At 34.7% G+C, this 53,415-nt stretch overlaps 3 protein-coding genes across 3 annotated transcripts; all 3 read right to left on the bottom strand.

Annotated features, from left to right (window-relative positions):
* Positions 1 to 935: 935 nt before the first annotated feature.
* Positions 936 to 9,422, bottom strand: LOC142611583 (plasma membrane ATPase 4). The gene is made up of 16 exons (XM_075783658.1): positions 9,053 to 9,422; positions 6,349 to 6,468; positions 5,996 to 6,232; positions 5,136 to 5,897; positions 4,899 to 5,021; positions 4,699 to 4,803; positions 4,469 to 4,613; positions 4,203 to 4,367; positions 3,650 to 3,888; positions 3,519 to 3,551; positions 3,341 to 3,422; positions 3,079 to 3,239; positions 2,799 to 2,972; positions 2,093 to 2,275; positions 1,788 to 1,969; positions 936 to 1,263 (listed from the first exon to the last, which is right to left on the bottom strand). Exons 1-16 carry the CDS (start codon positions 9,107 to 9,109, stop codon positions 1,167 to 1,169), a joined length of 2,865 nt encoding a protein of 954 aa, XP_075639773.1. The 5' UTR covers positions 9,110 to 9,422; the 3' UTR covers positions 936 to 1,166.
* A 14,147-nt stretch (positions 9,423 to 23,569) lies between these two features.
* On the bottom strand, positions 23,570 to 29,929 carry LOC142612599 (COP9 signalosome complex subunit 5a-like). Its single transcript, XM_075784705.1, has 6 exons — positions 29,344 to 29,929; positions 26,641 to 26,922; positions 26,410 to 26,557; positions 26,208 to 26,290; positions 24,070 to 24,147; positions 23,570 to 23,946 (listed from the first exon to the last, which is right to left on the bottom strand). Exons 1-6 carry the CDS (start codon positions 29,803 to 29,805, stop codon positions 23,857 to 23,859), a joined length of 1,143 nt encoding a protein of 380 aa, XP_075640820.1. The 5' UTR covers positions 29,806 to 29,929; the 3' UTR covers positions 23,570 to 23,856.
* A 567-nt stretch (positions 29,930 to 30,496) lies between these two features.
* On the bottom strand, positions 30,497 to 44,688 carry LOC142612598 (protein KAKU4). The gene is made up of 13 exons (XM_075784704.1): positions 44,272 to 44,688; positions 41,145 to 41,206; positions 40,211 to 40,329; positions 39,269 to 39,354; positions 39,017 to 39,150; positions 37,392 to 37,574; positions 36,540 to 36,720; positions 36,204 to 36,280; positions 35,864 to 35,909; positions 35,307 to 35,388; positions 34,011 to 34,099; positions 31,260 to 31,356; positions 30,497 to 31,177 (listed from the first exon to the last, which is right to left on the bottom strand). The coding sequence occupies exons 1-13, from the start codon at positions 44,552 to 44,554 to the stop codon at positions 30,817 to 30,819; spliced, it is 1,800 nt and encodes a 599-aa protein (XP_075640819.1). The 5' UTR covers positions 44,555 to 44,688; the 3' UTR covers positions 30,497 to 30,816.
* Positions 44,689 to 53,415: the final 8,727 nt, after the last annotated feature.

The raw sequence follows: 53,415 nt of genomic DNA, 5'->3' as shown, positions 1-53,415 counted from the left end.
TACTCTACTCTCCTTCCATCCAAACAAGCTATTAAAGTGACCTATTACTTTTCAATCCCCAATTTCTACAGAAAAGTGATCATAACCTGGTTGTTTGGATTAAAATCAACATAACTAGAAATTGTGACGTACAACACTAGCCTAAGTGGTGACTGTTATTCACTATCATCTGTTGGGAAATTTGGGGGCAGTTTGATATTGTAATTTAAGCAACACTTTTCAATTTTTAAATAATATTACACATATTTCCACACATTTTTTCACCCACACATATTTCCAAAAAATACAAACGACGTTACTAGAACAACGTTACCAAACGACCCTTTGATTTAGTAAAAACAAACACCTTGTGGAAGGAGTCACATTTAATGGTAATAAAATCATTGAAGCCAACAAATCCATTGCATTTTCCTCACAAAGAAAAGATGTCTCTATGATGTTTATCTTTCTATTTTGCATATTTGCAATGCATGAACCATCATCCTTGAGTTGTAAGCCAACTTAAGGCCAATACCAGAGGTGTTATGTAACCCCACACAGTTTTCTACCTTCGTTTTCTTAATACCATAGACTATTTTGTACTTGATATTGTTTTCATTTGAATGCACCATTTCACCAGAAAAAAAGACATCAGCAATATGTACACAAAATTTAATCCTTCAGGAGTCGTCAAACGAAAAATCACTCCTCAACTTTTACCAGCAAGTCTGTTGAACTGCCTTATTAGAATCAATGGGTCAAACGACATATCACTATAGGCCAATTTGCACACAAATTTTTTATTCTGTGTGGGATGCAAGAGCAATTAAGGTTTCCGTTTTTGTTGGAGGCACTGATCAGATCTTAACAAAAATTTTCTTGGTCCACCATCAGAGCTATAGATTCATGTAACAACCAACAGGAAAAACATAAACCTTAGCGGGAAAAATACAAAAGGAGGAAACTGTGCAAATGATATTATTTGGCTTTTAAAAAGAGAACAGCGCTCTTCCTCTGAACTTGTCAGAGTGACAACAAGCTCTAGTAACTAATTGACATGAACCAAAAGGACTAATTATCGCTCTAAACTAGAAATTAAAGTTTATGGCTTTGTTCGTCATCATTGTTGGCTTTCTTTGGGAGAACATAACACTTGAGTTCTCTCTAAGGAAGACTAACTTAGCTCTTTAAACTGTGTAATGTTGCTGGATTGTATCAATGTCCAGTCCTTTCAGCTTAACCACTGATTCGACGTGCCCCTTCAGGGTATGCAGCTCCCTTAACCTGAAACCACAATTCAAATCACCTTTTATAAGAAACCAAATAAATTCACCCTGTGTGAATGTTGTCATTTAACTGTTCTGGACTCCACTAAGCAGTAATACAAAAAAGGATACGAAATTTATTGTGCAGAAAAATAAAATTGTAAAAGGGGAGGGGGTTGCACGGATGTTTCTGAACCAAGTCTTTCATACGGGTACATTGGATGCTGGCAAACATGCCTTAAAACATCTGGAAAGGGTCATGCAAACGCTTTCTCTACCTAGGGGCCTTTCTCATTCAGTGGTAAATTTTTCCAAGGCTAGTTGACTTAACTAATTGCTTTCGCTTACATCATAAGGCATGTAATTTGGTACTCAAGCATCCATGCCTTAGCTCTAAATCTCAAATGTAAGTCAAACCAATAAAGAGTGCTACAAGTTAGAATTAAAGTGGAAAGAACAAAACTTACTAATGCACTTTAAGAGCGTTCATTCACACATATTCTTTTAATTTATATTTTGTTTTTTCATGATGAAATAGCTTACCTTGCAACCTCAGCACGTCGCTTGGCTTGCTCTGCTATCTCTGAAAGCTCCCTGTAACTACTCTTCTCAGTGAAAAGGTTGCTGGTTTCAGGTGGTTGAAGACCGTGCAGGGTCCTCTGTGCAGCTGCCCATTGTGCTTCTCTCTCTTCTTTTCCATAGTCTTTCTTTGTAGTAAAGGCAGTCTGTTATGGAAAGGAAGCAAAAAAAAAAAAAGAGAAGAAGATCAAATTAAAAACAAGAGTAATACTGGACATGATTCTAGTATTAAAATGTCCATCATTTAAAAATATAATCACAAAGCATACCTTGTTCTCCAAAAGATTATCCCAAGCCTTTCCACTCAGAATGTAGCGGATTGCAAATTTGAGGATATCAAGTGGGAAATATGTTACAAGACTATAAAGCCAGATTACACCGGCCCAACCCCAGCCCATTCCTTTTATCCGTGCAAAACCCCAATCAGCATATACTGCTATGAAAGTTGCTATCTGTGAAATACAGTATGGTTTGTGTTACAAATCAATATAAAAAACCATTTGATATCTAACATGCAAAATCCATAATCGCATATCATATAGTACCCAATCATAACACTTGGACATACCACAAAAATTAAATCAGTCAAATGCAGTCGAACTTCTGTTGAACAACACAACGTGCAAATTGTGGTGTAGAGATAGAAGGTGCACTCGAATTTTTTTTATAAAGGTAGATAAAGCTGTAGCGGGAGATGATATTCGAACTACAGACATGGGCACCACAATGGAACTCACATCCCCAAGGTGAATCCATCCACTGTTCTCAGCATTTTTACTTCTAAATTACTAATCATGTCACCTTGATAGTATATGACCACCTTGAACTTATAGTGCCATATAAAAACCAGTGGACTAACTCAAATTTCACGAAAGGAAAAAAAAAAAAAAAAAACCACCTATGTTTAACAAGGAAAAGTTTTCGCTCGAACTAGAAATAGAAAGAGATAGATGCCTCTTCTCATATAAATCTTACCAGCTGAGCAATTACAAAAGCACCAAGCAAGAGAAGGCCAGGTCGTTCAATAAAGGACCAGCTGCGAGACCTTGTGACAAAAATTAGGGCCTGGCTTATAATACTGACTTGAAGGTATAAGGCTGCCATCATTTCTTCCTCATTTCCTTTCAGTGACCTCACGTGAAACTTGTCCTGTATTATGAAAAATGATAAACAAATACTATCTGAAAAAATAGCAACCAAACTACTAAATTGATTTATTCATAAAAGAAAAAAGAAAAAAAGCATAAGTAATTACTGAGAAAAAGGTAGTGTCTCTCATAGCCCAAAAAAATATCACTGTCATCAGGGCCAAGTAACCTCCTAGAACAATGCCAGTAGCAAAAATTTCTTTCAGTTTCCAGCTGTCTGGCATTGGAGATGGCTTCACCCTATCCTTTGATATTGTCATGATTGTACCTAGAGCCAGGGTAATGCACAAAATCAGACTCATGGTTGTGCTAAGTTTGATAGGGTAAATTATATGAACAAACAGATTGACAGTGACTTAAATGTCTCACCGTCATTTAGGATGGCAATAATTAGAACCATGAATGGTGCAAAGTCAAATTTCCATATCAAAGCAATAAACATGAATCCAAACTGCCAGATTGAGAATATAACAAATATATTAGAATTTACCAAAGAACTATCAATTACGGCATAAACATCTCCAACACAAATTATTAGTATACATACCACAATACGAATAGTGATTGAAACTGCATAGATCTGCAAAGGAGAGAAATCAAAATAGGAAAGAGCTTAGACACTCTTGAACAAAAATGGACATTAACTATCAGCAATAAAGAAGATGAAAGGTTACTAACTGTGTAATTCTTCATCCTTTGGAAAATAGCCCTGCTAGTCAGCACAGCACTTATAATGACACTCAAACCTGGTTCAGTGAGGACAATGTCCGAAGCACCTCTAGCAGCATCAGTAGCATCAGCAACAGCAATTCCAATATCTGCCTTCTTTAAAGCAGGGGCATCATTGACACCATCTCCTGTCATTCCACAAATGTGCTTCTTCTCTTGCAGCTTCTTCACAATTTCATATTTGTGTTCTACCAATTTCAAAGAAGAGTTAGTACAACGAAGCATGGTCAAAACCTTGAAACTTAAGGATTACATTGTTGAGATTGATACAGAATTCAGTACTTAGTCAAGAACATAAGAAAAAATTGAGAAATTTAGTAGTAAATATTGACACAGAAAAAAGTGCATGTTTGCAAAGGGAAGGAGGATCTGTATTAAAGTATTCAGAAACTGTTGATGTAGTTGAAGAAGAATTATACCTTGTTCAAACAATAAGAAGAAGAAGAATACAACAGGTGGGAATGAAATAAGAAATGTGTATACACACACACACGTATCATACCTGGAAAAACTCCAGCAAATCCATCGGCCTTCTCAATCAACTCATCTACAGGGAGGGCTGCAATGGAAACATCCTTGTCTTGGCCGAGCAATGAAGAAGAGGGGTACATGTTTGTTCCCATTCCAAGCCTACGACCTGTTTCCTTGGCAATGGCAAGCTGGTCCCCTGGAAACACAGAGAAAAGCATATAAATCATAAGCCATGAAAAAAAAAAAAAAAAAAATTAATACAAGGAGTAAGGAGACTGGTGTTTCAATGGCATCTACCAGTAATCATCTTGACATTCACACCAAGGTGAAGTGCTCTTCTGATGGTTTCTGCACTGTCATGCCTAGGAGGATCAAACAGAGGCAACAAACCAACAAACTGCCATGGTCCCCCTGGACCCTCTTTTGTTTTTTCAGGTACTTCCTGTAGACAAATCATAAAGGCAACAATGGAATTAATTATTGAAGTAAATCAGCATTACATATATATAAATGGTACATTTGCAAACCTGTCTGGCAACACCTAAAGATCGAAGTCCACGTTCAGCAAACTTATCAATCACTGCATGAACCTTTTTCCTAACATCCTCCTTGCAGTTGCAAAGGGTTATAATCTGTGTAAAAAGATTTTTTGAAAAAAAAAAAACATGAGTTATTTATTTCAGGAACAATTTCTTATTCCATATGAAAACATCATAAACAAGCTTACCTGCTCAGGAGCACCTTTACTAGCACGATGCCAGTTTCCCTTGTCATCAATGTAGGTCAGAGCGGTCCTTTTGTCGACTGGATTGAATGGAAGGAAATGAACCTCTCTGATACCAGCTCTTGCCTGCCCAATTAACAATAAGATAACCATACAGCACGATCTTTTGAAAATTCTGACATCAATCAACACAAAATGAAAAAATAAATAAATAAAAGAAAGAGAACTCCAAATTTGTACCTCCTTTGGATCTGCAAGCATCCCTACAATGCAAGCATCAATGGCATCTTGATTTTCAGTCCTAGAGGCCCTTGCTGCGAGAAGCATAACTAACTCTTTCTCCACACCCTTTGCAAATACCTCAGTCAAATTTGTGTCAACAGTCAACTTATTCAGGGTTAGAGTACCCGTTTTGTCACTGCAGAGAACATCCATGCCAGCCATTTCCTCTATGGCAGTCATTCTCTTTGTAATAGCACCCTGCTGTGAGAGCCTATGTGAACCAATAGCCATCGTGACAGACAAAACAGTTGGCATGGCAATAGGAATTCCTCCAATCAAGAGAACCAGTAGATTGTCAATTCCACTCCTATACTTGCGATGCTGAATTGGGTACATCACTATAATCTCAATGATAATTCCGATAGCAATTGAACATATACAGAAATTACCAATTGCAGTGAGAACTTTCTGGAAGTGCCCAACTTGATTGGTGCTGTCCACCAAATGGGCAGCTTTACCGAAAAAGGTGTGGACACCAGTGGCAATCACGACTGCTTCTATTTCACCCTGTTTACATGTTGAGCCAGAAAACACTTCATCTGAGGGGTTCTTAGTGACAGGAAGGGATTCACCAGTCAGAGCAGACTGATCAATTTTTAAAGGATCACCCTCGAGAAGACGAGCATCAGCAGGAACAATATCTCCCAATTTAATGCTGATAATGTCTCCGGGAACCAAAATCGAAGCATCTTGTTCACTCCATCGACCATCTCTCAGGACCTACATTTTTGCCACCATAAGAAACTAGTAAAAAAAAAAAAAGGAATAGTAGCAAAACGAGCTTTAGAGCACGCAAAGTTTGTTAACGTGTTTTTCACCTTAGTCTTGGGAGCAAGACCAGCCATAAGGGCTGCAGCTGCATTGCCAGCATTGTTTTCCTCAATAAAACTGATTGTAGAGTTGATCAGCAAAAGGACAATGATACCAACAAAGTCCTGCCAATCCGGAGGCTTTCCATCACCATTTGCCAAGGCAATAGCCATGAGAGCAGCAGCTTCCATGACCCAAGACAATGGGTTCCACATGAAACCCAAGAACTTGAGAAGTTTGCTCTCCTGTTAGCAAAACAAGAAATCATTGCATGCCCACAAATCCAACAAATGGAAACAATCATATTGCAAAAGGAAGAGGAGGAAACAATTGTCATCTATTAAAAGGTTATGCTGTGGACCTTTTTCTCTTCTAGTTTGTTTGGTCCAAAAACTTGAAGCCTGTTGTCTCCTTCCTCTGCTGATAGACCCTGCCTTGTACATTTCAACTGCTCAAACACTTCCTCAATTGGAATCCGTTCCTGTTGACAAAAGTTCAATCTTTATTATTCTTCATGATAAATTATTGAATCACCCATAAAGAAGTTTCATAATTAGCAATATGGATTGAAAGAATGGCCAACAAATGTTATCTGATTGTAGACAACAATCACATATAAATTACTCAACTGTTATTAAAAAGGTTTTGAACTTGATCCATCTCTGAACTTCAAATATACCCCAACATTACTAAAATTGCAATATCCCATGTTGGGATCATGGTGTTGCTGGATCACCTTTATGAGTATTGAAATTTTCTTTCTATCAACATCTAACATATTAGCCTATAAATTTCCATGTTCTTTTTTGTACCACCAATGGCAATTGTTTTTAATGATTGGGCCGAGTTTAATTACAATTCGATTAAGAGAACCAGCAGTAATGACTGGATTACAAAAGCACCCATTTCTGCAAATTCAAATTCGATCTCTTTTCCATTACTTCACAAGCAGCAGTTAGCTCAGGATTCAATTCCTAGCCTCACCTCAGAAAATAATTCCATTACCCCTCAAAACAAAATCTGGCCCCCTTGTTGGGACAAACTCCAGGTTTTAGCCATTGTGAATAAACAAGCCATGTGTGAGTGTGGGACAGTAGGAGTACTAAAATCCACGCATGTTTAATCACAAAATAAAACCAATCGGTCCCATTAGCTTAATATTAGAGAACACTTATGATATCACACACAAGCTCAAATAAAATAAAAAATAATCTCTACAACTACACAAGACACTTTACCAAATTAAATCAATTCGAACCCACCGTCTATATACTAATTTTAAGTTGAATATTTGTTGCAAATGGTATTTAAATATTATTGTATCTATTAATTTTTTAATTCATTTGCTTATTTATACAGTTATACATAATATTATAACATATGTTACCAGTTTTAGCAAAGTGCCCATGTGAACTTTAAAAATCACATGTCAAGAACCGATTGAAAAAAATAACTTAGTAAGTCAACAAAATCGGCTCCTTTGGTGACTTCAACCCCGTAATGATTTTCAAATTGATTTGATTAAATATGGTACTATTTAAATTGTCCCATTTTACCTACCCCAATAAATTAATAAATAACACCCTAAAATCATTTCACTCATAAATTAAAAAAATAAATCGGGAAATATTAAAAAAGAACCGTAAGGTCTAAAAGGTACCACGGAAGTAGTACTCCCAACCACCCAAATCCCAAAAAAAAACACAACAATAAAAAGTTAAAAAAAAGACAGAGGTCCATTACTTTATAATAGAAACAGCTAACACAGAATTCTAGCTCTTTCTAATAATTTAAGAGTGCGTTTGGGAGGGGCTGAAGCGCCAGCGTTTGCATTTCAGCCCCTTCCTTTTTCTTTTTTTTTCTTCTTTGAGATGCACATGATGTATTATTTATTAGTCATGAATAGTAATTTTAGGCTAATAAACAATAATTTTTACCTATTAAAAATTATTTTATTATAATACTTTTTAATTTTTAATTTCAACTATATCCAAAATTACCCTAAGTTTCTTTTTATTCAAATAGAATGAATTTTAATAATAACAAATGGAGTAATAATTCACAGAGAGAAAGAAAAACCAAATAATTAATTAATTAAAAAAAAGTTACTTGAGAACACGCGCCAGCGCGTATTGAAAATTTAGGAAAATTCGATTTATTGTTTTTTTTTTTTTTTTTGTTGATTCCCTAGTCAGAGCCACGTTCTATGAACGCAAACGAAGCGTGCGTTGTCAAGCCGCGGATTCCATGTGATTGGGTACGTATTTCTCAAAAAAAAGCACGGATTTCATTTTCTTTTTCAATTGTCACTTTCCCTTTTCTTTTTTTTATCTTCTAAAGAAAAAAAAAATGGTATTTTTGTGATTTGTGAATGAAAAGATTGGAATTCCTGAACTTTTGGGTTACTATGGAATCTTGATACATGAGTTTGCATCAGGACCGTCCAAACCCAACTCACGGGCCCACGCGATGAGAACACGTGTTATGAACGGTCCTGATGGTTTCACTGTAGCCAAAATTGGTGCCAGCCTTCATGCAAAACCGTCCGTAACACTATAGTCTCCGGTGTGACGCAATACACACACTCACAAACAAAAAAAAAACAACAACAGCAACCAAACGGACTTTATCCGATGCTTTCGCCGCAGCGCATTGAAATTATCTCCGATTTGTTTTCGAAATTAGCCCTTAAATTTTAAAAAATATTACAAACTCTACCACTCGCACCAAACAAACAGAGATCGCTTTCACATCTCTCTCTCTCACTCTACGGAAACATCTGTTTTCACCGTTGTTTCATGTTTGGTGGATGAGAAAGTGCACGGCCACAAAAAAAAAAAAAAATCCGAAAATTGAAATTCCAAAGCATCCAGAAAAATCATTTGTAGGTAACAGAAAAACAAAATTCTCTATAGGAAATGAAAATACAGAATACTTATCCATATGCATGTATAGCTTACCTTCAGTACAATCGTTTGATATATATATATATAACAATTCGAAAGAAATATCAAAACGCAGCGTCAAAAAAAAGCTACAAAGAGAAAAAGAGGAAGAGAGAGTACCAGATCAACGGACTCGTTTTTGATCTCCTCGAGACTGATAGGCTTATCGCCACCCATGGTGGAAGCTGGAGACGACGAGAGAGCTCTCAAGCTTTTATATAAATGAAAATATCTCTATAATTCAAAGAGAGAGAGAGCCAGTGAAGCGAGAAGCACCACCTATTTATATACTAAAAAAAATGGTTGAAAAAAAAAAGAGCTACCATTACCATTTACCAATACGGTAAAAAAAAAAAAAAAAAAAAAAAGAATAAAGAAAATGAAGAGCAGAGAGAGACGTTTGGGACAAATTAATAGTCTCCCATATGAGAGTGTGTGTGAATGATTGTGAAGAACGCAAAAGAGTCGGAGAGAGTTTTTGATTTTATATGCTATACTTTGAACCAGCGCAGTGCTTATAAGACTTTCTTTGTTATGAACTAGCGATGTTCTCTTTTCTGGGACCCACACAAACCCTTCCCAACCCGGAAACTTTATGTTATGCTTTATCCTTTGACTTCACGTACACGCTCCTTTTGTGCGCGTGGTCCTGCTCTATGTAGGGTTGTTACTGAGTGAACTCAGTTGGTCAGCTTTGTTTGGCTCTTTTTCTTGCCTTTAAGCTTTTTTATTTTTATTTTAATAGTGACAAAAATGTGAGTTTGGTACTTGCCTTTTTTGTAATTTCTCTATTAAAAAAAATTTCCCCTTTCAAATTTTCTTCTTAATATGACATTACACCATTAAAAGAGGAGTTAACCATGAAATGATTTTTTTTTATAAATGATTTTTACCTAATTTAGATAAGTTTTTACCAACTTATTTTACTTGTTTGTCAAAGTTTCTCACAAACTTTATCTGGTTTAAGGATACGTTTTTATTCAATGCATTGGATTGACACGTGGTTAAGAATATGTGTTGTGTTTGTATCATGTTCAGTGTACTGAAAAGATTGAATGTGAATAAAAACTAAATATGTCATGTTGGTACCTTTTTTTTTTTTTTTTTTTCCTTTGGACATTCTAATTTGAAGTCAGTTTGTACAATTTAATAATATGTTTGAGATTGGACATTGAACTTAAGGGTGGTATTTTCATAGGAATTGAAAATTTTAGGTTTGTCCAAACTTTTTGTTCCAATCTTGTTTTGGTAAGCATGTAGAACTTGTTACGTATATCTATAATATTTATAAGAGGATTCTCCTCTTTGAATTGAACTTTTATGTGGTTCAAAAATATCCCTAAACCTTACATTTAATAGGGAAAAAAATTTGAGGACAACCCGGTAAAAATATATCTCCAACTTCACTTAAAATGCTTATAAAATAATACATTCTCCTACTAAACCATGTCTTCAAAACAAAATTATCCAACTTTTTTTTAAGGAAATTATGACACTAGACCAAAAAAGTAAATTAAAAAATAAATGAAAGTGTTTATTTTTGGCATGTACTATCAGCATGATTCTGATTAATGCTATCCAACTTAAGATTAGCTGTGTTTCATATGTAGGTCAGAAAACTTATTTAAGGAAATAAAAACAAAGCTACTTACAATAATTCCATCTTTTTTATAGATTAAAATGCAATTACAATTCTATAGTTCTCTTGTGATTTTAAGAAGCTAATTAGTTTTTTGAGATTAGAGTAATCATATAATTTCAAAAACCCAATATTGTAATAGATTATAAAACAATTACTAATAGAAATAAACCTCTTAAAATTTTGATAATTATATTTTAACTGAAGTAGTATTCAATTTTTTTTTTTTTTTAACTGCGTGCAATACAGTCTCATTAAAGTAAATTTTGTTAATAATTGTAATGTAAGTAGAATAAGATGGTTCAACGAGTCAACATATAGTACCATCACAAAGAGCATTGGAAATATGGATGGTCCACTTCGATTAGGAAAAGCTCAGCTCTCAGCAAGGATATTGATACATTTTCCTAAGAATTTCACCCTTAACTCTGCCCAAACTTACTCCACGATCTCAATTGTGGGATGTGGTTGGAAATGCCCTACATTAATTACATTCACATGTGCACAACAAGGAATGAGAAACACTCTTGATCTTTTGAGATGTCACCTTTACGAGTGACGACTTAAACATTGAAGTAGCTTATTCGGTCGATGCCACACCGACATGAACTTCAAGCTCCCTCCCTTCTATTCTTTCTTGCAAGACCTCCAAAGCTCGAGTGGGACATGTGGTCACTAATTTTGGACATCAGCAGACACAAACAATTATGTTATCAACTTGAGGAAAGACCTAACTATGTAACGGGCACGACACAACATAGCATGCATCAGCCAATACCCTCAACATTGATGATATTGTCGAAGTACATGCATATTGTTTCAAACTATATATTAATGATACTCCATCAATACAGTTCCATCTAAGGAAATGATCCAATGAAACTTTAACTTATTGGCACATACTATCTTAAAAGGGGATGAAACAAAAAATTTCTTTTAAAAAAAAAGGTAAGAATTCCTTAAGTATTTACTTATTCGACAAAGAGAAAATAATCTAACTTAAGTGTCAGAATTTCGATGTTTGGATGCCACACTGATTTTTCTAAATCTTCACCTTCTATTTTTGATAAAATATACCCTAAACACAAAAGAATGGTGATAGTTATAACTGCGTGCAACAATAATTAGCTAATACAAAATAAAAGTTAAATAAAAAATCTTAGATTCACTTTTTGCCTTTATTAAAAACCGAATGATATCTTGGTTTGAAAATAAAAAAATATTATTAGGAGCGGACGATATAATTTAAAACTCTTTTAAAAAAAAGTAGTTGAAAATGCTTTTACTATTACCCTTTTTGTGCAGTAATGTGCCATTTGGTACGAGATAATATTTTAAGATACCTAGGAATGTTTAAAGATTTCCATGTTTGATTGCAAATTACGCTAGAAAATCAAAAGTCAGGAGAATCTGAATTCCCCCCTTAAACCCCTCTTAGTAGGAATGTGGATTATCTTTAAAACAGGTAGATATTCAGATTCCCAAGCTTAATTGAAATTGTATTTTTTATAAATTGACAATTTTAACCATTTTTCCTTATCATTTATGCAATTAAGATAAAATATAAAATAAATTATCAATATCTTTTCTTTTGTCTTTATCTTTTCCCGCCAAAACAACATAAACAGGATAAACACGTAAATGTGATTATTTTTACCCATTGCCTAGGGATGTTAGGTATGACTATGTTATTCAAGTGCTCACAAATGCAGGGGTGAATACATTATATATGTAATAGATTGCATTTGTTTCATTGTTGATGAACTACTTTTACTTTTATTACTATTTTTATGGTCTTATAGGCCTAAACATTGTCAGATTGTTTTTTTATGAATTAAGCTATTTTAAAAATTATTATTAAGAACAAAGCATTTGAGAATTTAAATAGTATTGTATTTGTCATTTTGAAATGTTAGACTACAGCTTTAATGAATGTGTTACTAATTAATAGTTTATATTTTGTTTTTGAATATTTTTTTTAAAGAACTTAGCAGTTCACATTCAAATCTAAGGATAGAATGAGAAAAATAAATAATTCATTTAAGATTCTTAGAAATACACTAAATATTATTATCTCATATTCTTAAAAAATTTTAAAAATTCCTAATAAAACCAAATATAAAAATTTAAATACCAAAAATAATGTAAATTTCTTCGTACTAAACGACACTTCAAAGTAAATCTACCCGTTTGAGCAGCAGGGAATTAAGGATAGTATGAAAATAACAGTTAGGCGTTAACTTGAGAAAATGCATAGTACTTGATTGATTCTCCGGGACATTGTAATGTACGGTTTAATTGTACGGCATAGGTTAACTGGTTAAAGTGACACACACAGACTCCCCAAAAAAAAAAAAAAACTGCCTAGGTTTCAAAGGTTGAAAGTTTTCCTTTTCGATTAAGCCGGTGCATGGGTCCAAAGTTGAAAACCCGCTATATTTTAGGCTTCTGTAATTTTTTATGTCCGAAAATTTCAAGGTCCATTCGCACTACATTTGAGCGTGCATTTCACTCGTCATATAATAATAATAATATAATATTAATATTAAATTATTAATATAAATCCCCTTGCCTAACAGATTTCAATGCGTTATTTTCATCTCTGTTTCTCTCTGTCTTGTTATTTTTTTTCTAGCTTTGGGTATTAAAAAATTGTTGACGTGATGACTCGAGAGAGGAAACTTCGGTTCCATCAAGGTCCCCAAATGGAGGGTGTCTTTTTCTTCTGTCCTCACAATCACCGAAGCTTTCCAAACCACAACGATTTCAAACTTGTTGAAAGGAATTGCATTTTATCAAGAATTTTACCGACGTGTATACTATTTTTGAAAAAAAATTTATTGAAAATTGAAAAAATTTTGATAATTTTTTTAATTCTCGATAAAATATTTTCAAAAATAATTTAATACTATTGAATATATCTAATCCAATTGTTTTTATTTTATTTTTTTATGTTTTATAAACAAATATTCAGATCCCTTCGAGTATTTGATTATTTTTTTGATATATATAGTCTCTTCGTCCTATACACACCAAGTTATTATAAAAAAAAATTCTTTGAAGGCAATAGATGTTAACGTAGACCTAATTGTTAATATGAATGTGATTTGTAATAAAATGAACCACATACTTCTCAATGTCTTAAGTATTTACTGGTTGTGCATACGTATTTCATGTGTACCTGTGTTTTTTTTTTTTTTTTGGGCAAGTCTAGCGCTTATGATTCGAGATAGGATTTTTTTTTTTTTTGCTAACCTAGTTGGCTTGCTATATGTTAATACTACAATGACCAACTCACCATGAACACACTTCAAAATGAATTTAAATGCAGTTGATCCTAAAATTCAATGCATCCCACCCCTTTATCTAAAGGGTCCTAGAATAGGAGAATTTCATATTCCATCATCTAATTCCAAACAAAAATTTGTAGCAATCCAACGCGTTGCCCATTGGCATTGTCCCCCCTCTTTTTTAGTCCTCGAGGAGATGAATTGACCATTAACGCAAGTATATCCGTTTTGCTTGTATAGTTAATGTTGGATTCAGATTCTCTAGAGTTCCTAGGGTACCCTACCAAGTAGAGTTCATTAAATCCTAACCACTCTTTAATGATTTAATGGTCTAGATTCTGCCATGTCAGCATTTCATTAACAATCATCTTAATTGTTTTGTTTACAACATTATTTTATTATTTTAAGAATCTTATTAATGAAATTCTGACATGGTAGAATCTAAACCATTAAATCATTAAAGAGTGGTTAGGATTTAATGAACTCTACTGGTAGAGTACCCTAAGAACTCTAAAGGATCTGAATCCGTTAATGTTAGGGCTTGTATTGAAGTAATCCAACACATTGGCATTAGTGCTGAATTTGCTAATACATCCATTATGCCGTTTTAGGCAATTTTTTTTGCTTGGTAGCAATATGTTTAATTTGAAACATTTATTAGAGGTGTTCACGGGTCAATCAAAGTTGAATTAGGGTAAAAATTTTGATTGACTCAACTATGTTGAGTGTCAACACACAGGTTGTCAACCAATTTGATGAGCATAAATCTACAATGAGATTGGTCGAACGTGCAAGTCAATGGTCATAAGGATAAACCTTCGTCATTCATCTGGAATTTCTAGGGTAGATGGCATTGCAAAATGGAGAGGGTATTGCAATTTGGTGGAGATCTCATGACCTCCATTAAAGGGGAATGACGATATAAAAGTGGTGACCGGTGATGAAACTAAGATATGGAGATTTTGAATAGGTCGGATTTGTCAAATTTCTAATTAGGAACTTGACACTCGACTTGATTATATTGGAGTTTGTTAGAATTAAGTAGCTGACAACATGGGGGTATCAAACTCGACTGAATATGTGGCACGTTTAACTATTTTGACTGGGTAGGTCAAGTACGTCGTGTGTTCGCTCACTCATAGTTTAGATCAATACATTATGCCCTAAAAAAAACTATAGGAGAAAATAACATGAGTGTAACTCATTGTGAGAATAATAGATGCATAATTATGCAGTCACTTGACACCTAATGTTCAGTTGTATTATTATTTTTATTTGATTTGTTGATATTTCAAAGTTTTGTTTTCTATATAGACAATTATACTTTTTCTTAAATAATTAAGTCTATATTTGTTTCGACTTATGTTCTGCTAGCTTATGCTTTTTTTTTTTAATTATATATCACAATTTAAAATACCATTTCTCTTCTTAAACACTGTTGTCTAAATTTTTTAAATATACCAATACAAATAAGTTCATCACTTAAATTGTACAAAAACAAACTCAATATATTCCTTGGAACTAGGGATGTAAATAAGTAGAGGCAAGTTGAGTATTCAAAATTCCAAATTGTTCATTAATCTTATTTCGAAGTTGAGTTGAGTTTGAGCTCATAAAGAAACTAACTTTCATGTTCAAGTTTGGTTCATTATATTGTTGATTAAGCTTGAGTTCGGTTTAACTTGAATTATGTTAACAACTACTCCATTACAAATCTATACTAATAATTAATAACTAAATTGAAAGTAAATTATTTTTATTTGAATTTATTAGATGGAATGACATATATGATATGTAATATAATTTCAAATTTATATACGTATGTTTTTATAAAAATATACATATATATATATAATACTATAAATACTTAAAGGAAAAAGTTAACAGATACCTAAGGTATTAGTTTATGAAATATTTTTAGAAACCTTTTATAGGAAAAGAAAAAATGAATTGGTTTTTTTTTTTTAGCATTTTATGTTTTCTATAAAAATTGTATCAAAATTTTTCTAGACTTATGCATTAACAAATGCTCTAAGTAACAAATATCTTAAGGGTATCCGTTAACCGACCCATATTTAAATTGAAACTTTACACCCATGAGATTGTTTAGGTATACGTTATTATATTTAACTTTAATTCACTAAGCTTAAATTTAGGTTTAAGGTAGAAGTACAACATCCAAAGATTCATGTTTATGTTTTACTAGAACTGTTATATTTATAATATTTTTATAACAAATTTTATGTAATAAATTGTTAATGATTCTAATTTAAACCTGAAATTTTTTTTTTCTACAAATAACCATCAATATTTTGCAGTGAAAATGGCATATTTCACATGTTTTATGCATCCGTGGGAAAAGGCGTTGTCTTGGGAAAGTAGATATGAGTTATGAAGTTTCAACTGCACGATGGAGGACCATCCATGCGTCTGGAAGATAAAAATGCCGTATTTAGCTTTTCAACCGATTGCTGTGCTTTTCCTATTGTTGCATTGTTTGTGGTGATATGATAATAGGGTTTTCCAAATTCCAAAGCACTATTCATTTTTATTGGCCTATTTTTAATATTTAGTTTTAGTACTTTTCAGCACCCCTAGGTAGAAATTTTAAGAAAGACAAAAAGAAAAAAAAAAAAAAAGAAGGCTAATTGACCATTAAAATGGAGGGTCCCATACCAAAGATGAAAGTCAGTCGGTCCCTTAAAGTTTCCTCAAACACCTCTGACTCTTCTAGCCAATCACACACAAGTGGGCCCATGTAAATTCTTGGACTCATAGTTATCTTGTGAAAAACTGGTGCGATCTAATCCTAGCCGTTGGACTTGTATCCAAAGATTGTTCAATATCGAGTGCCTTGGCGTAACGGTTTTGTTAACCAAAGTTTCCATGTCTCGTACTAATTGATAGTTTGATACCCCACCAATGAAGAAAAAAAAGAAAACTAAGTGACACATTATCATTTGGAATATTAAAAGGCTGGTTAGCAAACAAGTTATAACACATTTTCAGATATTTTAAACAATATTACATTTTTTTTTATTATATTTTTTCATTTACACATATATCAACACCTAAACAACATAATTTAAACTACTCTCCCAAATATCCCTAAGAGGTTATTCATTATTATTAAGATTTTTGAGGAATTTAGTCAAATTCATACAAATACGTGGAATATTTTGATTGATGATGTCTCATTAAGTATTGGAATATAATCTCTTGAAATATCAATTTGGAAAAATTTATGAGTCTTTGACTATGCATTAAACACATAATCAGGGGAAGCTGCTTGAATAGTTTCATTTTCTCTTTTCTCTCCTCTATCTTTTACTAAAAAAAATTCGTTTTCTTCCCACAAAAAAAAAAAAAAAAAAAAAAAAAAGGTTCGATCAAAAGCTATTAGAATTTGCTTTTATAAGTAAAGAAATATACATTTTGATTATAAAATGTAGATAAAGCTTCCCAAATAATAGCAAAGTAGATTCCAAAAGTGTTATCAAATTCCTGCTAAACCTTCACTCTACTCCATTATTCTCTAAGCTAAAATTGGCACTTAACTCCTTAGCTTGTTGGGATTCTATTTTTGTTCTTAGAAGTGTTAAAATTTTGTCTCACAATGCAACTTGCATGTTAGTCTGCCTTTTGTAACTTAGGTCTATCTCTATCTTCACTCGTCAATCTGGGGACAAACCTAAAGTTGGAGATGGATCGAACCCCTCTCTTGTTTCTTTCTAATATATTTTTATTCATTAAAAAATAAACAAAATAAATTAGTTGTTAATTATTAATGTTGTATACAATGCGGTGAAATGGAATGAGTTTTCTATGCACTACACTGCGATTAGTTTCTTAAATTTCAAGACCAAATTGTATTGTTAGGGATATATTTGAACGACCACTTTTGGTTGAAGTTTGTGATATAGATGTAATCTGCTTATATACTTTTATTGAGCTAAGAGCATTCACATCAAATGTTACAAAATAGTATAAGGGTCAAAATTTGCCTAATCAATTTCAAAAAAAATACCCATATCATCCATTGTACAAAATGTATTTTTGCTATCATACATGCGCAAATATAAACAAGCACTATTATATTTTATCACACTTATTGAACCTAAGGATTTGTTTGGGCTTATTTTGTCTCTTGCCTAGTCTTTCCACAAATCCACCGAAGTTAAAAGAAATTAGTAATGACTCAAAATTCTTACTTTTTCTCTCCGTTGGTAATTACTCAATAGCCTTACTTTTTCTCTCCGTTGGTAATGACTCAATGGTCTTAATTTCCATGGTTAAAAGAAATTAGTAATGATTCATTTCTTTAAAAGCATGGAAATTATCAAATTACTCCTTAATTCCCGTATTAAGTTAAAGAAATGAATCAATGGCCTTACTTTTTCTCTCCATTGAAAATAAAAGATTCATATAATAAATTACTTTTACACCTATTTTCCTCTGATCACATCTAGTTGTATATTGATTTATAGCCATTGGAAGTTGGTACTTGAAATCTACATGCCTCAAAAGAATATATTACATAAACTCAATGAAATTTCCACATGGTAGAAGCAAGTGACGGTTAAAATTGAATGAATTTTTGCGTTGTCATGTTATATGGTTTTGAACCAAACAAGAGACATTCTATTCCCACTCTCAACTCTTCCGAATTGAAATTATTATGCAAGTATGAATGAGATATGGTCCTATGATTTTGGTTCCACATGGCCCACCCACTTCAAAATACATTGTCACATTTTGACCTACTCAAGCTAACAGGAAATGAACAGATATTAACATAGAAGTGTAAAGTGGAAGAGGGGAAAAAAGAAAGGTAGAGAAAGAAGATGCCATGGAATAATTGGGCAAGTAGATCAATGCCTTTAATAGCCTCCATGTTCACAGGCTCCTGTGTTTTATAGTGTTTGTTTCATTCATGTGTACCTCATCAAGAAGAGGAATCTTGGGTTATTGGATGACTAGCAATTGAGACAGACTAGAGAGAGTGTGAATTAAACCCCCCGCGCCCCCCCCCCCCCCCCCCCCCCCATTTTGTTTGTTGTGAATTACCTATATTTATTAAAGCATGAACTCACTATATAAATCTTCTTTTCCTATTTTATATACTCTTTTATTAAAAACATTCCACGTCATATTTTACATTACATTTCATTAAAATATTAATTTTTCTTGATTTTTAAAATTATTTCTATTGCTTTACACACAACAACTACCATCCACTCTATTCCTTCATCCTTAGGATATGAAAAGAAAAAAATAAAAAACTAAATTCAAAATAAATAGTGCTAATGTAAATTTACCCAGTTATAGCATTAATTATGTATTTTTACACAATTTTGTATGACCTAATATGGGTGAATTCTAAGCTTGGTTGGCTAAAATATGATTACTTTTCTATCATACAAAGTATATGGATCCCCACACCGGCTAAAATGAACTAAATTCACGACTTTAAGTCACGACTTCAAGTTCAAAAATCATGAATCCAATTCATTTTACAGCGTGTGAATCCAGACGTGTGCAATGTCAATTGGGTGCAAGGGACCTAACATGTAACAAGGTTTTTTTCCCAAATAGTTTACATAGGCAGAGCTATTTCGGCTCCCAAAGATTATTGCTTGGCCACCAATATTTTATGTGGTGACTATTGAGTCTGACTAGTGAGTAGTGAGCCCCTCAAAAGGTTATAGAGACAATCATTTTAAGAGTTGAAATACACAGATGCATCTTACATTAAAAAGAAAGTAAAAACAAGTCCCCATTCTAAATTGCGTAGGCTTCAACAACAATGCTCTTGTAAATGTACTTTAGAAATAGTGAAAGGTGCCAACTTGTGCTTATTATTTTTGAGTTGATGTAGAGTAGACAACGCACTCACAAAGTGGGTACAGCATTTTATCATTATTCCTCACTTTCCCCACCCTTACCTTCCTGCCCGAACCTCAGTCTCCAAAATACATGAATAGAAAAAATAAAATAAACCCAAATTTTAGTGTCCCTTCAGCTTAGGTTTTGATTGATTTGATAAAAATGACAAAAGTATAATATTATTTAAAAGAATTTTTTAAAAATTGTACCTAAACAAGTAGATTAATAAATAAACTATACAAAATTGTACCTAAACATATATAAATTAATAAACTATCATGAAAAAAGGTTAATCCAAAGGCACCTAGTGTGTTAGCCATAGCATAGTTTTCTCTCTTTTTCTTAGCAAGTTACAAATTTTTATATGGTGACTAGTTTTCATGAAAAATCTTTCAACCTAATTTTTGGGTATGAAAAGAAAGTAATAATGGACTCGATGTCGATCTAAGGTCTACATATCTTGGATATTGACCTTGCAATAGGATACGCATCAATGCAGGACGTGAAACTTCAAACCTGTGTGTTTGACAAAGCCTCAATTTATTAAAAAGTGACAAACATGTTATTATTATTATTATTTTTATTATTATCATTAGTTTTTTGTGGGTAGAAAGTATATACGTTTATAAGTACTAGACATTAGTTTTAATTAGAATGGTAAAAAGTTAGATAGATGATGCAAATTCAGCCAAAAAAGAAGAAGAAGAAAGTCTATCATATTGCAAGCAAAATATGTTTTTTAACTCTTCATGCTTGTCTATTCATTTGAGAGAACAAAGATGTTTCCTAAAAATTCGAAGCCGTGACAAGATATAACACTTTGACATTTAGCTAGCGTACTCATGGAAAAGTAATCGGTATAAAAAATTGATGATCAAAGACACTTGGATCGATGGAGTTTCATTTAGGAGTGAGAGTCTATATGTCTCTAGAAATTGAGGTCCTTGGCTCTAGAAATGCTTCTATAAACAAAGTTATGTCTAGCAGAACACATATTAAGTGGAGAAAGAGAGAGAGAAAAAAATGGAGTCTAGTGTTAAAAGGTTTATGACTTAATCCCCATGTAGAATTGTCTCAAGCACTTTCAAAGTGACATATAAAACAAACCAAATCCATGAATAGGAGGACCATTCTTGTGACTACCTCTCTTTTTGTTATCTTATAAGAATCTTGCCTAATAAAGTTTTTTTAAGAGAGAGAGAGAGAGAGGAAGTTGAGGAAGTCATGACAGGCATGATTTCTAGAGTCCAAACCATACCCACTAAAGAGAGAAAAGTAGGAGATTTGGTTGGGCTTTTCCTCTTGGCCTTTTTTCTTTGTAGTGTGGCTAGTGGCATAAATGATGGTGAAGGAGATGAGGAGACCTCTCGGAAGCTTCCACTTTTTGGCATCTATTTTTAATTTAGTTTTGTGAAGTCTGACATGTGAATTGGTTCATAATTCATCGCAGCATCACTCTTTGGAATCTTAATAAGTGATTTTAATCTGAAATACCCGTAAAAGAAAAATACTCGGGAGGCTTTTGCTTTCTTCACATGTGGATACCAACTATGCAAAAAAATTCTGTCACTTTCTCCCTCCCTATCTATATATTTATTTCTCCCCTATATCTTATTGGATGCTGGTGACCTATTTTATGGTTCATCCATTTTCCTGGTCATATTGTACAACGGTCCTCTCTTCTTAAAAACCATCAATTTAGTTATGGATAGAATTTCCCTCCAAGCCTTTATATTATTTATAGAAAAATTCTTCTAATTCATTATATAACAGTCTGTCCACATGTATTTGTATTTTGAATGATATGACCTATTTTAATAATCTTGTCTTATAATGGGTTCAAAGGAATTTTCTATTTTTTTTCATATTAGTTCCTAATTTTTTTTTTCTTCTTTTTCTTTTTAACAGGAATTATTGGATGTATATATTTTGTTACATCTTGAGTTGTTTGAAGAACAATTTTTTTTTTTTTTTTTTTTTGGATGAACTTCAACCCCTTTATTAATTGTAATTATTTTTCATTTCCTATTTATTAATTGTTATCTTTCTTATAATTGATCTTATTTTCTCCAACGCTGAACCTGCTCATAATACAAAATTGACAAGAACCAAATGTGAAAGTTATCCAACCACCTGATGTTAGGACTATATAAATGCATGTTTTAAACTGACAATGATATGGTGGCAGAGCAATAATGCGGCTCTTTGAATGTAAAGTAATCATTTTAAGAAGCAAAGTCAGCCATCAAAGAGGATTTCGCAACCGACATTATCACTTTTGCTTAGTACCACCGGAGGGAAAGTCCAACTTTAAGATCACCTTGATGTCTTCAATTTTGGAAGTCCAACTTTAAAAATGATCTTTGATGTCTTCGATTTTAATTCACATAAGTTTGGTTTCAGACCGGTTTGGAACAAAGGCAGAGTCGGGGGGTCAGGGACTCGAGAAGGGCACTTGCCCCCTCTAACTCCACCCAAAAAAAGTTCATAAGTACCATCCTGCAGAAGTAAGCAAAATTCTAGTAAATGCTTAACTTGTTTGCCCCTCTGATAAAAAAGAAAAAAACAAAATGCAGTTCCTAAAATAGCTCTGTTACTGAAAAAGAAAAGGTAAAAATGTTATTTAGCATTAACTCATTGCTACATCATTATGGTTTAAAAAAAAAGTTTTATCAAGTCCCAGATTTAAGCATGTCACTACTATTCATGGAAAGTTTATCCCAACTTTCTTCTTTTTTTTCTTTTTTTTTTTTTCATAAATTTTCAATTGATGGTGGGTCTTGTATTTTAATATTTTATACGAATTTTTTTTTTTTAAACTAACTAATGTCCTTGTACGTTGGTACTATAGTCTCAGACCCTAAACCTTCACTATCTTCTTTGTCCTCCATCTTTTAGACATTTCAATTTTAAACTCTAGGTCTAAGTTTCTACTACCAACCCAAATTTAAATCCTTTGAAGAATAGAGAACAAAAAAAATTTGAATTGTACATGTTATTTAAAAGCAATCAAAAGTACAACTTTAAATATCTAAATTTTAAAGAATCAATTTAGATGTCTAAACTTTATGTAATTATATTAATCTCTTACTTTAATTGTTTGTAACTACGAATTGGTTATTTTTGTTTCGATATGAAATATATATTTGTACTTAATTGAAATTATGAAAAGTCCTAAGTATAGTAATGAGTCCAAATCAAGTTCTAACATACAACTGTTTTTGTTTTTGTCTTTTTAAAAATAGTCTTTAATTCTTGCCCTGCCACTGAACTTTGAAACTATTTTCCTCCACCAACTCACTATGTGCTTTGATTTATTTTTTCCTCAAAAAAAACTCACAATGTGGCAAATGAAAAAATCATTTATGTAGAGTTTTAGTTGTTTATATAATACATGCAAATAGTCTCATAATTTACCAGTTAATATGACTCCGAACCAGATTAGAGCGCTAATTCAGGTGCCATTAACTTCCAAGTAAACCGGCTTCGGTAAGGGCTCATTTGCTTGCTGAGAACATTCACAGGATTGATGCTAGTACAACAAATAGGAACAAAGTCCTAAGAACGGCATGGAGCATTGGACACACATGCAAGAGAGCTGATTTGACGGGAAGACCAAATGAGCAAGAATGTTTTTAATGCTTCTATTACCAACCCATGCCTTGTCCCCACTAAAATTCCCATTATGAAGAATTATAACCAGCTTTAAGACTAATGAAACCTGTCCCCTAAAAATCAATCATATTGTTTGAAATAACAGGTTGTTAATAATATTTTACCTTCAGAGTCCAGGCAAACTCAGAAAGTAGGACCAAGTGCAAAGGCAACCCAATACAACAGGATGTTTTACTTTCTGACTACAATGGCTATTTTAAGTCATTAATTGTGATTGCTTGTCAAGGGGTACCAAAATGTTGTATAAATAAACAACCTGAATGTAAAAAGGAAAAAAAGGTGCAAATAATATACAATGGCACAAAAGGTAATAAAACTTCCAGAAATTTTAACTTGATTTTTCCCGTTGAACTAAATTTAAACCAATCTTCTAGAAAATGAAGCATCAGGAAGGTAAGACGCTCACGATTTGCCTCACTACTAGTATGCCAAAATCAGGTTTCAATCATTGGTTCAGGGCCAGATGGCTCTGAGCTAGACCTGTTCGATTGTCTCACTGAGTTGAAAAGGATATCCTTGATAACCTGAATGGAAAAGAAAGACATTTGTTAAAAACACATAATAAAGTGTGAAACAAATGATCTACCATATTGTACAGACTTTCTACACAAAAGCATTAATGCTTAAAAACTGCAAAGGCTAGTCACCTGTGACATTAGACCATGAACCTGCTCCACAGTTATCTTTGCACTGTCCCGAGTAATCTTAGCAAGCTGAGACTCTTCCTGCAATTAATAGACATCAAAACCAAGATTAGGCAACAGAGATGATGAAGTGATGGATGATGAGCAGCTTATAAACTGACAATAGGAAAGATTTTGTAATATAATGAATACAAGTAAAATCTGCACCCCTAACACACAATAGAATCTAAGAGCTATACATGGTTTTATATGTGATATGTGGGACTACGTGGTAACCAAGTAGATGTAAGGGCAAGATCCGTTGGAACGCATTAAAGAGGACATTTTCCTATCTTGAAAAAAGCAGAGATAAAGCACCAATTGAAAATGAAAATGTTCAGTTTCCCCAAAATCAAGTCCATTTAAAAAATCACTAAGGATCAGAGCACATCTACAGACAAGAAAGTTTTGGGAAAAATATGTAGAAATTTGACCACAGTTTTGAAAATCAGACTAGACTGGCAGTGGCATTATAGCCCCCAAAATTTTGAAAATTTTTAATAACACGTGCATGTGTGTGTGTGTTTGTACATTATTTGGGTATTTAAAAATTTGAATTTGGCCCCCCAAAAAATGAGTTAATCCACTGACCCTCAAAAAGAAAAAAACAATGGCCAGTTGAAGTAGTGGCCCTAGAAGCCATCAATTCAACCAAGAACGGAACCGATTTTTGGGTTTTTGGGCCTTTAGATTGCATGTCAGCAACATTGTTGTTTTGTTTTTTTTAATAAGCCAGAGCAACATTTTATAAAGAGATATTACTGGATTTGCGAAAAGAATTTCAACACCAAAAATTTACTGTGACTACAATAATGCTCCCAAGTACAAGATTACTATGAAGTATTAAATACCAGTAGAGTATAACTACTCAGCATAGGTTGGTTGTACTAGAAATTTGTATTAGAAGATGGAGAAAAGAAATTTTAGATATAGAAACTAGAAATAGATGGAGGGGTTTGAACTTTGAAGGGAGAGGAAAAAGCTAGAAATTTGGAGCTCTTAAAGCTCTTTCTGGTTCTGTGTTAGCTCTAAGAATATGCATAATGTAGTTGTCATTGTTCTAGGATATGTATAACGGAGTTGTCATTAGTGTGAGATCAATTGGAAAAATTACGAGTGAGTTTCCACATTGCAAAGAGTGTGCTTTCTATAGTTTGGATCAAAAACTCATAAGGATGGTTAGGTCGAAAAGGATGCGAATTACAAAATAAGAGCAGAGTGGATGAAATGGATAAGGACATCAAGAATATTGCGTGATCATAGAATACCTATTAAGTTAAGAAAAAGTTGATCGTCAAAAAAATAAAAAATAAAGGTTAAGGGGAAAGTTTTACAAGACTGCTATAAGAACATCCATGCTATATTGTATTGAATGTTGGGAAAATTCATAAAATGAATGTAGATAATGAGAATGTTAAGATAGATAAGTGGAAATAAAAGGAAAGATAGGGTACAAAATGAAGAATTCGATTAAAGATATGAGTGGCTCCCATTGATGAAAAGATAAGAAACTGTCACTTGAGATGATTTGCTCATGTGCAATTACAAGCGCAGTATCCCATTGATGAAAAGATAAGAAAGTGTCACTTGAGATGATTTGCTCATGTGCAATTACAGGTGCAGTATCACATTACTTACATGACAAGGTGTGAAGACTTCTACCAAATAACATGTCTAGAAATCTATCTTAACCTGGCATATCTGCAAGTTGTTTGTCTCAAATCTCCTTTGTAAAGAAAGTTATTCTGTATATCCCTAAGGCCTAAACCCATGGAATGATTAAGCACCAAATAAATATTTCTCCCCTCCATAGCAAGCACACTGGGCACTCACCCAAATACCCTCAATTATTTCTGTTGTATGGACCATAAAAACGCAAACAGAAAGACATTCACCAATGAAGAAAGCACTACACAAACCCCTCTTCAAAAATTTTCTTGTGGCTGCCTTTATGTATCTTGAAATGTCCCATGTCTACAGGCTAAGCACATATTTGATGGCCATCCAGTATCACATGATATGTCTAGGAAAGCAGTATGAATGCTCATATTTGAGAAAGTAAAAAGACACCACAATTTATGAGGTAAGATAAGTAAACTGACCTCTTTCTTTCTTGGAGGGGGTGCTATCAGTGGCCCAAAGCGGGAGTGAGATAGTTGGTTCTCTGCCTGCTCCAGCTTTTCAGCTGCATGGTGCAGAGGACACCACTTAATTAATATAATCTTCAAAATTACTCTAGTCTGAACCATGAAAAGTAATTTGAAATAAAACTAAAGGAACTCATATTCCGCACTAGGAGATTACCTAGATCAGAGATTTGTCCTGCAACGTAGTCTCCATTACCCAATAAAGGTGAAGATGAAAGAGTATTCACCCAATACTTGTTCCATAGCAGATCCAGGAGGTGGCAATCAAGAGAAGACTTAAAGTAAGTGATATCCAAAGAATAGTACTGCAAAAACAGACACAAATGGAGGGGATAAATATACTGGAGAGGAAGCTTTTTCAAGAAGCACAAGAGGACGAGATGATAACCTGTTTACAGTGTACACCAAAGTCTTCAATCTTATTCAAAGGGATGGTCTGATACTCAGAGACAGGTTCATCTGGAGGCTTATATCCCTCTGGATATGTCCTGAATGCCCCAATCTCAACTTTTCCAGCAGAGACAGTCCTTGTTGGATCAATAACAACTGCCAAAAAAGGCTCCTGAAATTGCTGGTTTAGCATTTGTGTTGAAACATCAATACCCGAAAGCCAGCATCCATAGCCAGGATGGGAATGGTACCAGCCAACCACGTTCTCCAACCGTCCAGCCTGCACCATAAACATACCCAATAAGAGAACTAATTCCACAAAATAATATACTAAAATACCATTTACACCATCTAAGTTTGGGGTCACTTCCAAATTAGTCCCTTCACTATAAAACCTTGCAATTAAACCCTCAAGTAAAGTCATTTTGAAAAGAAAGTATAAGGAAAAAAAAAAAAGCCGTTCTTTGTATATTGACATCTTGTGTATATTGTAAGTTTTAAAAGTTGAGGAACTGTTTTAGAAGCAACCAGATATTAGAGGGTGCAAACTGGTAAGTGTATTTTAGCCTAAATAATAGTAGCTTGTAACCCAATGCATATGCATGGGAAACATTTACAAATAAGCATAACTAAATGCGTACTAAAATTTTACCAAGTTTATATAAAATATATATAATGTTTGTATATTTGAAAATATAAAATAGCTACTAACAAAATAAATGTAAGTTTATTTTTAAAAAATGAAAAAAAAAAAATCATTTAAATTGTGATCCATGATATTTTAAATTTCGTTTTTCCAATCACTATTTGTATAATAATAATAATAATAATAATAAGAAGAAGAAGAAGAAGAAGAAGAAAATATCAATGATGGTGAATTTTTTAAGGTTTATTAATTTTGATTCTATGATTTTCTTACTTAATAACTCTTTTAGCACAAAAAACTAAGAAAATTAAATTGGAATTCTTGATTTTTGTATTGTAGTAAATTGTTGCACAAAAAATTAAGAAAAAATTGAATGGGACACATGGCATAAAATTTCCAATTTGAGATCTACATGACAAAACAACCTTAATTTTAGGATTTAACTTTCTCTCAGCTTCTTCTTTCTTCTTTTATATATAGTATAGTATATATGATATGGTACTTGAATAAAAACTTTTATTTAGATGCAATGGCTTCCAAATAGCTACTAATCTGGTATAGGCAGACACTATTCATAAACAGAAGAATCTAAGATGACCAATCCAGAGATGGATCATCCAATCTCCGAAAACAGAAACCAAATAATGCTAACTCACCAAATTCTCAAGACTTAATCATTGACATAAAATTCAACAAAAAATGAAGTTTTCATGTGCAAAGACTATATATAAATCCTTTCATGTGACAACAACTGCACACAATTGAAAACACACGCAGACACACAGTGCTTACTAAGCATTTGCTGACAGCTTAGTTATATTTTGGAAGAAAATAAAATGAGTAGAAGGAAACACTCATTCCTCTCTATTCCTTTACGCCCTTGTTTGGAAGGAGGAAATGGAATGGAATGGAAAGAAATGAAAAGAATAATTTTAGAATATTCTTCTCTTCCCTTGTTTTGGAGTTTTAATAGAGGAAATGGAAAGTCCATTCCCTTGTTTTGGAGTTTAAGTGGAAGGGAATGAAATGAGTAGGAAGGAACACTCATTCTTCTCTATTTCCTTAAAACCTCAAATTTCCCGAAATTGGGAGGAATAAGAAGGAATGGAATTAGATTTAATGAATTTTTTACTAAAACTCCCAAAATATCCCTATATATTCAACCTTTTATTTTAAAATAGAGGTCCAATAGTAATATTGTCATAAAACGATTTCATTCCATTCCCTCTATGTTACTCTCTCAAACAAGATTACTTACCTTCTATTCATTTTCATTCCTTTATTTTAAACCATCCAATCAAAGTTACTTAATTTCATTTCATTCTATTCTTTTTCATTCATTTCTCTTGCTTAAATGCATTCCATTCCTTTCCACTCCCTTATGATCATTCAATTTCATTCCCTTATGAACTCCCAAACGAAGTCTAAAACCTCAATTTTTCATTCCCTCTGAAATTAAAGGGAATGAAATTAGATTTAATGAATTTTTTACTAAAACTTCCAAAATACTCCTTTTTTTTTTTTTTTACCTTTGTTTTAAAATAAGGGTCTAATAGTAATATTATCATAAAATAATTTCATTTCATTCCATCTATGTTACTCCAAACAAGATTACTTATATTCCATTCATTTTCATTCCTTTATTTTAAAACATCCCACCAAGATTACTTGATTTCATTCGATTCGATTTCATTCCATTCTTTTCCATTAATTTCCTTACTTAAATACATTCCATTCAATTATGACCATTCCATTCTCTTGTGATCTCCCAAACAAACGAAGCCTTAAAAGACCGCACAAGCTTAACCTAAAAGGCTTTAAACAAAAAGGGATTTCATCCAATCATCTTCTCACCAACCAAACAGTAATTTAGTAATAACTCAGATTCCAAACAAGAAAAAACCTAATAAATATATTTAATCATTCTAAATTCAAAATTATCTACAATGTAATACAATGTAGCATTCATAATCCTCCAACAAAAACCGATCCCAATCAAAACTTGAACAAACTTAGGGTTAGGGTTAGGCTTTAAAGAAAGATAAAAAAGCGAACCTGCTTGTTAGTCTGAGAATAATCAACCATATACTCGTACGCATCAGCCTGAGCATTAACCCTAGTCTCCGTCCCTTCCACGGGCAAAGCAAAAGCGTCCATCACGATAATCGCATCGCCGTCGGTTTTTCCTTGCATGAGGCCCATGACCTCGATGGTACCGCCGGAGCGCGCGTGGACCACCATCTTGAGCAGCGCGAGTGCGGAGATCTTGACGCGCTTGAAGTAGTGAGGATCATTGGCCCAGGGTTTCTCTTGCTGGAACTTGGCCTGTGCCGATTCGTCGTAATAGAATATTGCGTCGGACGCTGGGTCCGGACTCGTCGTCGCCGTCGTTGTTGGTGGTGGTGCTGCTGCTGTTGTTGATGATGATGATGATGAAGAAGGAGGGTCTACGGTGATTATGTTGTTCTCTAGCTCCCATGTTTTTTGGGCTATTACTGATGATGGAAAGGGCTCCATTGTTTTAATTTTTTTCTTTTTCTTTTTTGGTTTTGGGGATTTGGTTTTTAGTTTTATAGTAGCTGGGGAAGAACCGAAGCGTGGCGGGTTGTTTTGTTTTTGGGGTTTTCAATTTTTTAGAGTCAGTGAACTCTGGAGAGTGAAGATAATAAGCGGGTGACAACACGACTGTGTTTTTGGGCCTTTATTATGGGCTTGACTGCGAACGATGCAGCCCCAACTACTAGGGCCTAACCTTATACTCCTATATGGCTTTGTTATTAAATGTTACTAGTGATGCATTATCCAAAAAAAAAAAAAAAAAATACTACTAATACCATCGGGTCATGGAATTGAAATTTATACAGTTACTTACTACTACTAGTAATAGTAATAGTAATAGTATACTCATACAATGTACAAATTAATTAAAAATTAGTAATAAATCACATTTTTACCTTGAATAAATTGACCATCCTTTCTACACATGAATTTTACGATATATATACACTTACCAACATGATAACAATTATTATATTTTAAAAAAAAATTACTTGAAACTTTTGCTAATAGAATCTTAGTTGGAGTCTAATTTTATTATTATTATCATTATTTTTTCGATAAAGAGAATTTTACTACTTAGGTACTACTCAAGTTAATATATAACTACATGCAAATTCATTGCACTAAGGTTCCCTTTCCATGTTGCAAGGCTACTACACTAGAGTAGTATGTGACTACATGCATAATGGCATTTCAAGCAAGTTATTCCCAGTAATGTTCTTACAAGTTACACCCCGAGTATTTCCAACTTCTTGGAATCTTGGCTAAATGGGGACCTACATCTCATCGGGTAAAACACCCAAAAGAAATCAAGAAAAAGAAAATAAAAATCCCTACCTAGTTGATTTAAACTCAATAAGTATCAATTTAAACTTACAAATGCCTTGCTTGCCATGTCATTATCCTTGATTCCCTAGACTAGTTTACAGAAAATTATACAGTTATAGTACAACACGAGAGAACCTGGCATCATTTACCCCTACCCCTGATTCCCCTGGGTCTGCCCCTCCTATTATATCTGCTCATTTTGTTTCCTTGTTGCTTCTTAACAACGTCGCTGGTCTTGTCCACCATATCATTTTTTGAAATTGGCTGAGACAGGTCCTGTGACAACTCTTCATACCGCATGCTAGAACTGTTTTGGGAGTCATTGGCAATGGCCTCATTTTCATTTATATTTGTTGGGACCTCCATGGAAGCTTCACTCAAAAACTCACAAGTTTCTTCCAGGGGGGCACCTGTAGCTACCTTATCATGGCTTGAACTAATGCAGTTGTCTTCCTCATTAACTGGCATGGGAACTTGTTCTGTATCCTGTCCTGCAATCAAGCTGAAAGGCAAGGGACTCGATTTAAATAAAAATTGTTTTAAATAATGAAGCCTTAAAAGTAAGGGGACAACTACCCTTTTACCTAGATCCTGAAGAAGGGAAAACATCACCAGCAAATGCACTTGCTTTTCCAGCCACTTCTTTTGATGTTAAGAAGTTTTCTTCATGTAATGCTGAATCTAAATTTGCATTCAGAAGTAAGATGAGATTATAAAAATGCTAAAAGTAGAACACAGATTGACCGATTTTACATGAGAAACAAGACCCCCCTTCTCAGGGGAGAAAAACAAAAAACACCAGGATTACATCAAGAGGGGAGAAACAAAACAGGACTAAGCAAACAGAACCAAACCAAACATTGCCACCCCCTTCAAAATGTGATAATAAGACAGTAAAATATACTAAACAGAGAAAACCGAAATACTCAGGGAGTGTATTAAAGCCATCCTATTGAATTACAATCTAAAATTTATAAGACGACAGATTTTTTTTAAGGATGTGCAATGGACACCACCTAATGCAGTCATCTAATCATACAATGATCTACTAAAGATTTTATAACATGTCAAAACTGTTCTACACCAAGTCCTACTATTCCTCTATCTCCAAATTGTTCACATTACACAAAATGGAACAGTGTTCCAAAATTTTGCACTCTTATTACAACCAAACAATGAAGTAAAGACGATCAACAAACTACCCACAACTCATGCACATGCAACACCTATCTCTGTTAGTAATCAATAAATTCCTCCAAGTTGTCTACCATAAAAAATCTTTCCCAACGTACTGTCCAAGTGAGGGGGAAATAAAAAGCAATCACCCAAAGCATCTAAAACAAATCAACCTAAAAAAGTACAATGTTAATTTATAATAGATTTTATCTTCACCTCCATTAGAGGGGAAATTAGAATACGTGTAAGAGGTGTGGGGAGTCAATGGATCATCTTCTACTTCATTGTCCCACAGCTTGAGCTGTGGTCTTTGGTGTTTTGTTTGTTTAGACTTCATTGGGTTATGCCATAAAAGGTAATTGGGTTGTTTGAGTCTTGGCAAGGTAAATTCAGGTGACATCGCAATATAGAATTTTGGAGACGTGCTACATTGCTTGATGTGGTGTATTTGGAGTGAAAGAAATGCTAGATGCTTTGAGGGATGCGAATGGTCCTTGTTAAAGATTAAGTCCTTTTTCTTACATGCTCTCCTTGTATGGAGTGTTGCTTTGTCGCATTTTTCTTGTTTTTCCCTTCCTGTTTTACTTGATCATTGTCATTTTGGTCCTTGAGTTTTGCCCCCACAGTACATTCCCAATGTACTGTGGTTGGCTATTTTTTATTAATAAAATTCTTTCGTTACCTATCAAAAAAAAAAAAAAAAAAAAAAAGAAAGAAATAGAATACAAGTCAAAAAATCAGTCATAGATTCCATTTTCCAATTCTGAAAGGCACAAAGCAAACTGATGATTCCAATGGCACAATCCCCCCTCCTCAGTACATTGTCAAGTCAGATTCAATAATCATTATCTTAAGTTTACAAACGCTGTGTAATATCAACTGTCTATAGCCTCATATCAGTGTACATGTATGGAATGACAATAGCTGTCAACTGACTACTTAGAAAAACATGCAGCACAAATCATTAGAGATGAGAGAGAACAGATTCAAACCTTGCAATCTAACAATTGGTCAAGAAATATATACATACTAGCTACACTACAGATTCAACCCAAGGTTGAACTGTAAATTCATTCTATTAAGCAAAGAGGCCATAAATAACAGTCAGTGAATAGCTAAGAAAGGACAAAATCAATCAAACAGCCAACTCACATTGGGTGGAAAAATCAGGGAAACTCTCCAAGTTACAGAAAATTCAACCATTAAAATATCTATTAAGAAATTGTTGGCAAACGAAAAATTAACAAGTATCCAAACATGATAAATTTTATATGCTAAATAACTTAAACCAAGCCCCCAACCAAAAAATATGATCACAAATGAAAAGAAAAAAAGAAGGGGGTTGGGGGGGAGAGAGAAGAGAGTAGTATTCATCACCCATATGACTTTAAATTATCAGTAACTGCATCTAATCAAGTATGAGACATAAGTACCATTTTAAATACCATAGAGGGAAAACAAGCTGATAATGCAGAAACCGTTATTCAGATAATTCTTTTTGATAAGTATATTCATACAGGTAATGAAATACATTTATTGAGATCAGCAGAACTTGATTAAGACATCAGAACTTAAATAGAAATTATTCAACATTTGTTTCTAGCAAGTTGGCGGAGATAGGATTTGGCTTTTGGAGGGGGGGGGGGGTGAGATTTATATATGCATATATGCAAACACTTGAACATACATATACATATATTTAGTACTTGAGACCAACATGAAATATAAAAAGGCATTCATGTGTGTATTAAGTGATATTTTAATTAAGAAAATCTAAGCATATTCATTATATTTTGTTTATCTCTTAAGTATTTTTTGCATGAATAAAACATTTTTCATTTTTTTTTCAAAATCAGAATTCCACCAATGAATGAAAAGATTTTTAATAGTTAGACAGACAGCAAATGACAGTTTTTTTTTTTGATAAATGGATAGACAGCACATGATAGTTACGTAAATCTCACAAAAAGGACAGCTATAAAGCTAAAAGTGCTCAGCACAAGATCAAACACAAGCACTGCACAATGGCACAATGTCAATATACATTGTAACGACAATTAATGGTTTCTTTCATTCTACCCATCCTGATAAAATGGCAACAAATAATGTAAAGACAATTTTCAATTCTAAAAGGCAACTGATGTACCCAGAACTCTAACCTGGTAAGGTTCCTTCAACAATAGAGTTATGTAGCTCACTCGTCACAATAGTGTCCTTAAGCTCATCAACATTGCCAGCACCAGCATCACTGTGATACACATAAAAAGACAAAGTTTCAAAACCAGGAATGACAATTACCTTACCAAGACAGGAAAAAAGAGAGGGCCGGTGGACTGGAGAGAGATGGTGTGTGTGTGTGTGTTTGACTACTTCCAAACTACATAGCTATAACATTGATGATGGAACCATAGAGTGATTAGAGAAACAATATACTCTTGGAAGACTGATTCTGCAAGTGTCCATGGTAGCTAGTTAGGTTTTTATATTTTATGTGGTTATTTTAGAGTCAATGGTATTTAAGTAATTCTCTAATTGTTGGTTATGGGACATAGTTGTGGGGCTTGGGTTTTCTTTGGTTAAAAAGCAAGTCTTATTTAACTTATGGGCTTTATGCATGGGCTTTGGTTCAATTCAATTAGGATTTGGTTTACTAATCAAAGTCGATGTCCTAAATTTACTAGGAGAAGTTAAGATTTAGGGTCTATATTAGTGTCTTGTTGTACTTGAACAAGGGGAAGTTGATCAATAAAACATTTGGTGTTTTCTTCAGCCTTATTTTTCCCCCCTCCCTTTCTATTCTATTTTCTTCTTCTCTTTCTTGCCGCACCACATGCATTGTTTACGTATACTGTTCACAAGCACTGTTTACATGTACTGTTCATGCTCATTGTTCTTAAATTATGAAGAAATGCAATTTGTGTTTCTTCTTACTTCATTCTTGAACCCTAACCCTTCTTTTAGAAGATTCTAAACCTTATATCCACAAATTATTCTAAACATTAACCCACAAGTACAACCACAAGCACATAGAGACAAATTCTCCAATTATGTCAACCATTCATCCCAGGCGCTTGAAAGCTCAGAAACATAGAAACTGTTATAATATTCTTACAAAAAAAATGTAACTCTACCTTTTTTTTTGACAGGTAAATAGTGTAATTTTATTAATAAATGAAAAATATAAACTTTGAGTTCACGATGATGAACACAAAGGAACAGAAAAAAGGAATACAACAAAATCATTTTCTGACAAGTGTAAGAGAATCTAAAAACTCAAGAACCCCAACTAAATAGCAACAGCCATAAACTATGGAGTAAAAATTTGTAATATCCTGGTATATACAATACACTAACAAAGCTTGAAAACAAACCACAATAAACAAAACAAAATTAAAATTAAATTAAAAGATTGAACCTGCCCAAGAATATAAACCCAAAAGGAAACACCAACTAACCCGGGTGACACAGTCTTAATAACTTCTAATGACTGAATTCTTTCTCCATAGCTTAATATCCCTTCCATTCCATCCAGCAAACCTATATTACATGATTTTTCATTAGTAAGAAACACTTCTTTTCAGAATAAAAAGGAAAGCAAAACTCTTTGTTACATGTCTATCAAGGCAAAAGGTACAAAAAAGAGGGATATAACCTAGTAAATTCATTTTAAACAGACAAATTGGAGAGTGTTAGTGTGTTTGTGTACTTAAATTACATTGTTGGCCACTTCCAATTAGTTACTTGAAAGCCAGCAGATAGCCTTTTTCAGATTCCCCTGAAAGCAAAAGGTAATTTTGCCCATGGAAAATTCACATTCATTTTTAAGTGTGATCTCCTTAACTGCTAATTATCAAAGTTTAGTAATGCAAAATAAAAACTATTCCGAAAGATAAAATGAAAGGAAAAATATACCACAGTTGACAGCAAGAAACACATTTATTAACAGAAGTACTAGCAAAGATCCATTATGTTGCTGGGACGCTAGACTTTAATGATAGTGAAGAGAGATTACCAGGATCAACTTCTTTTCCCTCGGTGATCCAAGTAGCTTCCAAATCCTTCACAACAAAATGGTTATTTATGTTAGTCATTCTATTGACCTGTATTAAACATGAGCTACAAGAAAATAATTCTTACATTTTTATCAGCTAATTGCAGCAAAAATGGAGGAAAAGAATATGACCAAACCATTTAGATTTCTTATATTAGACTAGAAATGAACATACATACATATATATATATATATATATATATACTTACATATATACTATAAATGCACACACTAAAATTAAATAAATAAATAAATACTTATAAAACAAAATAAAACTATAAACTCCTATTCCACTACTCACCTGATTTTGTTCAGAAATGATAATTGCTGGGTTGTGTAACAAAGCTTCCTTTTGCGGCCCATCTTGTGTCAATGAAACTGAAGGGCAGAAAATGAAGTTCCAAGTCTTAGATTTCTACATTTTACTTTCTTTATATTCTATAAGTTAAGACAGGTTTGACAATTAGGCAATCTATTCTGCCATTGATTACATTAGATTACTGGAATAAATCAACAAATTCCCTTAAACTAGTAATTAAAACTATGCTTGGGAAGCCATAAGATGTCAATTGTCCTATGGCCAAGTTCAAAGACGCATCTATTGGTTGTGTAGAGTTGTGCATTTTATCTCCCTTACCATCTTCTAGTTTTTCAGCTGCTAAAGAATTTGGGCTACTTTTATGTCCTAAAGTCAATGCAGGCCAATCAATTTTAGAGGATGGCAGAGTCCTTAGCATCTCCTCTGTTGCCTTTGATCGCACTCTTCGTATTTCCTCCTGGATATTCCAAGAGCCAGTGGCCGGAGATTCCCTTTTCAGCTGCTCTCAGTTTTCAGCACATAACCATAATAAATTGAGTCAGCATAATGCAGGGAAGAAAATACTTCTATTTTTTCCATTCTTTTAAAACCACAAGCTTAAGAAGTTGGAAAAAATTATTAAAACAATTTTCTTATTGATCAAAAAAATTTGTTTAATTTTCACATACTATTATACATATATAGACAAGTATTGCTCCCACAAAATATATAAGAAGAATGTTTGACTTACCACTGACTCTAAAGTGAAAGGACGATTACCAGATATAAAAAAGAAACAAAATCAACTAACTAGCTTTCCTTCGTACCATAAACATATTAAGAAGAAAATGGATCAAGATGAAAGTACTATATTATCAGTTTTAAGAATTGTTTTAGGCTTTCAATTTCAACCACATTTCTCACTTTCCTGACCTTCAATTTAATGACTTCCTGGTTAAAATTAAAACCATTATCCTGGTAGAATTCATTATACACTAAGCACATATTTCTCTGAAATATAAACATACTTTCATCATGAAACAAGACAGTTTCAAAATAGAGGGTGAACACACCCTTCTGTTTACTATCAATTCAGGTACCAGTCAAAAATACCACCCATCATAACAGAATAAATAAAAGTAGCAACAAAACAATATATTCATAAATGGAACAGAATTTTGCAAATAGTACCTTAGATGAAGATGCAGAATTCCCACCAATTGAATATGGTGTTTCTTCCTCAAAAAGCTGCATCCCTATTGGTGATGGGGATTTCAATTCAACATGCTTTGCAGAAGGAGATGCCCATGGAGGACGTGCCCGCATGTATGATTTGGCCATATCTGCTGGTGAACCCACTTGATCTTCAGTCGCCTGCATCAGTAACACTCAGTTTTCAGAATTGAGATGAAACCAACAATTCATCATACTTACAAAAACAAGCTTTTTCTATTGCAATAAAAGCAGTCTATTGCCTTTTCTATTAAAAGATCGATATCACTAATAGGTTAAGTGTACGCCTGGGAAAAAGCATAGATCTTTTTGCTTTTTGTCTCAACTTAAACACACATACAAACCCTCAAAAAATAAATAAATAAAACCTAGCTCTTTTGAAATCAGCTAACTTTTAACTTTTATCTTGGAGGCAACAGCAGTTATGCCCCCTATAATTTTGTTTGATTTAAAGAGTCGACATATGTTTATCCCCTCCAATTATAGCTTCACTACTTGCATTTAATGAGAGCTTCCTCCACAAGAAAACAAATGACAATATTTAATGACATATGTATTTCTAACTATATATTTAATGATCCTAATCTGTTGAGGATCCATAGCCGACCCCAATATTTTTGGACTAAGGCTTTGTTGTTGTTGTTGTTGTATTATATATTTCTACCTATTTAACGACATAAATAAGATATGAATAATAAGCAATAAACAATTGTGAAACCCAATCCCGGATCAGGGAATAAAAATGAATCACCGCTAGAGATGGACAACAAACATCCGCCTCAAACAGTTATCAAGCCACATATGTTAGGCTTTCTCTTGAAAAGTATGTCAATCAGTTTCTCAGCAGTGGAAAATAAGCAAGGGTTTCTTCTTCAGGGATCGCAAGAAGCAAAAAGCCAATCTGGTACCTAATGGAATGGGGCATAAACAAGAATTTGGGTGCTACACATAAGTATGAGGAATGAAGTTACTTGGATAAGTAGGCCTACTCAACAACTTGAAATGTACTGAAATTGACAAGAGGATGAAGTTAATATACGGTTTAATTAACATGTCTACAAACAGCACCAGGAAAGTAAAAATAGGGCAAAGAATTGGTGACCACCATACACTACATAGCACTTAATAAAATTAAGTTGGGAGAGTGTTACAAATTTAAAATATAATAATAAAACTCTTTAAAGAATATGAAATAATTAATATAAACCAAACGTCTAAGAGTACACAAATGGAGGTTTAAATAAAATGAAATGGGTGGACATCCTAGAAAATTATGAAAAAATCAATCCAAGGATTCCCTAGAAAACCACAACCATAGTAGAGTAGAGAGAGCCTAGTGCAAGTTGGAGCATAAAAAATATAGCTTTGTTGAAAGGCAGTAACTCTTGAATCTGCAATAGTATACGGTGACAATAGAAATCCTCAAGATGGCAACTAGTCACTTCATATCAGGCAAAAAATAAAAATTTACAATCCCATATTCCTAATCAAGGCACCAAGATCCAACACTGTACGAAGATGTGTGCGGTGTGCGCACACACATGCACAATTAGTGCAAGAGACCATATGAAAGAGTTACTAACAAGTAATGGCATAAGAGAATTTGACGTGCAGGTTCCATGATCCAACTCTAACTTTGAATTTGTCAACTTTTTCTCCTTTAACCATTTTTTTGCCTCCATAACAGCCGTACTGCAGAGATGAGGTGTGTCTATATCTGTAATATAATTAACAACATAAGACACCAATCATTATTTAGTAGGTTGATTTTTTTTAATTAAAAAAAGTATGCTTGTAGCCAATACTACTGCCAACTGTTCTGTTGCGTATCGCACCTGGTCCCCCATCCTCTGCATGTTCAGTAGTAGGACAATCCATAACTCTTGATTTAACAATCATTATCAATCGATCACATTCTTCCCTGGTCAAAGGAGACAACCCCAATCTTCAGTCAAATAAGTAAGAAAGATCAAGAATGAACAATCTGCAGAAATGTTATGAATCATTTTTCCTCTTGAACCAGTTCAGGAAAATGGATGTTTATGGTTGTCAACAAACTAGTATTTCCTCAAGATACTGATGCTGCCATTACATTTTAATTATACAATTCAGGAAAAACATGAGCAGTTGCAAAAATTCTGAGTCCACAAACACACATGCAACGGCACAACCACATGCATACATTACACCAATGTAATTCTTGCTATTCTTCTACCCTCTCAATTACTTATTAAAGGGGCCATATTTTACAAATACTACTTCCAATAACATTCCCTCCCATATTCTTAAATCAGATGTAAGATATTAAGAGTTCAGAAATAACTTAAGGCCAACCCCAAATATGTATGTATAACATCATCTTTGCTGCCCTTGATCAAAACCTGATGTCAGAGATTTGTCTCATATAGTTGCATCAGTACACTGAAGTTCAAGCCGATGGAAAATTTAGAAAAAGGATATTATATGCATTTGGAAGGGTCAGAAAGAAGATTTACTGTTAAGGGAGGACAAATAGGTCAGTCAAGCTATTCTTATTTGTTGCCATAATTGTGGGTCCAAGAAATAATGACACTTTAAAGTTTAAACTTCCAAAAGGTCTACCCAAGTTCATGCTTTAGAAAAAGAAACCAATAATAGCAATATATATATATATATATATATATATAAGGAAGTCTATGAAAAACTAAAAGCAATCAAGGTAGGAAACAAGAAGTAGAAAGCAAAACCTTAAAAAAAATAAAAATAAAGAGAGAAAAAGCTACTAAATTCTCAATTACCTCGAGAAGGTCTCCTGCATGAGTAACTGTTCAATTAAATACTTAGTCTCACTCTTACCAACTGCTGTCTGGGGCTCCTTCCTGAAGTGCTTGATTATCTCTGATGACCCATCCTTCTTCTGTAAGAATACAAATCAATATCACGTCTAATAGAAACAGATAGTTGTCTTATTGTAAACCAGAACATAACAAAAAGAAAGTAAAGTAACGCATGGTCAGAAAGAATGTCATAAATATAGCCATTTTCAAGGTAAACTTTCTGCTAGATATTAGTATCAGCAGGGTCCAACCTACTATCAGAAGTAAATAGAAAAACAAGCAAAGTGCAATCTACTAAACAAGTGAACAGAAGCATCAGCTTCTTCCAAAGGTGACGACAAAATTTATAATTTCAGTCTCTCTCAATGTTTTTATCAAAAAATGGGTGCTTGCTGTCAAAATCTAGCATAATGCCCCTTAATAAAACAATTTTCACTTGTTTTAGCATGTAAAATTAGTTTGTTAAGGACAACAGACGGGGAGTTCAAAAGAGAGAACTATTTCTTGGAGTAAAATGTAGTGCCCTGAGAATAAGACAATATAAAAATGCTAACTTTCATGGGAATATCAATCAACCATAGTGGGGCTTCGTATAATCTGGTATCTGGTTCAAACTTTTCTGAAATTACAGCTCCATTTGCAAAGGACCAAAAAAACATTCAACCCAATTTTCAATTTACAAAACAGCTCCCCATTTAATTTGAAAGAAATACGATAGATGAAAACCCAATTTTCACTCTATTCGAATTTTTACTGACTTGTCAATATAAATATACATATGGGTTATGTATGCAGATTGAAATTTGAGTATGCAGGCCTGTCATATACCTATGGTAAAATCACCCAATTATCAAAACAAAACCATTGCCATAACACAAAAGAATAATACACCTACCTGCATCAATTTATTAGTCCTCCGAGTAGAGATATCACCATCATCATTCTCAATATTATCCTCTGCCAAAAAAAAAAAGGATTAAAAAAGAAATCCTGTAAAAGGGATCTGAAAGAAAAAAAAGGCCAATTTTTTTCCTGCCTTACTGACACTGCTAATAATCTATGCCTAATTAAAAAAACAGATATAGTGAAAGTGTCAACAGCTTAACAGCTGGACACATGAAAATTAAAAGAATATGCCTGAATCTTGTTGACAACATCATAGACATGTTACCAAAAAGGTGAAAGGGCCTCATAGATCAGAGGCATATGATTATTATGCTAGTAGAAATCAAGGAAGCCCCAAATAAAAACATATATCATCTCATTCAAAAGCCAAATAAAATATATAATGTTTTTTCTCAATTATCAATGAACTAAAGTGAAATATTAATTTATTTTTTGTATGCAATTGGTCTGAGAAAAATAAAAGGCCCCTAACTCAGTAGCAGTATGACTCAAAAAGCATAGTATAACTATACTGTATATAATGGAGGACAATGAAGTCTCAAGGAGAACATATGTTTGAGAAATAAAAAAGAAACAAAAAAGGAAAAAAAAATTAAAACCTAGGAATCAGCACCTAAAGTTTGCTTGGAATCAACACTAAGTGGTGAAAACAAAAAAAAGAAGCTAGAAAAAAGCACCTAGGGTTACTTGGCCTCAGCACCAAGCAAGTGATATATATATATATATATATATATATATATATATATATATATAGGAATCGAAGAATCAACACCTGGGCTTACTTGGAATCAACACCAAGCACTAGAAGAAAACTTCCAATCCAAATTTCATTAATTCGTGATCAACTATCTAGAATAACAAGTCCAAGAGCCTGTTAATAAGCTCACTCCAAATTACATCTGACATGGAAAGAAAATAAACTTGTAATGAGATTGCTTAATATATGGGAATAAAAATCAGATAGAATCAAATCTCTCTAATTGATCAATCAGCATTAATAAGTAAATTTTGTGTTGATCATAAGTAAAGAGGTAAGAAGTAGATTGGTAATGGGCTAAGTTAGGCTTCCATCCTATTTAGAGTTTGATGTGGGTTTCCTAGGTTGGGTTTAGGTGGAAATTAGGCTTCAGAAGAGCTAGGACAGATTGAAGGGTTTGGGGGATTTTTGTGGATTGGATCAAGTCAAATTGGTTGGGCTTGGTTTTTATTTTTTATTTTTTATTCTATGGATTGAGTTAAGGGCTTGTTCATTTTCTATTTAAGGGGTCAGGTTGTCTAATCGGATTAACCAAGTAACTTGGTTATGTTTGTCTTAATCACAAAAAACTTCTTCAGTACCAAACTAGAGGATAACATACAAAGCAAGTGAGCGAGTCTTATAACACAATTCTGGTGTTACTTGAGTGATGAAGCAGCACATGGAGACAAGGGGATGAAAGCAGCAACAAAGGGCTGAGAAAATCATGACTGCCAATGTATTCGTAATGTGCTATCGAGGCTACAATTTGATAGCAGCTTGATGGTGGGTGATGATCACAATGCAGTGTTTAATGGATAATAGGCAAGGTCACATCTTTTTTTTTTGTCTAGTTGTGTTATGGGGTCCTAGGGTTGATTGGGCTTGACAGCAACAACTGGGGGTATTGGGAGTTTCATCTGGTGGTCAAATTTGTGATGAAAACTTTGAGGTGGCGGCAATGGAGGTTTGCATGAAGACAGATGTGTTCGGATAAGCGAGTCTTTTCCTGGACCAGCATGGGTGCCAATTTTGCTTGGCGGCCACAGATTGGGTCCTGAATATTTAGGTTGCAATGGGTATTTTGCTTTGTGGTTGGAGTGGTGGGGTGATGACGCCATTAGGTATGGACGGTTTTAGATTGGTGGTAAAATTAATGGTGAGGTTCTATTTTAGGTCACGGCTATAAAGAGATTGTTGTTGGGGAGTTAACATAACAATTGAGTTTGTAGGTGATGCTATGAGTGTACTCTTAGTGACAGAAAATAATCGATTTTTTCTCTAACAGAAAAACTAATGTACTCTTAGTGGATGTCAGTTCTAGCATACTCTTAGTGACAAGATGCTGATAATGCAAAGGTCAAAGGTTCATGACCAGCGTGGGCCATTCTAAATAGTTATACCCATAAAAAAAGGAAGAGAGAAAGATCTTATACTAACATTTCTTCCCCGCATCAACAAAATCAAACTCAAAAAGCAATCCCATTTCTCCCACAACTTTAGCACACATCAAACATGGAGGCTCATATGTGCATACAAACAGGCATGCAAATAAAATTAATAAGAGCAACATAGTATTTATCCACATCTTTTTAATTACAAAACACACCCTTATTTAAAATTCAACAATTTCCAGGACACCAGCACTCTCCTTCTCACATGCAAACCCACATCCTAAACCCTCCACCGAGTGGATTGGCAATAAGTAGCCTATCCTGCCAGAGCTTTTTCTCGAAGAAAAAAAAAAACCGACTGCCAACCCTCATCATCCAAATAGCAAACATCTTCGCAACTTTGTTTCAAACACAATTTCATACTAATAAGCTTTTTCTACACCATGGACACTTTAGACACCCCATCAATTCTCCAGTGACTAAAACCTAACGAGACCAACTCAAGTTGTGAAAAGAATGCAATTAAGTTCATTATCTCTATAGCTATTCTTCATATAAAAAAACCCAAATAAAACCCTTGATTTCAAATCTCAACCCAAGCAAGCACACACTCCACGCGTGCAATATTGTTGGTCATATCACACCATCCATATTCAACCACCATATTTAGCCCATTCCTAACAATGCCACCTCCTATTTAGTTAACAAGACTACCAACTAAAAACATTTCTGTTTTTTCAGCTTCCACATTTCACCACAGTAAGTACAATCCAAAAATAAGAGTAACTAGCCCTTCTAAGATAGTTTTTTTTTTTTTTTGCTTTATATCCCACATTTTCCTAACCGTGTTAGCAATCACAATAATAATAAGATAATAACCGAAACCCTAGAACTAACATAAACTCCGTCCAAATAATTCAAAAAAAAAAAAAACCTAATTGCTTGTACCGTACATAAAATTACAGTATAGAGAAAAGTAGACATACCGGAGCTAGAACCGTCAGCGGAAGACGAAGCAGAAGAGGACTCGGACTCGGACGAAGAAGACTCGGGAAAGAAAACATTGGTCAATAACTTTCCAGCACCAGTAGCGATTGTACGAGTAGGAGAGTAGATGAGCCTGGAGAGCCAATTAGGGTTTTCAGGGTCCGGATTGGCCAGTTTTGGCCGCTCGTACGGAGTCCTCGCACCCGCGGCTCGCCTCGGCCGCACCATCTTGCCTCCCGATCGTGGCTCGGTGGCTCGGCGAGATCTGAAAATGGTGGACATAGTGATTTGAAAACGGAGACACACAGAGAGAAAAAGCAGTTAGTTTTTGTGTGAGTGAGAGAGAGAGAGAGAGAAAGAGAGTTCGTTTTGTTTTGTTATGCTTGTTGTGTTTGTGTGTAATTGCGTGTTAAAGAAAAAAAAAAACTGAGGGAAAAAGTGAGAGGCTGCGGATTTTATAGAATTGAAATTGAGAGTCGTTTAAGGTTTGTAGCGGTTTTTTTTTTTTTTTTTTTGGTTTTAAAAAAGAGGGGGTTGTAATTATTTTAGGTGCTTCAGCACACTCATCTTGATGACGTGTCGGAATATGATTGGATTATATTGGATTTTTGAAATAGGGAGCAAAAATAGTTGTGTAACGGACAAATGATCTGTGGATCAGCCAAACAACAATAAAGATCTCATAGTACAACTACAAATGATGGCCTTTTATTTATGTTTTATGTTTTAGTCTGTTTTTTCAGTTTAAGTCATTCGTGTCCAAACAAGGGATAAACAACCAAGATGAGGATAATCACTCCTTCTCTTCTCTTAAAATGGTGCATTTTGTTATGTCAATGATTATTTAAAAACCGTTTTTTCTACTTTAAAAAAAATAAAAAAAATTTATCTTGTTTAAATATTTAAAATATTAAATTGCAATTTCCATTCTTAAAGTTTGGAGTAATTTTTACTTTTAACCTTTGATGCTTTGAAATTTGGATCAATAGTTAGGTAGCATTTTGATTTTTGTCCTTGCATCCAAATGTTTTTTTTAGATGTCTATTAAATTGACAACTATCCACCAACTTTGGTAAGGACTTAAGGCTCAAATTTGGATTTTTGTTATTATGTAGCCTCTACAAGGTGGCAATTACATGCTTGGTTGGGTTATCGAAGAATTTAATAATAACTTACACCATGTTTCTCTTATTATGAATTGCATAACTCTCATCAACCAAATTCCTTAAATGAGAATGAAGCATTGCTTCTGTGAAGTAAACAAATTTGTAGATGCCTTGGGAAAAAAGGGCTCGAATTCAAGTTAAGATTTTATGCTTTTTGATATATATATATATAGCCCGCTTGTGGACTTAAAGTATGCTGTTATTTTATGATAATTATGGTCTGTATTATAAGATATTGCAATCTGTGTACACTAACTCTCCTTAGTTCCTGTTAATACTATTCCAATTTTACCACAGAAAAAAATTATGTGAACTGCCAAAGACTTTATAAGGCCAAAGAGGGATAAGCCCACTTCAAGCAAGGGTGAAGGGAAACCCGCAAAGGGTGAAAGGTTAGAAGAACCATTGAGTTGCCCATAAACATGACAAAAATATCCGAAAATGTAAACTAGGGGGACCCTAAGAAGAGCTAGCGGGATGGTGTGAAGAATTTGAGAAAGAGAAAGCAAGAATGCATAAGGCAGAAGGACAAAGCAAATTAGGAAGGTCATGGCTTAGGGTTCTTAATATTTGTCTCACCACCACCCCTTCTTTACTCTCTTCCCTCCTTAAATACTTCTTCTTCTGCCCTCTTCATCCACGTGTAAAGCAAATCACCCTATTAGACACCTGTCCCATCCACCACCCTCTAGAAGTCTTCAAATGATAGCAAGAAGGCTGAATTTTACTATTCATGGATCATTTCCACATTAATGCGGCCAGGGAGGTAGGTGCAGGGTCTTTAATGTGGAGGGCAGCCTTTTTCTGAGATATTTCTCTCACACCGTTGCATCTGGAAGGTGCTTAAATCCCCCTCTTAACCAATGGTTTTTTTCAGAATTCTGCCTCGATCTTTTTGGCGAATCCCAGGGTCATCGTGGGTCTGTCCGAGGAGAGATTCGTCCTCGGACGAATCCTCGGACTCTGGACTCATGGGCCGACCTGCAGTTCTAGGGGGCTTTTAGTCCAAAACAAACTAGTGCCCATTAATAAAGCCCAATGCCCAAATACTTACTTAGGTCCTTTTAGTCCCCACATTAACATTGATTAGAAATTATAGTTTTAGTAGGATTCAAACTCTATAATTATATAAAATGAGACTCAACAAATATATACCATTTTTAATTTTAATAGAATTTAAATTTTAAATCAAATGGACTCTACCAACATATTCATCCTTTAAAAAAAATTATATAACCAAATTTGATTAAGAATCCATAACCCTAACCAAATTTGAGCCATAATCCTATATTATATTATAAATAGTTTTCTTTAGGGACTATTTGTTTCAATTTCAATTCAGCCTTTCATTCCTCTATTATATTTTAAATACTTTTTTTTTTATTAATCTTCCAGCACCACTCTGTTGTACAGTCTCTTGAATTGATTTTGGTTCTTGGAGCACACGCAGAATCTGGAAAAAAAAAATATTGATTGTATTAGGCAGTCTTTTGGAGATTGTTGTTCTTATTTTTCAAATTCGTTACATTCATGTGTATGTATGTATTGGGTTTAATTGAATTAGAATTATCTTTGAACTTTGGTTTTGATTGAATGATGAAAATGGCAGAATGAAAATGGTAGAAGAAGTATGTTCGAATATTTGGAGTCTTCTGTATATGTGTTCCAATATATATATATATATATATATATATATATATATATATATATATATATATATATATATATTTATATATTTTTTTTTTTTTTTTTTTTTCATTTCTGCTGCAGGGGACAGCATGCACTGTGTGCGTACTGTGCGCATACTATGCGTGTACTGTGCGCGCACTGTTCACCTACTTTTCAACAATTTTTTTTATTAAAAATGGGTCCCGCAATACTATTCACACATTTAAAAATTATTTTGCTATAGTGTTTTTAGTTTTCAGTTTTCAGCTGTATCCAAACGGACCATAAACTTGGTATTTGAATTGTTAAATTGTTAATTCATAGTTTCATTGTTCATCTATTAATCATGAATAATAATATTGATATTTGCAACCATCATGATGTGGTATCAATGATGTGATCATTCTGAATGCTTTCTTTTAGAGTTTAGATAGAATCTATTTTATAATTTAAAATATTTACAATTAAAAGACTTTTGAAATTACATTTTTTTTAATAAAAAAAAACAATATTAAATTTCATCCTTTATGGCATCATTAAAAAGAAAACTAATATAGAAAGGTATAAGGATATTATTTGGAATTATCATACTGGACTAACGTATTACACATGGTACAAATCTAACTATAACATCCTATGCTATAAAATAAAAATTGGGCCTATGGTTATCTTCCCCTTGCAAAAACATGGTTAAATTCTCATTAATTATGATAGTTCACTTTTAGGTAAAATTGAAACTCTATTAACTCAGTTTAAAACATTTTAAATTGTATTTCAAAAAATTTCTAGAACATTAGATTTTATTTTAATAATTTTGATGATGCAAAGAAAGTCAGTAGGCTGGATGCTTCGTACTTGAAAGGACCACTTGCTATCTCAATGGCCTGAAAAAGAAAGAAAAGCGATCAAAGGTGACCGGGGTTGCCGGCCAAGAACCCTCCGATGGCGAAGTTAGTTTTCTCTCTATATTTTTGGAATTCCAACTTTTTGGGAGCAGTAACAAACGTACCTTTTATTGGTCTGAATGGGTGTTTATATAGTGTCCTAGGGACAGCTATTGAAATTGTAACATCCCCTGGATTTCAAGAGGTCGAGGGGCTCTTGGATAACTGCCATAACCATTTAGGAGTTATATTTTATCATACAACGATCATTGGAAGTTATGCATATACTACGGAGTGGTGAAATGTATTTAGTAATTCCCAAGTGTAAAATTATCGTCCAGGGGTCCTCGTGTGGACGAATCCCTTCAGGACGGGGATGGGCGCTTTCCTTGGACGAGTAATGTGGGTTTGTCTTCGTCCATGGACGACCATGGCGTTAGCCCCGTCTTGGTGCTTTCTTTTGGACGGCTGCTGGTGTGGATGACCCGTGGATGATCTGGAGTATCTTCATTCCTCATCAGTTGCCCCTCGTCCATGGGTCATGCAGTATATCATCAGACTTTAGGACGAGTTTTTCAAAAACATTTATTGCTTTTACCTCTTTTTTTTTTTTTTTAGAAGCGTTCCACATGTCACCATTTCATAGGGGGTTGGTCACGTCGACTTACTTCCTCGAGGCGGATGCCATGTGTCACTTTCTCATCGGTTTCATCATTGCGATTATCGAGACTTTTCCACCTATAAATAGTGGTTTCCCTCTCATGCCCCTCTCACTTTTTCAGATTTTTTGTTTTGAAATTCTCGTATGTCGCCTCGTCTAAGAGTATTCTCAGCGTCCTTAGTATCTTTCGTCTAGAGCCAGGTACTCCCTTTACTCTAACTCTCAAGCTTTCCTTTTTAAGTGTTAGGACGTCCTCAATGGCTTCCTGTTCGTCTAGCGACAGTGTAGACAAGGCCATAGACGAGTATCACGATTGCTCTAGTTATAGCACCTCCAATGATGACAGTAGTAGTAGTGGTCACACAACAGAGGAATACACCTCTGATGTTCCTGGAATTCCTGTTGAAACCTTCCAGGAGAATATTAGGATGAGGACAGCATCGGGGGCTGATACTTCGACAAGCATCCCGCCGTCCTCCCCTTTGGACGAAGAGGAAACAGTATATAGTTGTGCCATAGAAATCCCTTCCAAGACGGACGAGAAGAGGTTAGACGTTCTTAGGAGCTAGTTCCAAATCCCAGACGATCTGAACCCTAGGTTAGCCGTCCGAGGGGAATGGTGTTGTCAACCCCGTTTTGGGATAGGTGTTTACGAATCTTACCTGTTAGGGGGGCTTAGATTTCCTTTAAATGCCTTTGCTAGGGAATTACTCACTAGGCAGGGCTTGGGAGTGTGTCAACTTAACCCTAACACATGGAGACTTATTGTCTCTATGCAAGTCTTATGGAGGGAGGTATTTGATGGGAACCATCCTATCACCGTGGACGAGTTCTCGTACTGTTATAAACCCTCCGAGATAAGTCAATCTCTAGGCTTTTACCAGTTTACAGCTAGGGGCAATGACTGTAGATTGATTAAATCTTTGCCTTCGTCTGACAGAAACTGGAAGACAGAATTTTTCTTTGTCTCTGGTTTCTGGGTGGGGCATCCTATCAAGATTGGTAGGGATGCATTTGCCCCTTATACTGGAGAATTAGGGAACCTTCGTCCAGAAGGTATGTTATGTTTTTTTTTTTTTTTTTTTGTTATATTTTATCTTTAAACAATGGTTTAACCTTAATTTTCCTCTCTCTTCTCTTTTTTTTTTTTTTTAGCTGTTAGACGTCCTTCTTTGAGTAAGCTCCATCGTGACCGCGTCCACAGGGCTCGTCTACACCCCGAGAGAAACTTTCACTCGTTGGTGACTCTTCGACGTTTGCACAGGTGGGGACTTGGCCCTAATCCGTCCATCGAAGCCGTCGCGCACGAGCAAACCGTCCGTAGACATGAGTGTTTTTCTCACTTAAGATGTATATAGATGTTTTATTATTAATATATATATATATATATATATATATATATATATGTATATGTGTTCATATGTTTTTTCAGCAATGGCAACCATGAAGGGAAATAAGGGAAAGAAGGTGATCGACGAGGTGGCTAGACCTGAAGTTCAACCCCAGCCTCGTCCTACTGCTGGAGACAAGAGGAAAAGCTTGTCCAAAAACTTAGACCTGGCTAGCTTGCCTAGTCGTTGGGGAAAGAAGACCAAGCATGGGTCGTCCAGGCCCGAAACTGCTAGGCCTGATCCTCCTTCCTCCCGGCCGTCCATCCCAGTCGTTGATATCGACTCGTCTACGCCTATTAGCGTCACTCCGTCCAAGTCTCCTACCCCTGCTTCGTCCCAGCCTCCTTAAAGGATTTCTACAAATTTATTGGAGAACGAGGATTTGGCTTGGGAACGATTCCAAGAGGTTGTAACAGGCGAGGACGTGGCTACGTGCTACGACATGTCTTTGAAGGAGTTTGAGCACTCCGGCGTCCACGACCTTTTTAAGGTGGGCATCCTTGTCTCGTCTTGGTTTAGCCATATTATCCACTGTCATTTTTATCTCTTGAACCTTCTTATCTTCCATGTAGGTAATGTCGAAGTTTATAGCTGCGTCCAGGCAGGCTACAGAAATGGACAAGACGAGGATCCTTCTAGAGAAAAGAATAGAAGAGATTAAAAATGACTGCAGGACTTGGGCCGAGGTGGCAAACAAGGCCAAGGACGAGATTGAGGGGTTGAGTGCTATGGTGGGGGAGCTGAAATCCGAAGCTGCTAGGAAGGACGACCGTCTTGACATTCTTCAAAAAAAGAATGACGAGCTGAGTCTTCTCCTCAAGAAAGCTAAAGACGAGGCAGTGGAGGAGTTCAAAGCGTCCAAGGAGTTTACTGACCGGCTGGACACGAACTACGCAGCAGGGTTTGAAGATTTTAGGATGGACGCCATAGACAACTTTCCTGGAGTTGACTTTAGCACCATTAAACTCAACCTTGGTGCTGCTATAAGTTCTCTCCTTCAAACAGGCTCAGACGATGTCAACATTGAGAACGACGCTTCCACCAAACCAGCTCAGGACGACCCCAACGTTGATGCCCCCCCTCTTGAAGACAATTTTTTAAACTAGTGCTATTGTTGTTTGGTTTTCTTCTCTTTTTTTTTTTTTTTTAAATGTATTCGAGTACAATTACCTCGTCTAGAGTGTTCTGGACGAGTTTATTAACAATTGCCTTTTAAGGCTTATTTTATAAGGGTTTTTGGACGGTGGTTGTCTACCCTCTTTAGACTAAAGAATATTTTTTCTTTATCCGTCACCTATTGTATGGACAAGCTTATGCATTGTTTTTACCATTTATGCTATTGTCTCTTAAACAATGTTCTAAGTGTTGAATGATCATCTATGTGATTTTTATGGACGACCCATTTAGGACGATAATGATGACTGCATTACTTTTGCTCGTCCTTTAGGCAATTATTACTCGTCTTCTCGCAAGAAGCTTATAATGTTTTTACATTTTACTCGTCCTAAGACATTGAGGCGTCTTGACTAGCTGCTCATCTTTGGAGCATTATGCCTTAATCCCTGCCTTCTTTCTTAGACGAGTCGGCCTTAGCTTTTTCTTTTTGCTTTATACTTATTTAAAGAAAAACTTGAACGAGTATGCCTTAGCTTTTTCCTCTTTGCTTTATCCTTATTTAAAGTAAAGCTTGGACGAGTATGCCTTGGCTTTTTCCTTTTTGCTTTATCCTTATTTAAAGGAAAACTTGGACGAGTATGCCTACGTCCAGAGATTTTCATTCGTCTTAGGCTTTTGCCCCCCTTGTGGGTATTATTATGGAAATTAGATTTATGCATTGAATACATTAGAAATCCAAACCATATTATTATATGAACTTTGTCCACAGGTATGGCACACGTTTATAAGCTAGTGCCTTATTAAAATACTTTAGGAAATACATAGCCTTGTCCTTCATAAGCTGGTCTGTAAAATGGTGCAAAAGTTTAAGAACTAATGCACTTTTTATTCTTAATACACATCATAGTAGTAGTAAGAACACAACAGTAAATATAAGCGAACACGCAAATCATAACTGTAACTATCACTGACTTTCCTCGTCCCTGCTTATCACTGATAGTACCTCCTTAGGTGCTCTACGTTCTAGGAATGCTCTAACTTTCGCCCGTCCAGAGCTTCCAGGTAGTAAGACCCCTGCCTCTTGTAGTTGATTACCCTGTAGGGTCCTTCCCAATTAGGTCCCAATTTTCCATGAGCTGGGCTCCTGGTAGCCAAGAAGACTCTTTTGAGAACAAGGTCCCCAACACTGAATTGTCTGGGTTTTACCATGGCATTATGCTGCTTGGCCATAAGATTCTTGTATCTTGCTGTCCTTTGCTCCGCATCCATTCTTACTTCGTCGATAAGATCGAGGTCAAGATGGAGTTGCTCCACGTTCTCTCTTTCCTGATACTTCATCACTCGGTGGTTAGCCATATGAACTTCTGCCAGTATGACGGCTTCGCTTCCGTAGGCTAGCTTAAATGGGGTCTTTCCTGTCGGAGTTCGTACAGTCGTCCTGTAGGCCCAAAGAACACCTGGTAGCTCGTCTGGCCATATCCCTTTTGCCCCCTCGAGCTGAGTCTTGATGATTTTCAACAGGGATCGGTTCGCTACTTCTGCTTGTCCATTTGTCTGTGGATGGGAGGGCGAGGAATAATGATTTTTGATCCCAAAATGATTGCAAAAGTCCCCGAAGGGTGCGTTGTCGAATTGACGTCCGTTGTCTGATACTAATACCCTGGGTACTCCGAACCTGCATAGAATATTCTTCCATACAAAATTTTTCACGTTTTGCTGAGTGATTGCTGCAAGAGGTTCGGCTTCTACCCACTTGGTAAAGTAATCGATTCCTACCACCAAAAACTTCATTTGTCTGGTTCCCACGGGGAAGGGACATAAGATATCCAGTCCCCACTGTGCAAAGGGCCACGGGGCCATCATTGGGGTCTGGTACTCTGACGGCCATCTAGGTACATTGCTATAGTGCTGACATTGGTCACATACCCTGACATAGGCTTTAGCATCTGCCTGCATTGTAGGCCAATAGTAGCCGGCACGGACGATCTTATGGACTAGTGATCCCGCTCCTGAATGATTTCCACATGCTCCTTCATGGACTTCCCTCAAAACATAATTTGACTCGTCAAGAGCCAAGTACCTTAAATAAGGTTGAGAAAAACCTCGCTTGTACAGCACTTCATTTATGAGGACGTACTTGGCTGCCCTAACCCTCAACTTCCTAGCTTCATCTTTGTCTTCTGGAAGCCTTCCATCTTTAAGATAAATTACTATTGGACTCATCCAATTTTCTCCTCCTCCTATCTGTTGTATGTCA

Source organism: Castanea sativa, chromosome 10 (genome assembly GCF_040712315.1).
Source record: "Castanea sativa cultivar Marrone di Chiusa Pesio chromosome 10, ASM4071231v1".
Lineage (NCBI taxonomy): Eukaryota > Viridiplantae > Streptophyta > Magnoliopsida > Fagales > Fagaceae > Castanea > Castanea sativa.
This window is presented reverse-complemented; position numbering and strand designations above follow the sequence as displayed.

Excerpts from the sequence above, each read along its gene's own strand:
- LOC142611583 (XM_075783658.1), bottom strand. The coding sequence starts at position 9,109 with ATGGGTGGCGATAAGCCTATCAGTCTCGAGGAGATCAAAAACGAGTCC. Across the intron at positions 4,368-4,468 it reads GAATGTCAAGATGATTACTG|GGGACCAGCTTGCCATTGCC; the intron begins GTAGATGCCATT and ends CTGTGTTTCCAG. Across the intron at positions 3,889-4,202 it reads ATTTGCTGGAGTTTTTCCAG|AACACAAATATGAAATTGTG; the intron begins GTATGATACGTG and ends TGAAATTGGTAG.
- LOC142612599 (XM_075784705.1), bottom strand. The coding sequence starts at position 29,805 with ATGGAGCCCTTTCCATCATCAGTAATAGCCCAAAAAACATGGGAGCTA. Across the intron at positions 26,558-26,640 it reads TTGGTGTACACTGTAAACAG|TACTATTCTTTGGATATCAC; the intron begins GTTATCATCTCG and ends CTGTTTTTGCAG. Across the intron at positions 24,148-26,207 it reads CCCCTCCAAGAAAGAAAGAG|GAAGAGTCTCAGCTTGCTAA; the intron begins GTCAGTTTACTT and ends TATTAATTGCAG.
- LOC142612598 (XM_075784704.1), bottom strand. The coding sequence starts at position 44,554 with ATGTCCACCATTTTCAGATCTCGCCGAGCCACCGAGCCACGATCGGGA. Across the intron at positions 41,207-44,271 it reads CGCTGACGGTTCTAGCTCCG|AGGATAATATTGAGAATGAT; the intron begins GTATGTCTACTT and ends TTTTTTTGGCAG. Across the intron at positions 39,151-39,268 it reads TGCAGAGGATGGGGGACCAG|ATATAGACACACCTCATCTC; the intron begins GTGCGATACGCA and ends ATTATATTACAG.